At 41.1% G+C, this 72,089-nt stretch overlaps 2 protein-coding genes and 1 long non-coding RNA gene across 3 annotated transcripts in view; 1 reads left to right on the top strand and 2 right to left on the bottom strand.

Moving 5' to 3' along the window:
- Nucleotides 1–27,787: 27,787 nt before the first annotated feature.
- On the bottom strand, nucleotides 27,788–31,270 carry LOC121883345. The gene is made up of 2 exons (XR_006092204.1): nucleotides 31,077–31,270; nucleotides 27,788–28,660 (listed from the first exon to the last, which is right to left on the bottom strand). It is a non-coding gene; the product is annotated as an uncharacterized LOC121883345 (long non-coding RNA).
- Nucleotides 31,271–39,243: 7,973 nt separating this feature from the next.
- On the top strand, nucleotides 39,244–44,001 carry ddt (D-dopachrome tautomerase). Its single transcript, XM_042388438.1, has 3 exons — nucleotides 39,244–39,533; nucleotides 41,685–41,860; nucleotides 43,509–44,001. Exons 1-3 carry the CDS (start codon nucleotides 39,426–39,428, stop codon nucleotides 43,579–43,581), a joined length of 357 nt encoding a protein of 118 aa, XP_042244372.1. The 5' UTR covers nucleotides 39,244–39,425; the 3' UTR covers nucleotides 43,582–44,001.
- Nucleotides 44,002–65,253: 21,252 nt separating this feature from the next.
- Nucleotides 65,254–72,089, bottom strand: part of LOC121888428 (SLAM family member 9-like) — an 11,388-nt gene continuing 4,552 nt past the window's right edge. Inside the window, exons 3-4 of the mRNA XM_042399922.1 lie at nucleotides 66,884–67,171; nucleotides 65,254–66,531 (exon numbers count right to left, since the gene is read on the bottom strand). Coding sequence (XP_042255856.1) covers nucleotides 66,428–66,531; nucleotides 66,884–67,171 — 392 coding nt within the window. The 3' untranslated portion in view covers nucleotides 65,254–66,427. The remainder of the gene's footprint in view (nucleotides 66,532–66,883; nucleotides 67,172–72,089) is intronic.

The following is a 72,089-nucleotide window of genomic DNA, read 5'->3' as shown; positions in this document are numbered from 1 at the left end:
TAGTCTAGATGACACACACTGATTTTTAAGTCCTTACGATGGATTCTGTAGGAGGAGTTCTTTAAAATACAAGGTATGCGAAATGGCCAAGAAAAGGCGAAAAAGTACCATTTTTTTCAAGATGGCCGACTTCCTGTTCGACTTACAATAAGGCTTCAAGAGGCTTTTTTGTGCGTGTTGACATTATACATGTGCCCTGTGAATTTCATCTTTCTACGTTAATCTGGAAGGCGGGGCTGCAATTTTGAAATTTTAAAGGGGGCGCTGTTGAGCCATTTTGCCACGCCCATTCAAAGCGACCACATAGGATTTTAGCTGACATCACTCTAGACATGTGTGTCAAGTTTCATGACTGTAGAGCAATCCCTTCTCCCTGAAAAACAGTATCATATTTCATGGCGAAGGATGTGTCGCCATGGTAACAGCATTCAGTTTTGGGTCATGAGCTGCCAAATGTAGCATCACCAAGGTCTTGTTTATTAGCTGACTTAATTTCAGGTGCATCAGCCAAATTTCCTAGGAGTAATTAGACAAAGTATGACGCATGATACTTCCTGTTGCCAGTAGGTGGCGCTATGACTTTCGCTAAATATGAGACTGAACATGTGTTCAGATTGGGACTCTTAATAAGCATATGAAATTTGGAAAAGATCAGACCACGTGGAGTCAAGTTATAAGGCATTGAAATTTCATGGCGTCACATCGAAATTCGCCGCGTCGCCATGGCAACACCTTTCAACGAAGGGTCACCAACTTCATAATATAAGATCTCCAAGGTCTTGAGGCTATTCTCAGTAAATTTCAGCTGGATTCCATCACCGTGCTGCCCACAGGGCGTCAGAGCGTAAAACATGTAACTTCCTGTTGCCAGGAGGTGGCGCTATGACTCATATCCTGTATTGTCACATGGACCCGTTCAGGGCGGGACTCTTATGAAGCACAAAAGGTTTGGCTCTCTTAGGATCATGTATGCCGGAGTTATAGCCGTTTCATTTTTCATGGCGAAGGATCGAAATTCGCCGCCCAGCCCCGCCCCCTAGGAAAGACTAATGAGAATTGTTTTAACAACTTTTATTCTCCTATGCCTGTAGATGATACGGACCGAATTTGAAAGTCCTGGGGTCAAATCTCTAGGAGGAGTTTGTTAAAGTATGCGGGCTGGAAATGACAAAATCGGTGCAAAATTTCAACTTTGATACAAAATGGCCGACTTCCTGTTGGAGTTAGGCTATGTGTCCTTGAGACTTTTTGGTGCGTCTGGTCATGATACATATGCATACCGAATTTCGTTCTCCTACGACAATCTGTATCGAGGGGCTCAATTTTCTTGACTTTCTAGGTGGCGCTGTCGAGCCATTTTGTCCCGCTTTATTTCGAGACCCATAAAATATCGAAATTTTCGCCAGTCCTGACATCTGTGCAAATTTTCACGAGTTTTCGTGCATGTTTAGGCCCTCAAAAATGCGTTTGTTTCGGAGGAATAATAATAATAATAATAATTAAAGCTGCAAGCAGCGATGATCGGGCCCTCGCACCCCAGCGCATGTCGAAGTGACGCTCAGTCCAAGGGCTTTTGTCAGTGACTTGTTGTGTAAAGTTTGAGGCAGATCCAACCGTGTACACTCAAGTTATATCAATTTCCTCTGTCATGGCGAAACATCAAAACTCAACGCCACGCCACGGCCAAACCATCATGATCATACACTAGTCTAGATGACACACACTGATTTTTAAGTCCTTACGATGGATTCTGTAGGAGGAGTTCTTTAAAATACAAGGTATGCGAAATGGCCAAGAAAAGGCGAAAATGTACCATTTTTTTCAAGATGGCCGACTTCCTGTTCGACTTACAATAAGGCTTCAAGAGGCTTTTTTGTGCGTGTTGACATTATACATGTGCCCTGTGAATTTCATCTTTCTACGTTAATCTGGAAGGCGGGGCTGCAATTTTGAAATTTTAAAGGGGGCGCTGTTGAGCCATTTTGCCACGCCCATTCAAAGCGACCACATAGGATTTTAGCTGACATCACTCTAGACATGTGTGTCAAGTTTCATGACTGTAGAGCAATCCCTTCTCCCTGAAAAACAGTATCATATTTCATGGCGAAGGATGTGTCGCCATGGTAACAGCATTCAGTTTTGGGTCATGAGCTGCCAAATGTAGCATCACCAAGGTCTTGTTTATTAGCTGACTTAATTTCAGGTGCATCAGCCAAATTTCCTAGGAGTAATTAGACAAAGTACGACGCATGATACTTCCTGTTGCCAGTAGGTGGCGCTATGACTTTCGCTAAATATGAGACTGAACATGTGTTCAGATTGGGACTCTTAACAAGCATATGAAATTTGGAAAAGATCAGACCACGTGGAGTCAAGTTATAAGGCATTGAAATTTCATGGCGTCACATCGAAATTCGCCGCGTCGCCATGGCAACACCTTTCAACGAAGGGTCACCAACTTCATAATATAAGATCTCCAAGGTCTTGAGGCTATTCTCAGTAAATTTCAGCTGGATTCCATCACCGTGCTGCCCACAGGGCGTCAGAGCGTAAAACATGTAACTTCCTGTTGCCAGGAGGTGGCGCTATGACTCATATCCTGTATTGTCACATGGACCCGTTCAGGGCGGGACTCTTATGAAGCACAAAAGGTTTGGCTCTCTTAGGATCATGTATGCCGGAGTTATAGCCGTTTCATTTTTCATGGCGAAGGATCGAAATTCGCCGCCCAGCCACGCCCCCTAGGAAAGACTAATGAGAATTGTTTTAGCAACTTTTAATCTCCTATGCCTGTAGATGATACGGACCGAATTTGAAAGTCCTGGGGTCAAATCTCTAGGAGGAGTTCGTTAAAGTATGCGGGCTGGAAATGACAAAATCGGTGCAAAATTTCAACTTTGATACAAAATGGCCGACTTCCTGTTGGAGTTAGGCTATGTGTCCTTGAGACTTTTTGGTGCGTCTGGTCATGATACATATGCATACCGAATTTCGTTCTCCTACGACAATCTGTATCGAGGGGCTCAATTTTCTTGACTTTCTAGGTGGCGCTGTCGAGCCATTTTGTCCCGCTTTATTTCGAGACCCATAAAATATCGAAATTTTCGCCAGTCCTGACATCTGTGCAAATTTTCATGAGTTTTCGTGCATGTTTAGGCCCTCAAAAATGCGTTTGTTTCGGAGGAATAATAATAATAATAATAATTCCTTCAGTTTCAATAGGGCTTCGCACCGGTCGGTGCTCGGGCCCTAATAATAATAATAATAATAACTCCTTCAGTTTCAATAGGGCTTCGCACCGGTCGGTGCTCGGGCCCTAATAATTCCTTCAGTTTCAATAGGGCTTCGCACCGGTCGGTGCTCGGGCCCTAATAATAATAATTCCTTCAGTTTCAATAGGGCTTCGCACCGGTCGGTGCTCGGGCCCTAATTAAAGCTGCAAGCAGCGATGATCGGGCCCTCGCACCCCAGCGCATGTCGAAGTGACGCTCAGTCCAAGGGCTTTTGTCAGTGACTTGTTGTGTAAAGTTTGAGGCAGATCCAACCATGTACACTCAAGTTATATCAATTTCCTCTGTCATGGCGAAACATCAAAACTCAACGCCACGCCACGGCCAAACCATCATGATCATACACTACTCTAGATGACACACACTGATTTTGAAGTCCTTACGATGAAATCTGTAGGAGGAGTGCGTTAAAATACAAGGTATGCGAAATGGCCAAAAAAAGGCGAAAATTGACCAGTTTTTCAAGATGGCCGACTTCCTGTTCAACTTACAATAAGGCTTCAAGAGGCTTTTTTGTGCGTGTTGACATTATACATGTGCCCTGTGAATTTCATCTCTCTACGTTAATCTGGAAGGCGGGGCTGCAATTTTGAAATTTGAAAGGGGGCGCTGTTGAGCCATTTTGCCACGCCCATTCAAAGCGACCACATAGGATTTTAGCTGACATCACTCTAGACATGTGTGTCAAGTTTCATGACTGTAGAGCAATCCCTTCTCCCTGAAAAACAGTATCATATTTCATGGCGAAGGATGTGTCGCCATGGTAACAGCATTCAGTTTTGGGTCATGAGCTGCCAAATGTAGCATCACCAAGGTCTTGTTTATTAGCTGACTTAATTTCAGGTGCATCAGCCAAATTTCCTAGGAGTAATTAGACAAAGTACGACGCATGATACTTCCTGTTGCCAGTAGGTGGCGCTATGACTTTCGCTAAATATGAGACTGAACATGTGTTCAGATTGGGACTCTTAACAAGCATATGAAATTTGGAAAAGATCAGACCACGTGGAGTCAAGTTATAAGGCATCGAAATTTCATGGCGTCACATCGAAATTCGCCGCGTCGCCATGGCAACACCTTTCAACGAAGGGTCACCAACTTCATAATATAAGATCTCCAAGGTCTTGAGGCTATTCTCAGTAAATTTCAGCTGGATTCCATCACCGTGCTGCCCACAGGGCGTCAGAGCGTAAAACATGTAACTTCCTGTTGCCAGGAGGTGGCGCTATGACTCATATCCTGTATTGTCACATGGACCCGTTCAGGGCGGGACTCTTATGAAGCACAAAAGGTTTGGCTCTCTTAGGATCATGTATGCCGGAGTTATAGCCGTTTCATTTTTCATGGCGAAGGATCGAAATTCGCCGCCCAGCCACGCCCCCTAGGAAAGACTAATGAGAATTGTTTTAGCAACTTTTAATCTCCTATGCCTGTAGATGATACGGACCGAATTTGAAAGTCCTGGGGTCAAATCTCTAGGAGGAGTTCGTTAAAGTATGCGGGCTGGAAATGACAAAATCGGTGCAAAATTTCAACTTTGATACAAAATGGCCGACTTCCTGTTGGAGTTAGGCTATGTGTCCTTGAGACTTTTTGGTGCGTCTGGTCATGATACATATGCATACCGAATTTCGTTCTCCTACGACAATCTGTATCGAGGGGCTCAATTTTCTTGACTTTCTAGGTGGCGCTGTCAAGCCATTTTGTCCCGCTTTATTTCGAGACCCATAAAATATCGAAATTTTCGCCAGTCCTGACATCTGTGCAAATTTTCATGAGTTTTCGTGCATGTTTAGGCCCTCAAAAATGCGTTTGTTTCGGAGGAATAATAATAATAATAATAATTAAAGCTGCAAGCAGCGATGATCGGGCCCTCGCACCCCAGCGCATGTCGAAGTGACGCTCAGTCCAAGGGCTTTTGTCAGTGACTTGTTGTGTAAAGTTTGAGGCAGATCCAACCATGTACACTCAAGTTATATCAATTTCCTCTGTCATGGCGAAACATCAAAACTCAACGCCACGCCACGGCCAAACCATCATGATCATACACTACTCTAGATGACACACACTGATTTTGAAGTCCTTACGATGAAATCTGTAGGAGGAGTGCGTTAAAATACAAGGTATGCGAAATGGCCAAAAAAAGGCGAAAATTGACCAGTTTTTCAAGATGGCCGACTTCCTGTTCAACTTACAATAAGGCTTCAAGAGGCTTTTTTGTGCGTGTTGACATTATACATGTGCCCTGTGAATTTCATCTCTCTACGTTAATCTGGAAGGCGGGGCTGCAATTTTGAAATTTGAAAGGGGGCGCTGTTGAGCCATTTTGCCACGCCCATTCAAAGCGACCACATAGGATTTTAGCTGACATCACTCTAGACATGTGTGTCAAGTTTCATGACTGTAGAGCAATCCCTTCTCCCTGAAAAACAGTATCATATTTCATGGCGAAGGATGTGTCGCCATGGTAACAGCATTCAGTTTTGGGTCATGAGCTGCCAAATGTAGCATCACCAAGGTCTTGTTTATTAGCTGACTTAATTTCAGGTGCATCAGCCAAATTTCCTAGGAGTAATTAGACAAAGTACGACGCATGATTCTTCCTGTTGCCAGTAGGTGGCGCTATGACTTTCGCTAAATATGAGACTGAACATGTGTTCAGATTGGGACTCTTAACAAGCATATGAAATTTGGAAAAGATCAGACCACGTGGAGTCAAGTTATAAGGCATCGAAATTTCATGGCGTCACATCGAAATTCGCCGCGTCGCCATGGCAACACCTTTCAACGAAGGGTCACCAACTTCATAATATAAGATCTCCAAGGTCTTGAGGCTATTCTCAGTAAATTTCAGCTGGATTCCATCACCGTGCTGCCCACAGGGCGTCAGAGCGTAAAACATGTAAATTCCTGTTGCCAGGAGGTGGCGCTATGACTCATATCCTGTATTGTCACATGGACCCGTTCAGGGCGGGACTCTTATGAAGCACAAAAGGTTTGGCTCTCTTAGGATCATGTATGCCGGAGTTATAGCCGTTTCATTTTTCATGGCGAAGGATCGAAATTCGCCGCCCAGCCACGCCCCCTAGGAAAGACTAATGAGAATTGTTTTAGCAACTTTTAATCTCCTATGCCTGTAGATGATACGGACCGAATTTGAAAGTCCTGGGGTCAAATCTCTAGGAGGAGTTCGTTAAAGTATGCGGGCTGGAAATGACAAAATCGGTGCAAAATTTCAACTTTGATACAAAATGGCCGACTTCCTGTTGGAGTTAGGCTATGTGTCCTTGAGACTTTTTGGTGCGTCTGGTCATGATACATATGCATACCGAATTTCGTTCTCCTACGACAATCTGTATCGAGGGGCTCAATTTTCTTGACTTTCTAGGTGGCGCTGTCAAGCCATTTTGTCCCGCTTTATTTCGAGACCCATAAAATATCGAAATTTTCGCCAGTCCTGACATCTGTGCAAATTTTCATGAGTTTTCGTGCATGTTTAGGCCCTCAAAAATGCGTTTGTTTCGGAGGAATAATAATAATAATAATAATAATAATAATAATAATAATTCCTTCAGTTTCAATAGGGCTTCGCACCGGTCGGTGCTCGGGCCCTAATTAAAGCTGCAAGCAGCGATGATCGGGCCCTCGCACCCCAGCGCATGTCGAAGTGACGCTCAGTCGAAGGGCTTTTGTCAGTGACTTGTTGTGTAAAGTTTGAGGCAGATCCAACCATGTACACTCAAGTTATATCAATTTCCTCTGTCATGGCGAAACATCAAAACTCAACGCCACGCCACGGCCAAACCATCATGATCATACACTACTCTAGATGACACACACTGATTTTGAAGTCCTTACGATGAAATCTGTAGGAGGAGTGCGTTAAAATACAAGGTATGCGAAATGGCCAAAAAAAGGCGAAAATTGACCAGTTTTTCAAGATGGCCGACTTCCTGTTCAACTTACAATAAGGCGTCAACAGACTTTTTTGTGCGTGTTGACATTATACATGTGCCCTGTGAATTTCATCTTTCTACGTTAATCTGGAAGGCGGGGCTGCAATTTTGAAATTTTAAAGGGGGCGCTGTTGAGCCATTTTGCCACGCCCATTCAAAGCGACCACATAGGATTTTAGCTGACATCACTCTAGACATGTGTGTCAAGTTTCATGACTGTAGAGCAATCCCTTCTCCCTGAAAAACAGTATCATATTTCATGGCGAAGGATGTGTCGCCATGGTAACAGCATTCAGTTTTGGGTCATGAGCTGCCAAATGTAGCATCACCAAGGTCTCGTTTATTAGCTGACTTAATTTCAGGTGCATCAGCCAAATTTCCTAGGAGTAATTAGACAAAGTACGACGCATGATACTTCCTGTTGCCAGTAGGTGGCGCTATGACTTTCGCTAAATATGAGACTGAACATGTGTTCAGATCGGGACTCTTAACAAGCATATGAAATTTGGAAAAGATCAGACCACGTGGAGTCAAGTTATAAGGCATTGAAATTTCATGGCGTCACATCGAAATTCGCCGCGTCGCCATGGCAACACCTTTCAACGAAGGGTCACCAACTTCATAATATAAGATCTCCAAGGTCTTGAGGCTATTCTCAGTAAATTTCAGCTGGATTCGATCACCGTGCTGCCCACAGGGTGTCAGAGCGTAAAACATGTAACTTCCTGTTGCCAGGAGGTGGCGCTATGACTCATATCCTGTATTGTCACATGGACCCGTTCAGGGCGGGACTCTTATGAAGCACAAAAGGTTTGGCTCTCTTAGGATCATGTATGCCGGAGTTATAGCCGTTTCATTTTTCATGGCGAAGGATCGAAATTCGCCACCCAGCCACGCCCCCTAGGAAAGACTAATGAGAATTGTTTTAGCAACTTTTAATCTCCTATGCCTGTAGATGATACGGACCGAATTTGAAAGTCCTGGGGTCAAATCTCTAGGAGGAGTTCGTTAAAGTATGCGGGCTGGAATTGACAAAATCGGTGCAAAATTTCAACTTTGATACAAAATGGCCGACTTCCTGTTGGAGTTAGGCTATGTGTCCTTGAGACTTTTTGGTGCGTCTGGTCATGATACATATGCATACCGAATTTCGTTCTCCTACGACAATCTGTATCGAGGGGCTCAATTTTCTTGACTTTCTAGGTGGCGCTGTCGAGCCATTTTGTCCCGCTTTATTTCGAGACCCATAAAATATCGAAATTTTCGCCAGTCCTGACATCTGTGCAAATTTTCATGAGTTTTCATGCATGTTTAGGCCCTCAAAAATGCGTTTGTTTCGGAGGAATAATAATAATAATAATAATAATAATAATAATAATAATTCCTTCAGTTTCAATAGGGCTTCGCACCGGTAGGTGCTCGGGCCCTAATTAAAGCTGCAAGCAGCGATGATCGGGCCCTCGCACCCCAGCGCATGTCGAAGTGACGCTCAGTCGAAGGGCTTTTGTCAGTGACTTGTTGTGTAAAGTTTGAGGCAGATCCAACCATGTACACTCAAGTTATATCAATTTCCTCTGTCATGGCGAAACATCAAAACTCAACGCCACGCCACGGCCAAACCATCATGATCATACACTACTCTAGATGACACACACTGATTTTGAAGTCCTTACGATGAAATCTGTAGGAGGAGTGCGTTAAAATACAAGGTATGCGAAATGGCCAAAAAAAGGCGAAAATTGACCAGTTTTTCAAGATGGCCGACTTCCTGTTCAACTTACAATAAGGCTTCAAGAGGCTTTTTTGTGCGTGTTGACATTATACATGTGCCCTGTGAATTTCATCTCTCTACGTTAATCTGGAAGGCGGGGCTGCAATTTTGAAATTTTAAAGGGGGCGCTGTTGAGCCATTTTGCCACGCCCATTCAAAGCGACCACATAGGATTTTAGCTGACATCACTCTAGACATGTGTGTCAAGTTTCATGACTGTAGAGCAATCCCTTCTCCCTGAAAAACAGTATCATATTTCATGGCGAAGGATGTGTCGCCATGGTAACAGCATTCAGTTTTGGGTCATGAGCTGCCAAATGTAGCATCACCAAGGTCTTGTTTATTAGCTGACTTAATTTCAGGTGCATCAGCCAAATTTCCTAGGAGTAATTAGACAAAGTACGACGCATGATACTTCCTGTTGCCAGTAGGTGGCGCTATGACTTTCGCTAAATATGAGACTGAACATGTGTTCAGATTGGGACTCTTAACAAGCATATGAAATTTGGAAAAGATCAGACCACGTGGAGTCAAGTTATAAGGCATCGAAATTTCATGGCGTCACATCGAAATTCGCCGCGTCGCCATGGCAACACCTTTCAACGAAGGGTCACCAACTTCATAATATAAGATCTCCAAGGTCTTGAGGCTATTCTCAGTAAATTTCAGCTGGATTCCATCACCGTGCTGCCCACAGGGCGTCAGAGCGTAAAACATGTAAATTCCTGTTGCCAGGAGGTGGCGCTATGACTCATATCCTGTATTGTCACATGGACCCGTTCAGGGCGGGACTCTTATGAAGCACAAAAGGTTTGGCTCTCTTAGGATCATGTATGCCGGAGTTATAGCCGTTTCATTTTTCATGGCGAAGGATCGAAATTCGCCGCCCAGCCACGCCCCCTAGGAAAGACTAATGAGAATTGTTTTAGCAACTTTTAATCTCCTATGCCTGTAGATGATACGGACCGAATTTGAAAGTCCTGGGGTCAAATCTCTAGGAGGAGTTCGTTAAAGTATGCGGGCTGGAAATGACAAAATCGGTGCAAAATTTCAACTTTGATACAAAATGGCCGACTTCCTGTTGGAGTTAGGCTATGTGTCCTTGAGACTTTTTGGTGCGTCTGGTCATGATACATATGCATACCGAATTTCGTTCTCCTACGACAATCTGTATCGAGGGGCTCAATTTTCTTGACTTTCTAGGTGGCGCTGTCAAGCCATTTTGTCCCGCTTTATTTCGAGACCCATAAAATATCGAAATTTTCGCCAGTCCTGACATCTGTGCAAATTTTCATGAGTTTTCGTGCATGTTTAGGCCCTCAAAAATGCGTTTGTTTCGGAGGAATAATAATAATAATAATAATAATAATAATTAAAGCTGCAAGCAGCGATGATCGGGCCCTCGCACCCCAGCGCATGTCGAAGTGACGCTCAGTTGAAGGGCTTTTGTCAGTGACTTGTTGTGTAAAGTTTGAGGCAGATCCAACCATGTACACTCAAGTTATATCAATTTCCTCTGTCATGGCGAAACATCAAAACTCAACGCCACGCCACGGCCAAACCATCATGATCATACACTAGTCTAGATGACACACACTGATTTTGAAGTCCTTACGATGGATTCTGTAGGAGGAGTTCTTTAAAATACAAGGTATGTGAAATGGCCAAGAAAAGGCGAAAATGTACCATTTTTTTCAAGATGGCCGACTTCCTGTTCGACTTACAATAAGGCTTCAAGAGGCTTTTTTGTGCGTGTTGACATTATACATGTGCCCTGTGAATTTCATCTTTCTACGTTAATCTGGAAGGCGGGGCTGCAATTTTGAAATTTTAAAGGGGGCGCTGTTGAGCCATTTTGCCACGCCCATTCAAAGCGACCACATAGGATTTTAGCTGACATCACTCTAGACATGTGTGTCAAGTTTCATGACTGTAGAGCAATCCCTTCTCCCTGAAAAACAGTATCATATTTCATGGCGAAGGATGTGTCGCCACGGTAACAGCATTCAGTTTTGGGTCATGAGCTGCCAAATGTAGCATCACCAAGGTCTTGTTTATTAGCTGACTTAATTTCAGGTGCATCAGCCAAATTTCCTAGGAGTAATTAGACAAAGTACGACGCATGATACTTCCTGTTGCCAGTAGGTGGCGCTATGACTTTCGCTAAATATGAGACTGAACATGTGTTCAGATTGGGACTCTTAACAAGCATATGAAATTTGGAAAAGATCAGACCACGTGGAGTCAAGTTATAAGGCATTGAAATTTCATGGCGTCACATCGAAATTCGCCGCGTCGCCATGGCAACACCTTTCAACGAAGGGTCACCAACTTCATAATATAAGATCTCCAAGGTCTTGAGGCTATTCTCAGTAAATTTCAGCTGGATTCCATCACCGTGCTGCCCACAGGGCGTCAGAGCGTAAAACATGTAAATTCCTGTTGCCAGGAGGTGGCGCTATGACTCATATCCTGTATTGTCACATGGACCCGTTCAGGGCGGGACTCTTATGAAGCACAAAAGGTTTGGCTCTCTTAGGATCATGTATGCCGGAGTTATAGCCGTTTCATTTTTCATGGCGAAGGATCGAAATTCGCCGCCCAGCCACGCCCCCTAGGAAAGACTAATGAGAATTGTTTTAGCAACTTTTAATCTCCTATGCCTGTAGATGATACGGACCGAATTTGAAAGTCCTGGGGTCAAATCTCTAGGAGGAGTTCGTTAAAGTATGCGGGCTGGAAATGACAAAATCGGTGCAAAATTTCAACTTTGATACAAAATGGCCGACTTCCTGTTGGAGTTAGGCTATGTGTCCTTGAGACTTTTTGGTGCGTCTGGTCATGATACATATGCATACCGAATTTCGTTCTCCTACGACAATCTGTATCGAGGGGCTCAATTTTCTTGACTTTCTAGGTGGCGCTGTCGAGCCATTTTGTCCCGCTTTATTTCGAGACCCATAAAATATCGAAATTTTCGCCAGTCCTGACATCTGTGCAAATTTTCATGAGTTTTCGTGCATGTTTAGGCCCTCAAAAATGCGTTTGTTTCGGAGGAATAATAATAATAATAATTAAAGCTGCAAGCAGCGATGATCGGGCCCTCGCACCCCAGCGCATGTCGAAGTGACGCTCAGTCGAAGGGCTTTTGTCAGTGACTTGTTGTGTAAAGTTTGAGGCAGATCCAACCATGTACACTCAAGTTATATCAATTTCCTCTGTCATGGCGAAACATCAAAACTCAACGCCACGCCACAGCCAAACCATCATGATCATACACTACTCTAGATGACACACACTGATTTTGAAGTCCTTACGATGAAATCTGTAGGAGGAGTGCGTTAAAATACAAGGTATGCGAAATGGCCAAAAAAAGGCGAAAATTGACCAGTTTTTCAAGATGGCCGACTTCCTGTTCAACTTACAATAAGGCGTCAACAGACTTTTTTGTGCGTGTTGACATTATACATGTGCCCTGTGAATTTCATCTTTCTACGTTAATCTGGAAGGCGGGGCTGCAATTTTGAAATTTTAAAGGGGGCGCTGTTGAGCCATTTTGCCACGCCCATTCAAAGCGACCACATAGGATTTTAGCTGACATCACTCTAGACATGTGTGTCAAGTTTCATGACTGTAGAGCAATCCCTTCTCCCTGAAAAACAGTATCATATTTCATGGCGAAGGATGTGTCGCCATGGTAACAGCATTCAGTTTTGGGTCATGAGCTGCCAAATGTAGCATCACCAAGGTCTCGTTTATTAGCTGACTTAATTTCAGGTGCATCAGCCAAATTTCCTAGGAGTAATTAGACAAAGTACGACGCATGATACTTCCTGTTGCCAGTAGGTGGCGCTATGACTTTCGCTAAATATGAGACTGAACATGTGTTCAGATCGGGACTCTTAACAAGCATATGAAATTTGGAAAAGATCAGACCACGTGGAGTCAAGTTATAAGGCATTGAAATTTCATGGCGTCACATCGAAATTCGCCGCGTCGCCATGGCAACACCTTTCAACGAAGGGTCACCAACTTCATAATATAAGATCTCCAAGGTCTTGAGGCTATTCTCAGTAAATTTCAGCTGGATTCGATCACCGTGCTGCCCACAGGGTGTCAGAGCGTAAAACATGTAACTTCCTGTTGCCAGGAGGTGGCGCTATGACTCATATCCTGTATTGTCACATGGACCCGTTCAGGGCGGGACTCTTATGAAGCACAAAAGGTTTGGCTCTCTTAGGATCATGTATGCCGGAGTTATAGCCGTTTCATTTTTCATGGCGAAGGATCGAAATTCGCCACCCAGCCACGCCCCCTAGGAAAGACTAATGAGAATTGTTTTAGCAACTTTTAATCTCCTATGCCTGTAGATGATACGGACCGAATTTGAAAGTCCTGGGGTCAAATCTCTAGGAGGAGTTCGTTAAAGTATGCGGGCTGGAATTGACAAAATCGGTGCAAAATTTCAACTTTGATACAAAATGGCCGACTTCCTGTTGGAGTTAGGCTATGTGTCCTTGAGACTTTTTGGTGCGTCTGGTCATGATACATATGCATACCGAATTTCGTTCTCCTACGACAATCTGTATCGAGGGGCTCAATTTTCTTGACTTTCTAGGTGGCGCTGTCGAGCCATTTTGTCCCGCTTTATTTCGAGACCCATAAAATATCGAAATTTTCGCCAGTCCTGACATCTGTGCAAATTTTCATGAGTTTTCGTGCATGTTTAGGCCCTCAAAAATGCGTTTGTTTCGGAGGAATAATAATAATAATAATTAAAGCTGCAAGCAGCGATGATCGGGCCCTCGCACCCCAGCGCATGTCGAAGTGACGCTCAGTCGAAGGGCTTCTGTCAGTGACTTGTTGTGTAAAGTTTGAGGCAGATCCAACCGTGTACACTCAAGTTATATCAATTTCCTCTGTCATGGCGAAACATCAAAACTCAACGCCACGCCACGGCCAAACCATCATGATCATACACTAGTCTAGATGACACACACTGATTTTGAAGTCCTTACGATGGATTCTGTAGGAGGAGTTCTTTAAAATACAAGGTATGCGAAATGGCCAAGAAAAGGCGAAAATGTACCATTTTTTTCAAGATGGCCGACTTCCTGTTCGACTTACAATAAGGCTTCAAGAGGCTTTTTTGTGCGTGTTGACATTATACATGTATTTCATCTTTCTACGTTAATCTGGAAGGCGGGGCTGCAATTTTGAAATTTTAAAGGGGGCGCTGTTGAGCCATTTTGCCACGCCCATTCAAAGCGACCACATAGGATTTTAGCTGACATCACTCTAGACATGTGTGTCAAGTTTCATGACTGTAGAGCAATCCCTTCTCCCTGAAAAACAGTATCATATTTCATGGCGAAGGATGTGTCGCCATGGTAACAGCATTCAGTTTTGGGTCATGAGCTGCCAAATGTAGCATCACCAAGGTCTTGTTTATTAGCTGACTTAATTTCAGGTGCATCAGCCAAATTTCCTAGGAGTAATTAGACAAAGTACGACGCATGATACTTCCTGTTGCCAGTAGGTGGCGCTATGACTTTCGCTAAATATGAGACTGAACATGTGTTCAGATTGGGACTCTTAACAAGCATATGAAATTTGGAAAAGATCAGACCACGTGGAGTCAAGTTATAAGGCATTGAAATTTCATGGCGTCACATCGAAATTCGCCGCGTCGCCATGGCAACACCTTTCAACGAAGGGTCACCAACTTCATAATATAAGATCTCCAAGGTCTTGAGGCTATTCTCAGTAAATTTCAGCTGGATTCCATCACCGTGCTGCCCACAGGGCGTCAGAGCGTAAAACATGTAACTTCCTGTTGCCAGGAGGTGGCGCTATGACTCATATCCTGTATTGTCACATGGACCCGTTCAGGGCGGGACTCTTATGAAGCACAAAAGGTTTGGCTGTCTTAGGATCATGTATGCCGGAGTTATAGCCGTTTCATTTTTCATGGCGAAGGATCGAAATTCGCCGCCCAGCCACGCCCCCTAGGAAAGACTAATGAGAATTGTTTTAGCAACTTTTAATCTCCTATGCCTGTAGATGATACGGACCGAATTTGAAAGTCCTGGGGTCAAATCTCTAGGAGGAGTTCGTTAAAGTATGCGGGCTGGAAATGACAAAATCAGTGCAAAATTTCAACTTTGATACAAAATGGCCGACTTCCTGTTGGAGTTAGGCTATGTGTCCTTGAGACTTTTTGGTGCGTCTGGTCATGATACATATGCATACCGAATTTCGTTCTCCTACGACAATCTGTATCGAGGGGCTCAATTTTCTTGACTTTCTAGGTGGCGCTGTCGAGCCATTTTGTCCCGCTTTATTTCGAGACCCATAAAATATCGAAATTTTCGCCAGTCCTGACATCTGTGCAAATTTTCATGAGTTTTCGTGCATGTTTAGGCCCTCAAAAATGCGTTTGTTTCGGAGGAATAATAATAATAATAATTAAAGCTGCAAGCAGCGATGATCGGGCCCTCGCACCCCAGCGCATGTCGAAGTGACGCTCAGTCGAAGGGCTTTTGTCAGTGACTTGTTGTGTAAAGTTTGAGGCAGATCCAACCATGTACACTCAAGTTATATCAATTTCCTCTGTCATGGCGAAACATCAAAACTCAACGCCACGCCACGGCCAAACCATCATGATCATACACTAGTCTAGATGACACACACTGATTTTGAAGTCCTTACGATGGATTCTGTAGGAGGAGTTCTTTAAAATACAAGGTATGTGAAATGGCCAAGAAAAGGCGAAAATGTACCATTTTTTTCAAGATGGCCGACTTCCTGTTCGACTTACAATAAGGCTTCAAGAGGCTTTTTTGTGCGTGTTGACATTATACATGTGCCCTGTGAATTTCATCTTTCTACGTTAATCTGGAAGGCGGGGCTGCAATTTTGAAATTTTAAAGGGGGCACTGTTGAGCCATTTTGCCACGCCCATTCAAAGCGACCACATAGGATTTTAGCTGACATCACTCTAGACATGTGTGTCAAGTTTCATGACTGTAGAGCAATCCCTTCTCCCTGAAAAACAGTATCATATTTCATGGCGAAGGATGTGTCGCCACGGTAACAGCATTCAGTTTTGGGTCATGAGCTGCCAAATGTAGCATCACCAAGGTCTTGTTTATTAGCTGACTTAATTTCAGGTGCATCAGCCAAATTTCCTAGGAGTAATTAGACAAAGTACGACGCATGATACTTCCTGTTGCCAGTAGGTGGCGCTATGACTTTCGCTAAATATGAGACTGAACATGTGTTCAGATTGGGACTCTTAACAAGCATATGAAATTTGGAAAAGATCAGACCACGTGGAGTCAAGTTATAAGGCATTGAAATTTCATGGCGTCACATCGAAATTCGCCGCGTCGCCATGGCAACACCTTTCAACGAAGGGTCACCAACTTCATAATATAAGATCTCCAAGGTCTTGAGGCTATTCTCAGTAAATTTCAGCTGGATTCCATCACCGTGCTGCCCACAGGGCGTCAGAGCGTAAAACATGTAACTTCCTGTTGCCAGGAGGTGGCGCTATGACTCATATCCTGTATTGTCACATGGACCCGTTCAGGGCGGGACTCTTATGAAGCACAAAAGGTTTGGCTCTCTTAGGATCATGTATGCCGGAGTTATAGCCGTTTCATTTTTCATGGCGAAGGATCGAAATTCGCCGCCCAGCCACGCCCCCTAGGAAAGACTAATGAGAATTGTTTTAGCAACTTTTAATCTCCTATGCCTGTAGATGATACGGACCGAATTTGAAAGTCCTGGGGTCAAATCTCTAGGAGGAGTTCGTTAAAGTATGCGGGCTGGAAATGACAAAATCGGTGCAAAATTTCAACTTTGATACAAAATGGCCGACTTCCTGTTGGAGTTAGGCTATGTGTCCTTGAGACTTTTTGGTGCGTCTGGTCATGATACATATGCATACCGAATTTCGTTCTCCTACGACAATCTGTATCGAGGGGCTCAATTTTCTTGACTTTCTAGGTGGCGCTGTCGAGCCATTTTGTCCCGCTTTATTTCGAGACCCATAAAATATCGAAATTTTCGCCAGTCCTGACATCTGTGCAAATTTTCATGAGTTTTCGTGCATGTTTAGGCCCTCAAAAATGCGTTTGTTTCGGAGGAATAATAATAATAATAATAATTAAAGCTGCAAGCAGCGATGATCGGGCCCTCGCACCCCAGCGCATGTCGAAGTGACGCTCAGTCGAAGGGCTTTTGTCAGTGACTTGTTGTGTAAAGTTTGAGGCAGATCCAACCGTGTACACTCAAGTTATATCAATTTCCTCTGTCATGGCGAAACATCAAAACTCAACGCCACGCCACGGCCAAACCATCATGATCATACACTAGTCTAGATGACACACACTGATTTTTAAGTCCTTACGATGGATTCTGTAGGAGGAGTTCTTTAAAATACAAGGTATGCGAAATGGCCAAGAAAAGGCGAAAATGTACCATTTTTTTCAAGATGGCCGACTTCCTGTTCGACTTACAATAAGGCTTCAAGAGGCTTTTTTGTGCGTGTTGACATTATACATGTGCCCTGTGAATTTCATCTTTCTACGTTAATCTGGAAGGCGGGGCTGCAATTTTGAAATTTTAAAGGGGGCGCTGTTGAGCCATTTTGCCACGCCCATTCAAAGCGACCACATAGGATTTTAGCTGACATCACTCTAGACATGTGTGTCAAGTTTCATGACTGTAGAGCAATCCCTTCTCCCTGAAAAACAGTATCATATTTCATGGCGAAGGATGTGTCGCCATGGTAACAGCATTCAGTTTTGGGTCATGAGCTGCCAAATGTAGCATCACCAAGGTCTTGTTTATTAGCTGACTTAATTTCAGGTGCATCAGCCAAATTTCCTAGGAGTAATTAGACAAAGTACGACGCATGATATTTCCTGTTGCCAGTAGGTGGCGCTATGACTTTCGCTAAATATGAGACTGAACATGTGTTCAGATCGGGACTCTTAACAAGCATATGAAATTTGGAAAAGATCAGACCACGTGGAGTCAAGTTATAAGGCATTGAAATTTCATGGCGTCACATCGAAATTCGCCGCGTCGCCATGGCAACACCTTTCAACGAAGGGTCACCAACTTCATAATATAAGATCTCCAAGGTCTTGAGGCTATTCTCAGTAAATTTCAGCTGGATTCCATCACCGTGCTGCCCACAGGGCGTCAGAGCGTAAAACATGTAACTTCCTGTTGCCAGGAGGTGGCGCTATGACTCATATCCTGTATTGTCACATGGACCCGTTCAGGGCGGGACTCTTATGAAGCACAAAAGGTTTGGCTCTCTTAGGATCATGTATGCCGGAGTTATAGCCGTTTCATTTTTCATGGCGAAGGATCGAAATTCGCCGCCCAGCCACGCCCCCTAGGAAAGACTAATGAGAATTGTTTTAGCAACTTTTAATCTCCTATGCCTGTAGATGATACGGACCGAATTTGAAAGTCCTGGGGTCAAATCTCTAGGAGGAGTTCGTTAAAGTATGCGGGCTGGAAATGACAAAATCGGTGCAAAATTTCAACTTTGATACAAAATGGCCGACTTCCTGTTGGAGTTAGGCTATGTGTCCTTGAGACTTTTTGGTGCGTCTGGTCATGATACATATGCATACCGAATTTCGTTCTCCTACGACAATCTGTATCGAGGGGCTCAATTTTCTTGACTTTCTAGGTGGCGCTGTCGAGCCATTTTGTCCCGCTTTATTTCGAGACCCATAAAATATCGAAATTTTCGCCAGTCCTGACATCTGTGCAAATTTTCATGAGTTTTCGTGCATGTTTAGGCCCTCAAAAATGCGTTTGTTTCGGAGGAATAATAATAATAATAATAATTCCTTCAGTTTCAATAGGGCTTCGCACCGGTCGGTGCTCGGGCCCTAATAATTCCTTCAGTTCCAATAGGGCTTCGCACCGGTCGGTGCTCGGGCCCTAATAATAATAATAATAATAATAATTCCTTCAGTTTCAATAGGGCTTCGCACCGGTAGGTGCTCGGGCCCTAATAATAATTCCTTCAGTTCCAATAGGGCTTCGCACCGGTCGGTGCTCGGGCCCTAATAATAATAATTCCTTCAGTTTCAATAGGGCTTCGCACCGGTCGGTGCTCGGGCCCTAATAATAATAATAATAATAATAATAATAATTCCTTCAGTTTCAATAGGGCTTCGCACCGGTCGGTGCTCGGGCCCTAATAATTCCTTCAGTTTCAATAGGGCTTCGCACCGGTCGGTGCTCGGGCCCTAATTAAAGCTGCAAGCAGCGATGATCGGGCCCTCGCACCCCAGCGCATGTCGAAGTGACGCTCAGTCGAAGGGCTTCTGTCAGTGACTTGTTGTGTAAAGTTTGAGGCAGATCCAACCGTGTACACTCAAGTTATATCAATTTCCTCTGTCATGGCGAAACATCAAAACTCAACGCCACGCCACGGCCAAACCATCATGATCATACACTAGTCTAGATGACACACACTGATTTTGAAGTCCTTACGATGGATTCTGTAGGAGGAGTTCTTTAAAATACAAGGTATGCGAAATGGCCAAGAAAAGGCGAAAATGTACCATTTTTTTCAAGATGGCCGACTTCCTGTTCGACTTACAATAAGGCTTCAAGAGGCTTTTTTGTGCGTGTTGACATTATACATGTGCCCTGTGAATTTCATCTTTCTACGTTAATCTGGAAGGCGGGGCTGCAATTTTGAAATTTTAAAGGGGGCGCTGTTGAGCCATTTTGCCACGCCCATTCAAAGCGACCACATAGGATTTTAGCTGACATCACTCTAGACATGTGTGTCAAGTTTCATGACTGTAGAGCAATCCCTTCTCCCTGAAAAACAGTATCATATTTCATGGCGAAGGATGTGTCGCCATGGTAACAGCATTCAGTTTTGGGTCATGAGCTGCCAAATGTAGCATCACCAAGGTCTTGTTTATTAGCTGACTTAATTTCAGGTGCATCAGCCAAATTTCCTAGGAGTAATTAGACAAAGTACGACGCATGATACTTCCTGTTGCCAGTAGGTGGCGCTATGACTTTCGCTAAATATGAGACTGAACATGTGTTCAGATTGGGACTCTTAACAAGCATATGAAATTTGGAAAAGATCAGACCACGTGGAGTCAAGTTATAAGGCATTGAAATTTCATGGCGTCACATCGAAATTCGCCGCGTCGCCATGGCAACACCTTTCGACGAAGGGTCACCAACTTCATAATATAAGATCTCCAAGGTCTTGAGGCTATTCTCAGTAAATTTCAGCTGGATTTGATCACCGTGCTGCCCACAGGGCGTCAGAGCGTAAAACATGTAACTTCCTGTTGCCAGGAGGTGGCGCTATGACTCATATCCTGTATTGTCACATGGACCCGTTCAGGGCGGGACTCTTATGAAGCACAAAAGGTTTGGCTCTCTTAGGATCATGTATGCCGGAGTTATAGCCGTTTCATTTTTCATGGCGAAGGATCGAAATTCGCCGCCCAGCCACGCCCCCTAGGAAAGACTAATGAGAATTGTTTTAGCAACTTTTAATCTCCTATGCCTGTAGATGATACGGACCGAATTTGAAAGTCCTGGGGTCAAATCTCTAGGAGGAGTTCGTTAAAGTATGCGGGCTGGAAATGACAAAATCGGTGCAAAATTTCAACTTTGATACAAAATGGCCGACTTCCTGTTGGAGTTAGGCTATGTGTCCTTGAGACTTTTTGGTGCGTCTGGTCATGATACATATGCATACCGAATTTCGTTCTCGTACGACAATCTGTATCGAGGGGCTCAATTTTCTTGACTTTCTAGGTGGCGCTGTCGAGCCATTTTGTCCCGCTTTATTTCGAGACCCATAAAATATCGAAATTTTCGCCAGTCCTGACATCTGTGCAAATTTTCATGAGTTTTTGTGCATGTTTAGGCCCTCAAAAATGCGTTTGTTTCGGAGGAATAATAATAACTCCTTCAGTTTCAATAGGGCTTCGCACCGGTCGGTGCTCGGGCCCTAATAATAATAATAATAACTCCTTCAGTTTCAATAGGGCTTCGCACCGGTCGGTGCTTGGGCCCTAACAAACACACGAAATACAATAGGGTCTTCGCCCTTTGGGCTCAGGCCATAAAAAAGTATAAATGGACATCAGTTTGTGCAACAGGTCCTGGTGTTAAAGATATCCCAGGGAGCTGGCAGCTTCTCAGCCAGAAATGAACAGCAGCTAAAGGAAAAAGTTACTATAGTTTAGTGTATTTTGAGTGCTTGATTCTCCTCTTAGTCCTACTTCCATTGTATTCTTCAGCAGTGTACTATAACGATGTAAACATTTTTATTGACTAAATTTATGACATTTCAACACTCAAAGGATCAGGCAGGTGTTATTCAAATGATTTCCCATTGTCAACAAATCCTATGAGGACCGTCTCAATACTTGTTTGCAGGATCAATTGGTTATTGGTGCTAAGGATGTTATTTACCAGTCTTATCCTTTAAATTATTGAAATGTCTTTCTTAGTGAAAATATAAAAGCTGATCCATATTTTCTTTCCAAAACCTAGCTGTAGAATTGAAAATTAAGATATTTTCAGAAATAAGCATGGTAAAGGGTGACTAATTTGAAGAATTTCAAATATACTTGTAGTATGTATTACAACTCGGTTTATTAGAACTGGGGTCTTATTTTTCATAGTTTTGTCCATTATTTCTCTCAGTTATGACAACATTATATTTACCAAGTTAATTGCTGAAATATGCCGAAAAAGATGCCAGATGGGTCAAGAAGAATAAGCAGACGATCATACAGGTTAGAAAAAAGCCAAACGTTTATTTAAACCTTGTTATTTGGAGGTATTACTGAAAGGGAGCACACCTGAAATGTCAACTATGACCCCAAAACAGGAAAGAAAGGAGCAAGTGTGTATAAACTATGATGCATGTTCAGAGCAGACAGTAGTTTCTTGTTTTCTCCTCCAAATAAACAACCGGGGCTTTGTTTAAAGCCTGTATTATTGTCTGCGTGCTCGTCTTTTTGACCTGTCAGATTTCTGTTATTGTAACTGACAGAAATGACGACCCAAGTTTTAAAAACACAATGAAACACAAAAATAAGGAGAAACCTCAGGAACAGAAGAGGAATCTGTGCTTATTTGTCAACTGTCCAGAACAGAAGTTGTATTGGTTGTTTGTGAAGGCCCTCTTGTAATTGAAGAAATTATTATTCTCTATTATTATCATTATTATTCTTCCAAAAGAAATACATCTTTGAGGGCCTAAACATGCTCGGAAACTTATGAAACTTTGCACATTTGTCAGAAGTGGTGAAAAATTTAATATTTTATGGGTCTCCGGGGTGGGTGTGGCAAAATGGCTTGAGAGTACCCCCTACAAAATTTCAACTTTGAAGCCACTCCTTTCAGTTTAACGTAGATGAACGAAATTTGGTAGGCACATGTATCATGGCCAGACGCACAAAAAAGCCTCTTTGAGCTATGCCTTAAGTCCAACAGGAAGCAGTTTTTGTCATTTCCAGGCCTAGCAGGTTGACCTGATCCACCTCAAATTTGGTCAAAAAAGCCTCAAGACCTTGATGATACTATACTGTGAAGATTGTTAGTTTTGGTTGAACAGTGTTGCAGTGGCAACGAAACAAATTTCGAACAGTGTTTTAACTCAACCCCACATCGTCAGATCTTTCCCAACTTTCACATGTTTGATAAGAGTCCTGTTCTGAAGACATGTACAGGCCAATATTTAATCATAGTAATAGCGCCACCTACTGGCAACAGGAAGTTATAGGCCCCATACTTTTACTAACTACTCCTAGCAGGTTAACCAGATCCACCTAATTTTGGTCAGCTAAGTTGTAAGATGTTGTTGATGCTGAATGGTGAAGCTTTTGAGTTTTCATCAAAAGCTGTTGCCATGGCGATGCATTATTTGCGATGAAACAGGAAGCTGTTTTTGAGGGGCTAGAGATGCTTGAAAACACACACATCAGTAGCGAAACATGATATCTGATATGGGTCTTGGGCTCGGGCAGTCTTGACGTAGGTGAACAAAATTTGGCAGGCAGATGTATCATCTCCAAATGCACAAAAAAGCCTCTTGAAGCCATACCCTAAGTCCAACAGGAAGTCAGCCATTATGAATTAACTTTTGCTCTGTTTTTGCCATTTTGGAGGCATTGTTTTTTAACCATAGACTGTGTAAAAATATGGACGTAGTCACCGTGACATCACCCATTGGTTTCTGAAGGGCGGTTTTGAAAAGTGAGCCCCTCAAGCTGTCGCCGTCTTGGCAGTGCATGACTCTGCCTAACTCCCAGCCAATCAAAAATGGGCAAAGAGGCAGGCCGAATGGCTGAAACAAGCCACCTAGCGGCTAGCGGACCTGTCACTCAAAGCAGCCATGTCCTTCATTATGCATATCTTTACGACTTCATAAAATTTAAACGGGTGAATTATAAAAAAATTCACCCCCTGTTCAGTTGTCATGAAAGGGGAAATTAGCTACAGAGACCAAAACCATTTTTTGTACCAGGCTGTAAACATGTTTATTTCTGCTGTAAAGTTGGACATTTTAACATGGGGGTCAATGGGGATTGACTCGCTTTTGGAGCCAGCCTCAAGTGGCCATTCAAGAACTGCAGTTTTTGGCACTTCCGTATTGGCTTCATTTTTCAGCCCCGGAGGTTGGCGCCTGGTTTTAACAAACTCCTCCTAGGGATTTGAACCGACCGACTTCAAATTTGGTGGGTGTCATCTTAAGACCTTTGCGATTTTTTGAAATATATTAAAATCATGAGTTTTCACCCACACCCTTGACAATTTGCTTGTCTCACCATGAAACAGGAAGTTGTTGTAACTCCACTAGACTTTGTCCAATCTGGCACAAATGTCATAAGCTTAATAAAAGTCCAGGCCTGAACACATCTGCATATCAGTATTGAGAATGTTGCCACCAACTGACAACAGGAAGTCAGAGGCAATTTTGGAACAAAGTTGCTTTGATTTTCATGGAATTTGGTGGGATCATTTCTCTCATCATTCTACCCAGAAATACATCCTTTGGTTGCGTAAAAACTCATGAAAATTTGCAAGTATGTTTGTACTAGTAAGTATTTCGATTTGATAGCAGAGATGGGCTTGGGCGTGACACAGCTCTATGGCGCCCCCTGTTACTTTTAGCATATTTGAGACATTACATGAAGCGAAGCGTGTGAGCTAATTAAGGCAACCCAACTTGAGTCGCCACTCCACTCACATGGCACACTCTCCTCACTGTAACATATATCCAATGCACCCTTATAGTCATGGCAGCATACTTAAGCCGTCAGTCCTCTGATCACACTTTGCTGCATGCATGCTGCCACAACGCTCACACAAGCTATGGTGCCACTTGCTGCCGTTCATATAGCGTTTCAAAAGCCCCACCTCCACCCCGATTTCCACAGGTAGGCTCTGAGTCTATCTTCTATATCAAGCCATTTTAACATTTAATAGCTAGAATGGATATGCATTGCAGATATCCATAATTCAATTCTTCCTAGTCAAAATGAACATTTCAGATATCCACAGTGTCGTTCTCCCTAGGACATATGACGTTGCTTTTGCTATTCATGTGTATTGGGCTTTCAATTTCAGATATCTGCAATGCATGTCCAGTCTAGTGATTAAATGTTAAAACGGCCACTTATTATTTTTAAGGATTTTTAGATATCTTAAATTTATTTTTGACAAGTACAATCAAAGTTGTAGATATCTTGAAATACAATTTCTGTTAGTAAGAATATTATTAATTACCATAATTACCATTCTGACTAGTGAGAATACAATTTTGACTGGAAGAAATGCTATTATGGATATCTAAAATACAATAACAGATAGGAGTGTTCCATTAAATGTTAAAACGGCTTGCCATAATCTTTCCCTTGGGGGGAAGTTAGTATCGTCACTTCTCACTCCTTGCTATGCTGAGCTCACTGTTTCCTTGTGGGGAGTGACAAGGTCAGAACACTTTAGCAGGTCTCCTGGCTGTGGTGTCTCAGTCAGTCAGTTCAATGTGTCAGTGTCCACTGCATGTGAGCATTTTTTGCTGAACTGGTCCGGCTCACATCGTGAGGAATTTACATGAAAATTATCTACGCAATTACCTGTATTCACCTAGCACATTATTAGGATCACCTGTGCACCTGCTTATTCATGCAATGATCCAATCAGCCAATCATATGGCTGCAGTGCAATGCATAAAATCATGATGATACAGGTCAGGAGTTTCAGTTAATGTTCACATCAAATGTCAGAATGGGGAAAAAATATTATCTTAGTGACTTTGACCATGGCATGATTGTTGGTGCCAGATGGGCTGGTTTGAGTATTTCTGAAACTGCTGATCTCCTGGGATTTTCACACACAACAGTTTTTGAATGCCACAGCCTATCTGAGTGTCCTTGCTGACCATGTGCATCCCTTTATGGCCACAAATTACCATCTTCTAATGATAATGCGTCATGTCACAAAGAAAAAGCCTCAAACTGATTTCATGAACATGACAGTGAGTTAAGTGTACTTCAGTGGCCTCCCCAGTCACCAGATCTGAATCCAATAGAACACCTTTGGTATGTGGTAGAATGGGAGATTTGTAGCATGAATGTGCAGCTGACAAATCTGCAGATGTGATGTAATCATGTCAACACGGAGAAGGATCTCAAAAGAATGTTTCCAACAGTATTGGGTATCGGGCTGTTACTTTCCTCATGTACTCCTAATCGTAATCGTAAAACTAGAGATATTTTAGTGATGATGACAAAAGTAGAGCCGACTGCAAACTATACTATATAAATTGTCAAGAGGAGGACAAATAGCTCCTTTAACACAGGCAATTTGATAAAACATCTAAAGAACCAACAAAATGCCAAGTTCAAGGAGTTTGCAAGATGATGAGAGATGCAAGAGAAAATGTCTAGAGTCAACCCATGGATGGTAAAAAGTACATTGCCCTTGATGACCAGCCCTTGTCAATTGTAGATAATACGGGATTTAATAGTCTTCTCAGTGTACTGAAGTCAAAGTATGAGATTCCCAGCCATCACCACATCACAGACACTGTATAACTAAAGCTGCATGACTTTGTGAAAAAGCACATCAACAGCCTGTTGCAGGACATTTTGACCTTCATCTTCTCCACTGATATTTGGACTAGCAATGTCAGCCCAATGTCTCTCATCAGTTTAACTGCACAGTGGATTGATGAGGATTTTACTCCCCAGAGGGTCGTTCTACAAGCAAAGCAGTTTTGGGGTTCACACACTAGCCAAGCCATTGCATTTGATGATATCCTTCAGATGTGGGGCATTCCAAAAAGTTATGCTCACGTTGTGCTGTGGGACAATGCCAAAAACATGATCAAGGCCATGAGTTATATGCTGTACTCTGTTGTGCCTGTTGTGTGTCGCTGATATCCTCCAGCTGGCTATTAATGAGGGTCTTTTGGCTCAGAGTGTAGCTAATGCGGTGGCAGTAAAAACTTGCAGCCAAAAGAGGGAAAGGAGCCCGATGGGGCTCAGGGACACTTTCGGTCAGCATCACCCGTCACTCAGGAGAGTTTTCGGTTATCTGGATGGGACATCAGAGATCGATGGGACGACAGGACAGACAGGCTGCAGGAGGAAAATAGGAGACTACAAGTGGAGCAGGAGGCCCTCCTCAAATCCATGCAGCAACTGAGACTACATAATGAGGAATTGCACAGGCAGTTGAGGCATAGTGATTGCAGAATGGAGCAGCTCCACTGTTATACAACTACAGAGATAGAGCAGCCGTGAGAACAGCTGAGACATCTGGGTAGCATTATCCAGCAGCTAGAAGGTTATCACAAACTGTTGCATGCCCAGCTGCATGCACTTGAAGCTGTATTGGCCAAGGCGGGTCTGATATACCCATTAAACCCTACCTGACAGACAGGAGTCTAGCCCTAGACACCCCTGCTAATCCAGAACATGCTGCAGCGGACAGAGGGGTAAAAAGGACACTGGATTTTGGTCACTCTGTTCAGCATCAGGTGCCACTGCTGCATCATATGGACCCCCCACCCTACTCAGAGCACCATCACTTACCAGATCAGCATAGCGCTGACCCCTGTGCTCCCATCCGCTCCCACGAGAGGTGCTCCACGCACTCCAGGGGAAGAACCTGCATGCCTGAGCAAGGCTCTGCACATTCCCCTGTCTACCAACGCTCTCAACAGAGAACATAGTTGCTTCCCCGACATTTTCCATTCTCCATCAGGAAGACAGCATGCATCCTCTTCAGGTTATCGTCACTCTTCAGGGAGACCCTATGACAGCTCCCCTGCGTCAATATACAGATCTGACAGAGCCTCGCATCAGGTATTTGCCTCCCATTATCACTGTCCACTGCGGCATGACTATTCTCCTACAGTAATTCCAGACACCCCTATGCTAATACAACGGCTGCCCTTAACCAGCAATACGGGCAGCCCCACCAGTTGGCCCTACAGTGGATTGCAGAACTGATGGATGGCCCACATGTCATGTCTGGTGACACCAAGGCATTCAGAATGTTTGCTCTGAAGGTGCGGTCGCTGGTCAGTGTGGCCAAAGATGGGTAGGAGAGGGAAAGTTTCACAACTATGCCACCTGGGGAATTGCACCCCAGGAAATGCACTGATGAGTACCCTTAGTAATAAGAGGTCACACAGATTCACCACACTGAGAGGATGGGAGACAGACTTCCAACTACAAAAATTTATTGGTTAAGATTTACTGTCATTAAAAGAACAGAAAGATGTCACTGGTAAACAGCCTGAGTGCCAAAACAACAAAGTCATTTGCAGTATGAAAATAACTAAAATAAATAGTAGGAACAAGGCTAAGGCTTAGTTAGTGGGCAGACTAAATCAAAAAAATGGGGGGGGGGCACAACTCAAACAAAAAAACCCCACTACAAACCTGCCGCACACCTTGCCAGCTCCTGTCCTAAAAGAAAAGAAACAAAATTATAATACCGCTCATAGGGGGACATTCAGGCAGATACAGTAAATTACACAGTTAAAACAGGAGGGCTATACTAAAATACACACACAGCACTCACACCCACATACACACAAACAAAAAAAAGAACCAGCAAAATAACTAATTCAATAACTAACACTAACTAAACATATACAAACAAAAAAAAAACACACAAAGTAGCAGATAATAACAAAACAGAATTAACCCAAACTCTGCTGTGGGCAGAGACCAGGAGTGGTAGCAGCAACCCCAACAGCTAATATTAAACTAAATAAATTAAATAAAAAAATTAACCCACAACAAATAAATCAATAAACAAAAAGAAAAGAACTGAATCAAAACAGGAGTTGTGATGGGATGGAGAACAAAAGCTGCAGAAGCACACTATGCACTTTAAGCAGCGTGTGTGAATACTGGCAGCAGCAGCAGCAGCAAAGAAGAGGGAGAGAGACATAGCGGCTGCACCGGGACTGGAGGCCGTGGAAAGTCGTCCTTCACGATGCCCAGCTGGCGGCACAGATCACCTGGCTGCACGATGCAGCCCCACACAGAGCGCAGGGGGAGAGGAGGCACAAACTGTGGCCTTAACAGCTACAGCAGACAGAAAGCAGGATCGTTTTAATATACAGCATATAATAGTTATAAATCAATCAATCAATCAATTTTTATTTATATAGCGCCATATCACAACAGAAGTCATCTCAATCAATCAATCAATCAATTTTTATTTATATAGCGCCATATCACAACAGAAGTCATCTCAAGGCACTTTTCACATAGAGCAGGTCAAGACCGTACTCTTTAATTTACAGAGACCCAACAATTCCCCCATGAGCAAGCACTTGGCGACAGCGGTAAGGAAAAACTCCCCTTTAACGGGTAGAAACCTCAAGCAGACCCCGGCTCTTGGTGGGCGGCCATCTGCTTTGACCGGTTGGGTTGAGAGAGAGAAAGAGAGAGGGAAAGGGGGAGGGGGGACAGGAGAGCAACAATCACAACAACAACAACAACAAGCACAAGCATCAATAGACAGGGAAGGATGCTATCAGGACTGTGAAGGACCGCGAAGGCTTGGCCCGGGACTCAGGTTTTCCTGTGAGATGAGAAAGCACAAAAAACTCCGGGGAAGAAGCAAAGTTAGTGACATGCATTGATGTTACATGAATGCATACAGATGGAGAGGAGGAGGAGGAGAGAGGAGCTCAGTGCATCATGGGAAGTCCCCCAGCAGTCTAGGCCTATAGCAGCATAACTAAGGGCTGATCCAAGGCGAGCCTGGTCGGCCCTAACTATAAGCTTTATCAAAAAGGAAAGTTTTAAGCCTACTCTTAAACATAGAGAGGGTGTCTGCACCCCGGACTGAATCCGGTAGATGGTTCCATAGAAGAGGAGCCTGATAGCTGAAGGCTCTGCCTCCCATTCTACTTTTAAAGACTGTAGGGACCACCAGTAAGTCTGCATACTGGGAGCGCAGTGTTCTAGTGGGATAATACGGTATTATGAGCTCTTCAAGATATGATGGTGCCTGACCATTAAGGGCTTTGTAAGTTAGGAGAAGGATTTTCAATTCTATTCTAGATTTTACAGGAAGCCAATGTAGTGAAGCTAAAATGGGAGAAATGTGGTCTCTTTTTCTAGTTTTAGTCAATACACATGCAGCTGCATTCTGGACCAGCTGGAGAGTCTTTAGAGACTTGTTAGGGCAGCCTGATAATAAGGAATTGTAATAATCCAGCCTAGAAGTAACAAATGCGTGAACTAGTTTTTCTGCATCTTTTAGGGACAGGATGTGCCTGATTTTTGTGATATTACGTAAGTGAAAAAAGGCAGTCCTTGAAATTTGATTTATGTGGGAGTTAAAGGACATATCCTGATCAAAGATAACTCCCAGATTCCTTACGGTGGTGCTGGCGGCCAGGGTAATGCCATCCAGTGTAGCTATATCATTAGATAATGTGTTTCTAAGGTGTTTAGGGCCAAGCACAATAACTTCAGTTTTATCTGAATTTAGTAGTAGAAAATTGCAGGTCATCCAGGTCTTTATGTCGTTAAGGCATGTTTGGAGTTTGTTTAACTGATTGGGTTCATCTGGCTTCACTGATAAATATAATTGGGTGTCATCTGTGTAACAATGAAAATTTATGGAGTGTTTCCTAATAATATTACCTAAAGGAAGCATATATAAGGTGAATAGAATTGGTCCAAGTACAGAACCTTGTGGAACTCCGTGTCTAACTTTTGCCTTCACGGAGGATTCATCATTAACATGTACAAACTGAAATCCGTCTGATAAATAGGACTTAAACCAGCTTAATGCAGTTCATTTAATGCCAATTAAATGTTCCAGTCTCTGCAAAAGGATTTGATGGTCAATTGTGTCGAATGCAGCACTAAGATCTAACAGGACAAGTATAGAGACAAATCCTTTGTCCGATGCAGTTAGGAGGTCATTTGTGACTTTCACCAGTGCTGTCTCTGTGCTATGATGCGCTCTAAATCCTGACTGAAAATCCTCAAATAAACTATTGTTATGTAGAAAGTCACATAACTGATTAGAGACTGCTTTCTCAAGGATCTTAGATAGAAATGGAAGGTTAGATATAGGTCTATAATTGGCTAAAACACCTGAATCAAGAGTAGGCTTCTTAAGAAGAGGTTTAATTACAGCTACTTTAAAGGACTGTGGTACATAGCCTGTTACTAAAGACAAATTGATCATATCTAGTAAAGAAGTGCTCACTAAGGGTAAGGCTTCCTTCAGCAGCCTAGTTGGGATGGGATCTAAGAGACAGGTTGATGGTTTAGCTGAACAAATCATTGAAGTTAGTTCAGACAAGTCTACCGGAGAAAAACAGTCCAAATATATGTCAGGATTTACAGCTGTTACTAAGGTGCCTGTGTTTGGGGAGAGAACGGTGCCTGTTGAGGGCAGGAGGTGGTTAATTTTGTCTCTAATGCTGTCAATAAAATAATAATAAATAATAATAATAAATGCTGTCAGTCTTACCCAAGCGAAGAGAGCTTAACACCCGGTCCAACATACAATCACCACTTCACGATGTAGGTGGAGAGCAGATGCCACGCTCCCTGAAATCCTCACCGCTGCACACCAAACCGGCTCGGCCAACACTGCTGTAAAATGGTCACACAACGGCCGCTTTCACACAATAATGTCCCATAAAACATGTATAGCAGCGCCAATACTTACTTACAAGTTGTTTTGCGCCGTCAACTGGAGCACGCCAGATAGAGTCCTCACCCAATCAATGCCAGGCACATCTGAGCGCGCGAGTGAAAGCAGGACTAATAAGCCAGGTGGCACCGCAGCGCAATCAGCCGCAGGTGAGACTAATTGGGAGATTGCAGTGGAGGTGGAGCAGCACTCAACCTGCCACATCAGCATGCTGGCCCAGTTGGGGACGAAAGGAGAGGTGGAGCTAGAATGCGGGTTCCATGTCTCGAGGCTACTTGGGAAGTTGCCACACGATATGAGATCCAGTTTCCGACGATACATTCATCCTCAACACATCCCCATTCCAACCCTCCACGACTTCTCGGACTGGCTCGAGTACGAGTTGCAGGTGCAGGTTGATACTTCCAGGTTAAGTGCGAGGAGAGACATGACTCATAAGAGAGAGGAGAGGACAAAGCCTTCCATCAAGACAACCACTATTCTGCTGAACATGGAAACGCCAGCAACTGGACCCACCACCACACCAGTAGCCACCGGCAAGGGAAGGAAATATTGTCCTTACTGTGACAGCCCTAAACACTCCCTGAATAATTCTTCCAACTTTGGTCAGCTACACACAGCACAAAGACAAAGTTGGATAAAGGACAACAATCGGTGTGGGAGAACTCACCGTGCTGCAGACTGTGACTTGAAGATGTTTTGTAAGACTTGCAACAAATGCCACCTCCTTGTCCTTCATGAGGTCAATGATAGGCCTATCGGCAAAGGAGAAATAAATCTAACACCTACCTCACACAAGCTGATACCCACACCTCACGGCTGGGGGAGGAAGTGCTGTGCATCAACAAACTCCCAGGGGGACTTAACATTTTGCTGAAAGTTAGTAAGGTTCTTCTGCGGCATGGAAATTGGACTCTAGAATCCTACGCCATTCTGGATGATGGTTCAGAACGGATGATTCTTTTACATGCAGCTGCACAACAGTTAGGTCTTGAGGGCCAGCCAGAGAACCTCCCTCTGAGGACAGGACTTCCACATTCTTCATGGAGAGGCTGTTTCCTTCAGTATTTCACCTGCCTCTCAGCCTAAGAGAACCTTCCAGATCCAGCAAGCTTTCACTGCCAAAACACTCGATTTGGTTGAACATACACATCCAGTGAATGCCCTTAAAGGGAGGTATCAACATCTCAGAGGTCTGCCACTACAGACCATCGATCATGCCAAACCACTGCCGCTGATAGGATCAGACCAGCCTCATCTAATCACTCCAGTGAAGCCCATCCGCCTTGGACCTCCTGGGGGGGGCCAGCAGCTGTTGAAACATGTCTGGGCTGGACACTCTAAGGCCCAGCTCAAGCCATAACCCACCATTTGACTGAGCAACAGTGCTACTTCACCTCTTCCCAGTCACCAACTGCCGACCTGTTCAAAGAGGTTGAAAAACTGTGGCAGATGGACGTGCTACCATGGCACTGTGCCAAAGCTAGCACCAGGTCGCGCCAAGACCAGGAGGCAATTAAACTCCTCGAGGAGATTAACGAAGTCTCCTGAGCAAGCCCTCACCTGGACAGCAGAGACCCAGAGACTAGTTAGGGAAGGCTATGTTGTCAAACTTGACCCTGGAGTTGAAGAAACCACAACTAGCTGATATATTCCGCACCACGTGGTGCAGCACAATGGCAAAAATTGAGTCGTGTTTAATTGCTCCTTCCAATTCTGGGGCTAGTGCCTCAATGAACTTCTCCTTCCTGGATCCACGCTGGGGCCATCCCTTCTGGTGGTGCTGCTAAGATTCCAAGAACATTCCATTGCTGTGAGCAGCAATATCCATGGAATGTTCCACCAGGTGAAGCTGTTAATGGAGGACTGTCCTCTGCTCCGATTCCTCTGGTGAGAAATTAAATGGGAGGAGCCCCCCAGTGGAGGGTCCTCCCCTTTGGCACCACGTGTAGCCCGTGCTGTGCCATTTTTGCTCTTCAAAAGCATGTGATGGACCATAGTCAACTTGGGGAAGATGTCCAAGAAACTGTGCTGCAGTCATTTTACATGGACAACTGTCTCCAGAGCCTACTATCAGAGGACCATGCCAAAGCTTTAGTGGATAAACTGTACAAGCTCCTAACAGAGGGAGGCTTTGAGCTTCAACAGTGGACTAGCAACCAGCCATCTGTTATCAGTCACCTCCCCTCAGAGGCCAGGTCCAACAGCGCTGAGCTTTGGATAGCACAGGGCAACCCAGATGCTGAAGAGTCAGCACTTGGCCTCCACTGGCACTGCCCATCAGACAGGCTACACTACAAGCTGCACCCTGTCATCCATTCCCAAGTGACTCTGCGCACAATCTATGAAATTCTAATGAGTAAATATGATCCCCTTGGCTTTATTGTCCCAAACACCACTAGGGCTAAAGTCATAGTGCACATCCAGTCCTGCCAACGTGATATCCACATATTTTGTGACGCCTCAGAGCGCACTTATGGGTCGGTGGCCTATCTAAGGACCAAAGACATAAGTGGGAAAGTGGAAGTTGCTTTCCTCAATGCATGTTCCCGAGTAGCCCCAAAGAAGTAGCAGACTATCCCCCGTTTAGAGCTATGTGCGGCACTGACTAGAGCCCAGCTGGCTAAGGTCCTCACCACTGACTTGACAATTCCTATCCACCAGGTTGTACTATGGACCAACTCCACCACAGTGCTTACATGGCTTCAATCCGACACATGCCACATTTCTCCCATTTTAGCTTCACTACATTGGCTTCCTGTAAAATCTAGAATAGAATTGAAAATCCTTCTCCTAACTTACAAAGCCCTTAATGGTCAGGCACCATCATATCTTGAAGAGCTCATAATACCGTATTATCCCACTAGAACACTGCGCTCCCAGTATGCAGGCTTACTGGTGGTCCCTACAGTCTTTAAAAGTAGAATGGGAGGCAGAGCCTTCAGCTATCAGGCTCCTCTTCTATGGAACCATCTACCGGATTCAGTCCGGGGTGCAGACACCCTCTCTATGTTTAAGAGTAGGCTTAAAACTTTCCTTTTTGATAAAGCTTATAGTAAGGGCTGACCAGGCTCGCCTTGGATCAGCCCTTAGTTATGCTGCTATAGGCCTAGACTGCTGGGGGACTTCCCATGATGCACTGAGCTCCTCTCTCCTCCTCCTCCTCTCCATCTGTATGCATTCATGTAACATCAATGCATGTCACTAACTTTGCTTCTTCCCCGGAGTTTTTTGTGCTTTCTCATCTCACAGGAAAACCTGAGTCCCGGGCCGAACCTTCGCGGTCCTTCACAGTCCTGATGGCATCCTTCCCTGGCTATTGCTGCTTGTGCTTGTTGTTGTTGTTGTGATTGTTTTTCTTCTGTCCCCCCTCCCCCTTTCCCTCTCTCTTTCTCTCTCAACCCAACCGGTCAAAGCAGATGGCCGCCCACCAAGAGCCAGGGTCTGCTTGAGGTTTCTACCCGTTAAAGGGGAGTTTTTCCTTACCGCTGTCGCCAAGTGCTTGCTCATGGGGGAATTATTGGGTCTCTGTATATTAAAGAGTACGGTCTTGACCTGCTCTATGTGAAAAGTGCCTTGAGATGACTTCTGTTGTGATATGGCGCTATATAAATAAAAATTGATTGATTGATTGATTGACATGCCGATATAAAGAAATCCAAGACCTGACAGACTGTGATGCCTGGCACTATGTGGATTCAGATAACAACTCAGCCGATGACATAACTTGGGGTAAGTGTCTGTCTGAGCTGAGGATACAGAGCCGTTGATGTCGAGGTCCCGCCTTCCTTTACGGGGCTCCGGACCAGTGGCCTACGAAGCCAGTTCCCACACCAGATAGTGGTGAAGAGCTGCTAAAGCCATTTACCTGTCTGCATATTGTCTCAACAGTAAGCCTGTCCCTACCTGATGCAAATCAGTTCCAGACATTGCAGGAACTCCTGACCACCACAGCACAGGTGCTTCATGGGGCAGCTAATACCCCTGTCTCTGCTGATGACTATATATATATATCACCCACATGCACACACATACATAAATGTAGATAAAACACACCAAACACAAGGTTTTTTTTTGTTTTTTTTTTCTTTGTTTTGTTTTGTTTTGTTTTGCTTTGTTTGTGCCTTGGCCCACATGTGTCCTGAAACCTCATGAGTCCCCCCACATCCTTCTGCCTCTCCTCCGCCGACCAAGACCAAAAGGATACAAGATCCACCTACTATGGATAGAAAAGGGCAGAAGCCCTGAGCTATCCCTCCAGGCCCATGATCTTCTACGTTCTACGTTCATGACTATCAGAATGCAGAAACCATGCTCCTACAGAAGGTGCAACAGGATTGTTTTCCATCAGACCAGACCCACTTGAAGGAAGGCAAGCCACTATCTAAGTCCAGTCGTCTGATAACTCTAGTCCCCGAATGGGACAATACCACCAACCTCATCCGAGTAGGAGGCTGGCTTTGTCAAAGCCCTCACTTTGACAAGTCAACCATACACCCTGTTGTGCTTGACCCGAAGCACAAAGTCGCCAAGCTAATTATCAAGGATCTGGATGAAAAATTATGCCACCCTGGCGCAGAGAGAGTGTTTGCCGAAGCTAGGCAGAGATATTGGATACTGCAAGGGAGAGAGGCCATTAAGCGCCTCCAGTGGGGGGGGGTCTGGAGTGCCGAAAATGGCGAGGCCAACCAGAAATACCAAAGATGGCTGACCTGCCCCCAGCGAGACTCCGACTGCATCAGCCGGCCTTTTACTCAACAGGTATGGACTGCTTTGGCCCCTATGTCATCAAAGTGGGTCGAAGAAACGAAAAGAAGTGGGGCATCATATTTAAATGTCTGACTATTAGGGCAGTTCATCTGGACCTCATGCCAGCTATAGATACAGACTCCTTTCTCATGGCCTTTCACAGATTTGTAGCTCGCCGGGGCAGGCCAGTTGAGCTTCTATCAGACCAAGGAACTAACTTTAAAGGTGGGGAGCAAGAGCTGAAAGAGGCCTATTAATGCACTGCAACCTGAGCTGCAGGCCATGTTGGCTGCCCAACAAGTGGAATTCAAATTTAACCCCCATTCAACCCCCCTAGCGCTCCACACTTCGGGGGCTGCTGGGAGAGAGAAATCCGCTCCTTGAAACAGGCACTACGGACAACCTTGGGATCTCAAACTGTAACAGAGGAGGTCCTGCAGACTGTCCTCATTGAAATTGAGGGCATTCTGAACTCAAAGTCCTGAGGTTATACATCATCTGATGTTGTAGACCAAGATCCGGTGACTCCCAACACTCTGCTGATGGGGCAGCCTGATACAGCCTTTCCTTAAGGGGTCTACCCCGAGTCAGAGTTGCTCAGCCAGCGGAGATGGAGCCACAGCCAGATACTGGCTGACCATCAAAATTGACCCGAGGACAACAGGAAGGTTAAGTACTCATATTGGTACACAGTATCGGCAAGTACCCAAATGTAAGTACTTGTACTTGTGCTTGGTCTGAAAAAAAGTGGTATTGGTACATCCCTAGTATGGTGTTCCTAATAAAGTCCTTGGTGAGTGTATAGTCACCTTCTCTCTTCTTTCCAACCTAGATGATAAATGGAGTCCACAACATCATTTATCTCGGTGGCGAGATCCAGAGCCAACTTGGCAAGGATTTGGATAAGCCTCTCTCTGATGTTTTGGCCTCTATATTCTTTGAGGCTGGAAAGACAAAGGTTCTAACATCTTTTATATTGGTCTGCTTCCAACACTCTCTCTTTGAGAGCTTTGTGATCTTTGAAAAGTTGAGCCTTCTGATTTTCTAGGACTTCGATTTTGGCTCTGCATTCCTTTATCTCTTTGGAGTTTAGGTCCACACTGTGCAATGGCAGCTAGCATTGCTGGATTTTGCTTCTGCTGCGAGCCAAAATCCTCATTCATAGATTTAATGTTGTTGACCACAGTGAGGATTTCAACATTTATGTGTGGTTTGTCATTTTTGTCTGTCTTCCCCTTTTTTGGTTTAAAGTGGGCATTTGTTGATGACTGAGATAAAGGGCATCTAACTACCACATGGACAGGTTGAGAAACCTCAACTGGTGTGCAGGGGGTGTAGTCCTTCCAAAGGGCTTTAAGAGTTATTAACAGTAAGTATACCTAGCTTTAACCCAGCTTTAGCTTTAACTAGCTAATAAACCCTTATGAAAACAGACAGATCTTAATGTTATTTCACCAGTGTATTGCCAAAAAATGTTTGAAATGATTTAGGAAATATTATTAGCAACCATACAACAGTGTGTTTTATAGATCTAAAATAGTTTTAGAAACAGCTTCACAGTAATAACACAATAACTAACTTTAAAAAGACTTTGCAGTATTTCTTAAGTATAACATTAGTGTGTGTCCTTTCAGCAATGGTGAAATAGGAATGTCCAGAGATGTGTGACGTAACATGATGTTTAGTATAGGCCAATAATATTACATTGATGTAGACATGGACATGCACTCTGGTATACATATTTGGAGATGGGCCTCAAAGTAGTGTATGTACATTCCAAATTTACATCAAGTACATTATATATTACATATATCAAGTACATTATTTCAACAATGGGTGTCAGTACAAAATGACATCTAATGATATTTAGAGATTGAGAGAGAGTATGATTATATATTCATTTTAAGAATGACTAACAGTATCGTAGTAATTTCTTGGTGAAACACTTACTTATCAATTAACATTCTCCCCAGTATACCCGTTACAATGAACGAGACTATAAATACACAATTGCTATACAGTACATATTAGTGCATAATGGAAGGATCGATATTAATATTGGTAGGCCTATCTGAAAGACAGAAAGATTACAATAAAATGATACAACTATCACAGAGGATGGAGTAGCCTATGTTAATGTTTCACTCTAATCTGTTTCTATCATAATTAATAGTTTAATAATACAGATATTTAATATTTCAAACATCTGTCATTGATACAATACACACAACTCGTTTAAAAGACTGCACAAGTCATTGAAAGTCGTTTCTGATCAGCAAAAGAACCATTGAAGGATTTGCATGATCTGTTATTTCCACCCATTACATACGCGCAGACACAAATATTGGCTAGTAGCTGCGTCAAGCTCCCAGCGGTTGGCTACATCCGGTTTTGGTTTCAAAATAAATCTGTATACAGGTTCAAAATATTTCAATTCATCTTCGATCCAAAAAACTGATCGTCCCTTCCTTGGTAATCAATGCATTATTAATGGCTGTTTTCACTGTGTCTGTGAAAGGTTTTACTTCATGACAAAAAACAAGATTCTGCTTTAAACGCAAATTCAGCAACCATTAAAATGATTAAAATGCAAATGGTATGTTATATATTAACATTTCACTACAGAATGCCAAGATATTAAAGTAGCAGCAAATGTAATAAATGGTTAAAGGAAAAAGCGAACCAGATGAACACAACTTTAACTGAAAGCTCATTCCAATGCACGGCACGCATTTTGAAATTTAAATCGGAAAAGTAGGCTTCGATGCTCAGGAATTTTCAGCCTCACATGTGACTGAATGAAAATGACGATAAATGATGTAAAATATAAATGTGTTTAACTTTAACTTTAATTTTATTATGGATAAAATTAAAGTCAGGAAGACTCTGTCTGTAAGCAAGAAATTGATGAAATAATAGATCATGAAAAGAAAAATCTTTCTAATACATGAAGAAAGTTGTTAATGGTTCTTTTGTTGATCAGGTCGACAATTAATAGATTTTAACCATATGATGAATCAGAAAACAAGTAAAGCATAAAACTTGGGAGTGATACATTTAAATTGAATCTATAATCTGTCTCCACTTCGGTATGAAACTGCAATGATGTATCAGATCAGCCAGATAAGGTGTGGCGTACAATCAATAACTGATATCCAATAAGGGGGCGTGTCGGCTGGTAAAAGACTTCCGTGAAGGCTTCTCTCATGTTTCCTCGCTCCTCGCTCCTCAGAGATCCCTCCTCGCTCCTCGCTCCTCCGAGCAAAATAAGAGACTTGAGACGCTCGTCAAAATAGCGCATCAGGAATAACTTCCGGTTCAGGCGAGGAGCGAGGAGCCATTAAATAAAAGACTTGAGACGTACCCCATGTGTCCAGTCGTCGCAAGAGACTTCACTCAAGCATTGTCATCAAGATGCCTTTCATCGACATACAGAGTAATTTAGGAGCCAGCGCTTTCTCCGAGGAGTTCCTGAAGAAGCTGTGCTCGTGCACCGCGGCTGCTCTGGGAAAACCAGAGGACGTGAGTGTTACATTTCTAGTTCTAGCAATGTTCAATGTCAAAGCTGTGTACGGCTACCCCGTATCTAGACAGCAAGCGTGTAAGACGCGTTTTTCACTCGCACGTCACACGCAACAGATATGCTCTCATTGAAAGCTATGCAGACTTGGAAAACTTTCCATTTATAAAAACAGGTCAAATAGTCATGCTTTCTGGAAGTGATATCTTCGTTTATTTTAAAAATAACTCAACTGACAAAATGTTAGCTTTTTAATCCAACTGTTTATAATTTTTGGCAAATTCCATAAAATACATAAAATGAATGGACCAATAGAAAACCTTTACCTTATTTATAATTGATATTAGCCTCTATTACAACTCTATAGTCAAGATGACAAATAGAAAAGCAGCAAAGATTATTATCAATTATTAACCTGTGCCCCTTTATTTATTTATTTATTTATTGTCCAATGCGTTATTTTGCTTTTAGTGAATGTAAAAAGCTTCTTGCGCAATCCCTTTTCAGAATGTTTTTTTTTTTATGTCATAATCGAATTCCCTGGCACTGTCCTCTCTTTTTGTTCTTTAAACTGTTGAGTTTGACTGTTATCAATAAAGTTGGAAGAAGGAAAAACAGAAAGAAAGTTATGCAGCTGTTTGACCGTAGTGACTGTAGTGACACGCGTAAAACGGAGGAAATAAAAACGCGTTTACGCCCGTGAGACGGCTGACACGCGAGCCTGCACGGAGCCGGTGCAAAGTTCAACCTAGTTCAACCTAATTTAACTTTGAACTTTGCGTTCGTATCGAGACCTCGGGTGGAAAGCCCTATCTTGGAAACAGGTTTCCATCCAAGTAGGCATGTCAGATGTGTTTTAATAGTTAGGTAGCTTGTCGTAGGTAGGCAATATGGGTAAACAGCTTAGGTTTGTTACGTGTTCCCCCTCAATAGCGCTACATACCTATAAAAGTTTCTTAATTGAGGTAATGAGGTATAATTGTCATAAAAAATATTTTGTTGTTACAGAAAACTTATCACATTTTCTCCACGTTTTTAGAGGATGAATATAAAAGGTGATGGAAAAATCTCAGGGACAGATTTATTAAGATATTAACTTTTTAAAATGTGAACATCTACCAGCCACTGACAAGGAGATGTTCAAATTCACTGGCCACTCAATAGTAAATCATTATTTTGTGTCTGAAATCTACTAGCCACTTTCATATTTTACCAGCATTTGCCTGGTGGCTGGTGCTAATTTCCCACTCTGCTTTTGTCAGAGACTTGTTTTTCATCTCCCACCACATGCACAACCTCCAGTTTTTAGATAAATATGCTTATATGGCACAATGAGCTGTTAGAGAGTTTTTCATCAATAGCTGTCTAATAGCTGTTCAACACAAAAGATACTATAGGATCAGCACCAGCAACTGCACATTTGATAAATCATTAGATACTACAAATATTACAAAGTTAACCAATCTTGCCAAGTTTTTTAAATTAATAGTAAGTATGTGCCAGAGGGTGGTTGTGTATTTGTAACATATTATGGAAAAAAAAGCGTGGGTTGGGATTGATGATCTCACTCAAGACTTAATTAGGATGAACCTGGCCTGTCTGAATATTCAACATCAAACTGTCTACAAAATGGTCCAGTGTTGTGTTATATGCTGCTGATTCTTCTTGAGAAGCTGACTGCCTAAGGTTCTGAAATCAAAGAGACGTTGAGAGAGATTGCAGAATTTGAAGCTTTATTGTCCATCCGAACCAGGGTTTCCACATTGCAAACAGTACATAATCTAAAATTAGTAATACAAGCCAAATACTAAATCAAACTATTACCCATTGAATTGCAATTAATAATCTATAACTCAAAGTATCATTACAACAGATTAAAAGAAAATGCAACTAAATACAGGTAAACATGACATGCTTACATTCTCTGTAAAAGCAGTGAGTGTGGGCCTTATGTAGTGGCTGTAAGCCCACCTGTTTGTAATTTGTCCATCAAGCAGGGGAAAGAAGTAGGTCAAATTGTAGTAGGTATTCTGTCCACCAGGAGCTGACATCCAGCCAGCATGAGGGTTCATTCCAGAATTCACAACAGTTATGATGATCCATATTTGACTGCTTTACACTCCCTAATGTTGGTTCTGTTTATTGTCTTTCAGAGGATGAACTTGGTGGTGAAGCCCGGGCTGCCAATTCTGATAGCTGGCTCTTGCTCTCCGTGTGTGATGCTGTCGGTGTCCGCTATAGGTGTGACCGACACTGCTGACAAGAATAAGGAACACAGTGCCAAGATCTTTGAGTTTCTGACCAGAGAACTTGGTCTGACCGAAGACAGGTGAGCACTTTGGTGGTCATTGCTTCTGCCAGCATTTATATACCATCAGCTTACGTAACAAATGAGGTTCACACTGAAGTACAGGTACAATCTCTGAGTTGTTTTGGCCTGCACTGAATCTCAAACTTCACTGTTTCTATACCATTGGTATTACTACTTCCATGCACAATTTCATTTGACTTTCTGAATTAAAAAATGAGGCATCTGTTTTCTGTATGTCTTGCAAATGCATTCCATGTATATAACTGTACATAAACACATAGATAAAGTACAAGTAAATACAGAGGCTGGCTAGTTCAAGTATTCAATCAGAACAATAATGACAAAACAAAGATAAAGAAAGACTTTGACTGTTGATATACTAAATAATTAAACTGATTGAACAACCCCTTCAAGCTGCCTGGCTATATTCACTTCGGGCAAGTTGTATTACTGCATATAGTGGTTTGACTCTTCCTGTCAATTGTTAGCAGGTGTAATTTATTGTTAGCGACTGGTTGGACCAGAATGTGACATAGTGAAATTAATTTGAAAGTTTTTGTGTAATAGGGGGTGTTGGACTTGACATTGTTACTATTTGTGGGGCTAGCTGGTAAACTAGTTTGGCTGGGGGGCTAATGATAAACAAGTTGGCACTAACAAGCCAAAATAACTCGCAACACTAGCTGCTTGTTAACAGTTAGCCAACTAGCTAGCTTGGTTGCTAAGACAGACAGTTACACATTCAAGAAATCAAGGACACATTTGAACCATCCAATCCTATCTAATGGCTAACAGAGCAGACCATGCTGTGTCTATTTTGTGGAGGAGTTTATACACCTGCTATAATCATCAGAGAGCAGGGGAGTCCAATCCCCTGCTCTCTGTTGCCTCAAAGGTCAGCACTGTCAAGAGATGGTTTTCAATTGGTCAATGGTGCAAATTTGCATGTCCAAAGTTGAACTCTTTATGAAACCACAACAGAGATGTACAGTATTTCACGTCCTGGAAAGAATCCACTGATCACAGCTGTTTAATTAAAGTGAACAGATTTTGAGCTAACATTTTGCTGTTACATATACTGTAAATGCTGTTCTGACCAGGTCCTTACAGTAGAAACACAACTCTGAGTTATCTCTTTTAGCCCCACTCTGTCTGTATTGTATGGGGGTTATCTACAGTATGGTATCTGAGCCAGACTGTTGTTCCCTGCTGCCAGCATGAAACATCCTAACCCATTTTATCGTGCTTGGGATGATCCGTGCAATTAACAACAAGAAATCAGAGCAATCTCAGACACTTCTTTATGTGACACAATGATGTGATGAAATGCTATGTTTCAGCTTGACTTCAATTCACCAAGTACAATATGTGACCTTGTCCTGCTCTTATCATTCTTTGATAATTTGGCTACACTTTTTTGTAGATCACCAGAAGTCAGTGTGGTGCAGAATAGACTGTCCCAGTTAAAGCTACAGCATACGATAACATCCATGACACTACAGATTCACTCAGTGCAAATTAAATTCTGCTATTAGAGTAGCATTCCATAATCCTTTAAAGAGAGACTTATTGAAAAGCTGCAGTATTATCCTAAAAATTGTGTTATTTTCATATTTGAATGAATGCAGAAATGAGTAAATGATTTTTTTGACTTTTTAATTCACAGGATCGTTATTCAGTTTCACGCGCTGCAGCCTCACCAGGTCGGAAAGAAAGGAACCGTCATGAGCTTCTTGTGAAGGACACCATTGTTTCTGATAGTACTCATTCCTCATTCATCTCATTCCTAAATGACAATGAAGAATTAGAAGGCTGATTTGATCAATATTACTCACACTGATGTAGAGTTAGTTCAGGTATGCTGTCCAAATCATGTTTTACCCATCTGCACTTAGTCTGTTCTGAAAGCTGTAAAACATTATGTTAAGATTAAAGAATCGCGTTAGGCAAAGCAGCACGGGCTGTTACTGTTCTTAAAGTCACTTTTATTACATACTATGTGGCCTAATCCTCTTCTGGAAACAAGACTAGAAATTTAAGATGTATTTTCATCTATTTTCACTAAAACATGGATGAGATGAACTGGACTGTGTCTCTTTTGTGCATCATGTAGCCTCCAGGAATGGAATACAATTATTAAAATGTGTGTTTGTAATTGATTTTGAAAGGATTTACAGTTTGTCTTATTTTCCTGTCAGAAGTACACTTATAATACAGCATTAGCAAGGGCTCATATTTTTCAGTGAGTGGATATCTCATTTTGGAAACAAAGTTGCTATTTTAGCTTTCTTTTTTATTAAATTTGAATGAAATAAAAGACTGGTTTATAGGTGTAGCCTAAATAATAAATAAATAATATAAACTCTTTCAAGTATTTTAATATCTGTATATTTAAGGCTACTTTCAAAGTTTGCATGAGGACTTTGTGTATATTCTTCCATCATGGTTTTCACCAAAAAGTTATTTATTTTATTATTTTTATTTTACACCAACGAACCAATTATTGTTTATAAATTAGACGTTATGTGCAATTAACTGGATTTGTCAATGTAAAGATAAATAATATTAGCCATTCGTTAACTGAGAGCAAATAAATCACAGAAAAAACATAATGGCAAACAAACAGAAAAGACTAAAGAGAACGCATCTGCTAGGTAGTGGAGAGTTAATAAGGAGATGAGGACACACCAGTGTTTGCGCCTGTGGTGTCCTCCTAATACCACAGCGCCCCCTGCAGGCAAAAGCTTTTTCAATCAGAACATTTTCTAATATTTTTAATAAGCTCCTTTGAGTCGGGTTTGAACCAGTGACCTAACCTGAAACATCTACAGTCCTCCTCTCTACCAATTCTACCACCATCAAAGTGGAACTGGTAGGAGTTAATAACAGGATGTAATACAGGACACATACTGCAGAGGTCTCCATGTATCATAGACATGATGGTAATAAAACTTAAATGTACACATTTTCTTAAGATTATTAAGAGCAAAAGAAATACAGAAAAAAGAAAGTCAATTAAAATCACGTCAATTTTATTTATATAGCACCAAATCACTATCGAAGTTATCTCAGGGCACATTTCACATAGAGCAGGTCTAGACATTACTCTTTAATTAACAGAGACCCATATATACAAAATAAAGAGAACTGGATACAGCGTCGTTCATTCCTATGAAAGTTGCTCAGTGGCACATGAACATGGATGTATTATAAGAGCTGGATACCGGACTAAAAATGGCGCCCATTCAGTCCTATAGAAATTGCTCGCCTGGCACATACGGCAAAAAAAGTTTCTAGCTTCCGGGTTTGCTTCCGCGAATATGCCCACTGAATATGCGCAGTAGTGTTTCCCCCGCTGGCCCCACCCGCAAGCTCCTGCTTGGCCCATAGACTTTACATTGTGATGACGTCACAGATTTTTAAATCGCTTTTCTCAGCTTAAGGAAAGTTTTACAAACATAAAACCTCCATGGATCCAAAGTTCATAATAGAAAGAGTCTTAAATGACATTGTTTGCAGTTCGAGGGTGCCTGTCAACAGTTTTACAGACGTCTCTTTTACAATAGTGGTCTATGAGGAAAATGCTTTTTGGGCCGCAGGAGGATTTTTCGCTGAAATACAGCAAGTGGCCACTGGGAAAAATTGGCTGCAAGGCAGAGCGGCAGTGCCCTATCCAGCTCTTATTATACATCCATGCGCATGAGGCAATAAAAAATCAACTTCCTGGTATAAGTATCCGGATCTTCCGCATTGCGCGGCCCATAGAGCATGTGCACTAGTGACTTTTTCCGGCCGAGTCGACTACTGCCGGTTTATCCCTCCGGCTAACTTGAATGGGGATAAAACAATTCAATCATGCGTCTCTTCTAGGCTTTTGAAATGTGATTGGACAGAACGGATTTAATTCTGATAGTGACAAGTCATTTTCGGGGGTTGTGACGCTCAGAAAAATTTATCCGCTTATTTACAGACATCTCTTTTACAATGTAAGTCTATGGGAAAAAGTCTTTTTGGGCCAATGTGCATCACGTGACGTTGCAATTACACAGTTTGGCTGCTATGTCAAATTTGCTTCAAAGCCTGGCGCTCTTCCTGTATCCAGTTCTCTTTATGCATCCATGGTTATGCAGTGCCAAGATGGCAGCAAGATGGCAGCCCACAACCATGATCCATAGAAACCTGCAAGACAAGAAAGCACAAAAACTCTGGGGAAGAAGCCAAGTTAGTAACATGCATTAATGGGGCATGAATGCCTACAGATGGAGAGGGAGAGGAGGAGAGAGGAGCTCAGTGCATAACTGGGAAATCCCCCTGCAGTCTGGGCCCATAGCAGCATAACAATAGGGGCTGGTCCAAGGCAAGCCTGGCCGGCCCTTACCATAAGCTTTATCAAAAAGGAAAGTTTTAAGCCTACTCTTAAACATAGCAAGGGTGTCTGCTTCCAGGACCCAAACGAGGTCCACAGGAGAGGCAGGGCTGGCTCAAGGCATACGCCATATAGGCGGTCACCTAGGGCGCCACCTTGTCTGGTGGGCGCAGGTTGCCTCCTTAGGAAAAAATAAAATAAATAAATAAATAATAGATAAATAAAAATTTGCCGGTGGATGCCCCTCCTCATTTTCTGCATTGGGATAAAATATGAAGAAATACACAAAGAAAGATAGAGTACACTTTGCACCCCGTTCCTCACAATGTTTCATCTGCTCTGCACCGGTACTGTGCGCACTGACAAAGAGGGATGATAAATCACAAAGTCTGTGAGATGTCAAGAGGCCCAATATAGAGGTATGTCATCTTATGTTAACATTAAAATGCCATTTTGTGTGTAACGATAGACATTTCATTTGTAGCAGCTAGCTAGCTCAGTAGCAATAAAGCTAATGCTAGATAATGATGCTACGATAGCTGCTGGACTCAGATAATGTTACAGATTGAAGGATATGAATCTGAGTTGCACCAGCTATCTGTAAGCTGGCACGAGCCACTTGGCGTCGTAGCACTTTGTAGTAAACTAGATCGATACTGAAATATCATATCAATAAATTAGGTCTCTACTGGATTACTGTGTTGTAAAATGGCAGCAATTAATGAGAAAATGATGCTGTGTGGCAGAAAAACTGCTGTTTTACCATCAGTGAGTTCTGTGACATGTTATGATTGACACCTAACCTAGAGACATGTGTGTAAATATTAAGTTACTCAGAGTTGTAACTTATCTCCATGGTGTAAGCTTTTATTTTAGTAATGCATAAATCACAACTAAGGAATAATTTACGTTATAACTAAGTTTGAATTTACACACAGATGGTGCAACAGGCTGCAGCAGTTGTTTGTCCTAATCTGCAGCTACATGTGTTTGCTTGTAATAGGCTAATATCTACTCTATAACTGTCCAGATGCAATCAGGGAATATCTTTAGAAGCTCCCAGTTGCTGGAGAAGTTACATCTGATCTCCCATCTCCACCACCCTCTGAAGCAGGTAAGTTCAGCCAGTTATTTGTGGTCTCTGTGTTATTGATAATACACAGCTATGTTGTCATTATTATCACTATTGTTGTTGTTGTTGAATGTTACAATTACACATTGTTACTAATTAAATGTAGGTCTTAGTCCAGTGGTGTAACAGTATGGATGTTCTGTGTGTTTGAATACAGCTGCAGGTCAAGCAACATCTAACACCGAATCAAGCACTCCAGCTACCTCCAGTGAAACACAGCCTGCAGCAGGTGAGTTCTGTTCATTGTATGTTACAGCTGCAGTTATGTCAATATGGCCAAATCCAGACACATTTTTGCTATAATTCTGTTAAATATTCACAATCAGTTATGAACATATGTAACTCATCCTGTACATCTAGAATGTTTTGTCCATTTTTCCACAAATGGATGCAAGGGAATCTATTTTTATTACACCAGTACTTTGGCCTAACCATTTTTTAACCCTTCACAATGACACAAAGCCATGGGAACTGCTGCTTGCACACACAGATTTTATTTCTTTCATTTTCATTCTTTTTTTCATTTTTATTATCTATGATTAAATGGTTTCTTAAATATTTGCATTATCATGGTAACACTAGCGCAATAAAATATATTGAATCACAAATATAATTTCTATATTAAGAAAGGGAACATAGCCAACTTAAATACTAATCAATATTAGACTGCAACCATCTATATTTAGTCAAGTTGTCTACAGGACACTGGGGCACCGAATCCTTATCTCGCCTAGGGCACTAAAATGGCCAGAGCCGGCCCTGGTTGAGTTGATGCCTATGCAGTCCAAACATTTCCTACTGTCGCTACTTCACATTAAAAGCCTCTCACTGGTATACCACTTTGTTGCTTTTATTATGAAGCATTTACAGGGAATGCAAAATTGACTGCACTGGTGCCATTGGTCAGTAAATACTGGTCTACACAGCCAAATGTTTTGTGCTGTTTGGTCAGGAGATCAGTTTCATATATTGCAAAGGAGGATGGGTGAAAGAGGAAACAGCCACAGTGAGCTGGTAGACAAAGAGAGGCAACAGGCTCTTTTACTACAGTTTGTGAGAACTAGTGCTTCTAACATGTCATTATGGGTAAACAACTTATTTTGTTTTGCTGTTCTGTCCGAGGGAAAACCAGTGCATCACAGATATAATTGCAGCAGTTCACTATTAAGCGTAGGTATTTCTGCCATCTGGAAGAAGGCCATTAGATTTCTGCAAACATGGTATGCAAAATCCCTGTGCACAATGAAAAAAGTAAATATGTGTGTTCCTGTTCAACAGCTAACAATAAATAATTGTCATTCAAGTAGTTGGTTTCATACTCATTTATTGAAATTTAAAAGTGTGGTTTGAAAGTTTACAGCATTACATGAATAACTGTAATCTAATTTACTGCAAAATGTATGGTGCTGTAATCAAGTACAGAGTAACATAAAATTACTGTATTTTATTTTACAGTAGCGTAAAGATACTGTAACTGCAATGAACTATACAGTTCATTGAACAATTTCCTTACTGTGATTTCTTTAAATTACTGTTTCATTTTACAGTCACAATATTGCTGCTGTAAATACTAACACAATAAACTTACTGTAATTTATTTTACAGTAAGCTTACTGTCTTTATATTTACAGTAACTAACTGGCAGTAATTGACAAGTAACTTACTATAAAATGAATAACAGTAAGTTACTGTAAAATAAATTACAGTAAGTTACTTGTCAATTGCTGCCCGTTAATTACTGTAAAAATCACAGTACATTTTTTACAGTGTAGACCATAGCCTACCTCTCTACCAAATATCATTAAAATGTGTTAGTGCATACTGTAACCAAAGGTTGTCTAAAATACAGACTTTTGTCTAAATGTTTGAACAAACCTGGAAGTAGTAACCTCCAATCCAAGCGAAAGTGAGACCACCAGTCTTGATCATACGCTGGAGGAAATTATACTCCCAGATGTTGTGGACTGAGGCCAGACTGCTATCAAAGCCAGTACAGAAGCTCTGCAGGAGGACAGGACAGGAGAGATATAATGAAGTTATGCAAAGAAAATGCTTCAAATCAAATCAAAATTTTCTTTCTTTATTAATATTCTGCCATCATTACTGTGCCTCAGCATTTCTCCAGGTATCAGCATTATTGCCCAGAAAGTAGCAGCCACCACGGAAACTAAGCTGACCGTCAGGGCAGAAACCAAAATGAGCTGAAATTATGAGGGGAAAAAAATAAATAATGTAATTTAAATAACACAGGCAAACATACTAAAATAGCTTTTTTACTCATTAAAAAATAGTTTCACTGAGATAATATATATAATATAATAGCAAGTAAATGATAGACACTAATTGAGCTGCATTTTTATGTGTGAAAAAAGTCAAATATGAAAATAGCATCAATTGAAATCAATTGTATTTGTCTTGTTTAATAGACAGATAATGTTGTTACAGCAGGCTACATTCCACACCAGTCAGGTTTTGTTTAAAAACCACAACAGGATTGGATGTTCTATCCTTATAGCTGACTAAAGTGAAACAGGCTGAGCTGAGATCATTTATTGTTGCTGTGAAGGCTCAGCATCTTCCCACATGTAGTTTGATGTGTTACTGTGAAGTTCTTTTGTGTGACTTTCTTACCATGAGGTAGAACAGCTGCAGCATACACCTCTGTAAAACCAATCAACATAAAGTCCTTAGGGTTAATTGATTCGTATACTCTCTGTGTGAAATGTCAGCCATTATTTGTTATTTTATTTTATAAAATAATAATTTATTAATTATTTATTTTATTTTAGACCATTTCTGTATAAAGTTGTACTGTAAGAACCCATAAAAACTACAGCAATTTTTAATTTAAGCTTTCAAGTAAGTAGCTGAATGGGTTATTGCTACATATTTCTCATTTAAATTAATGCCTCAGTTAACTGAGAACTGAGGTGTTCCCTTCACTGACTCATCATTAGGTTTTCCTTCAACTCAAACCAATAATATTGTCTGTAAGGTATTTATGAAGGCTCATTTCAACAAGATTTTACCAACAAAAGAAATGCCTGATTTGCGGACAGAAGGTGTTAAGCAAAGATGTTTGAGAAAAAGGCATATCGGCACTGAGTGTTCTGTAATCTGACTCAGCAACATGGAAAGTATATTAAAAGATAATGTGCCAGTAACCTAAGTTTGGTGCAGGTTTGTCCTGTTGGGGCACAGCAGCAGCTTCAGCTGCAGCAACTACGGGAAAAGAAAGGCAAATATAGTTCATATAGATAGTTTCTAGGTTAAAAATTTGTGTGCGAAACAAGTACTACTAAGTTCAGGAACAAAGACCATGTCTCACAGATTCCTGTTCTAACCTATACAAGTCTTCACCCTGTATAGGTTGATCCATTTGATCAAAACTCTCCATCCATCCCTCCTCCCCTGACTCATAGCCCTGTGTCCTTAAAAATATGTTTCAATAAATCTAAATTTGTTATTGGTATTTCAACATATTACTATTCTGTCTCACCTGTTGCAGCCCTAATTGAAAGAGGGCTGCAACAGGTGAGACAGGTGTTATCACAAAGGATAACAGAAAGGAACAGTAGATGAGTTTTCATGATGATGTTCAGTAAGCAGTGTTGATATATAAATGTTATTCATGTGATAAGATACAGATGTGTAACCCTATATAAGCTATGCACCGACAGTGGTACGGTGCCCAGACCATCTTTGTACATGGAATGGACCCGATGGCCATCGTCTAATAAACGTCTTCAAAATAAGAACTTCGACAGCTCTTCCTTTGGACGATACATCATCACACATCCTTCCTTTCAGTTATTGATACAGTGATGAGGTGTTCTTTATATACACACCTCAATCCCTGAAACTGAGTCACCTTGTTCACCAGACAGAGTTAACAATAAAACATGTGGACATTGCCTCCTTTGTCAACACTGAATTGTGTTGCAGGAAAATAAACTGTTTTTTCCTTTCACTTCCCACCAAGATGATGCAAAACTAACATCAATCAAACCTATATAGGTCAACAAAGTGGTGGAATTTCCAGGCAAAACCATTTTATCCTGCTGCATTACATAAACTGAGTTTGGGATGACCAAGCCTAACACGAGCCCTAAAGCATAAAAAGCGTGATCCCTTTTGTTTTTTTTACTTTTACTTTTGCGACACCTATGTCCATGTAGTAATTAAAATGTAACTACTACAAATGTGAGGATTTTCTGATTTTCTAACAAATAAATGGGTGTGCTGATTATATTTGTTGGTTTGAATTTATTTATTTCCTCACTTAAACCTGTTCTGTAATGAAATCATGGACTTATCTTTATTCTCCCTTTAATAAAGCAGTCACCAAATGCACCTGTTTCAAACAGCTCAAGGGTATTCAAACACCCAACTTATAAAATAGCATTATATACATTACCACTCGCTCACTCGACCTCCAACCTATAACCCAGCCATTTAATTCATAATTGACTTAAAGAAGGTAACATTAAGGAAGGAAACTATATGACATACTGTAAGACATGAATGACATGGGTGTTATGAGGCTGACTCAGTCAAGGAAACAGCTATGATATAAAATTCCCATGAACTTTAGCAGAGGAACAATTGAGACTTCCTTCTGGAAAATAGGACACAATTCCCTAACCCATTCCATTTACTGTCCATCATCAGGAAGTCCCCATCATGTATGAAGTATATGAGCAAGAAATAGAATGAAAGGAGGATTAAGTAGCAATCCATGATGCTTCCCTGTGAGGATCAAAAACATGTTAATTAAACTTTCTTTAGCAGGTGGAACACATTCAGATGGAATTTACTATTACTAAAATGAAGCTTTAAGGTCAAAGTACTTTAGAGAACTAGACCACAACTAGTTGACTTCCCCATGCAACTCAAAAGGAGAAAGTTAAACTTGTATGGAAGACCAGCTCTAAAGCTGTCCACAAGTTTATACAATCACAACCTCCCAGAGTCAGAAATGACTACAAAGAGCTCCGTCAAGCACTGATAGAAGAATTCTCTTCTACTGCTGATGAGACCACATCAATGGTTACAGCCCTCCAAATTAAACATTCCTGTTGTGAGCATCCCAGATATTATTACAAATGTTTTGAGGAAGGTGCATGGAGGAACTCTACCTTCAAGTCCTTGTTCTTGTGGAACCTTTATCCATGAGTATTGATGAAGGTTCTCTTTGTACTCTTTGTACTTTGTACTCACTTTGTGCTTATGATGTGTCAAAGTAACCCCTCAATGCACAAGATAAGGAAGATGGATGACACAGGTGGATCATCCTCACAACCGCCCAAAGCGAGGTGACAAAAGGCCGCTTGGGGACGCTGAGCGGCATCACCATGTTCATCAACTGCACGGAGATAGGCATTCACATAATAGAAGCAGTAGAAGGCCATATGCAGAAATTCCAGCCCAGAAGCTTCTGACTGATCAGACGATGACCACAGCATCTCTGACCACACATCAGAGCATAGTCATAATACACTAGACAGTGACAGCTGCTTTGCATGCCTCCCTGCCTCTGGCTACCCATATCGCTACCCCCCCCCCCCCCCCTTTATTTTATTATTCTCATACAGGCAGGAGACTGTAAGATGCTTTCAAATTTATTAATTCACTAATTAATACAGTTAACTTTTGATAATAAAAAATCTGGGGACCATTTATCTGCTAGTTCTATTTCACATTGTAAGTCAGTGGACTGAGGACACCAGTGAATAGTTTGTTACACAGTATACTGGAGGATGACACTGGAAATTGTTCCCCCTTTTCTATTCATTCAATTGAGAATCGATTCTGAATTGAATTGGCACCCAAGTATCGTGATAGTATCGAATCAGGATCAATCAGTCAATCAATCAATCAATCTTTATTTATATAGCGCCATATCACAACAGAAGTCATCTCAAGGCACTTTTCACATAGAGCAGGTCAAGACCGTACTCTTTAATTTACAGAGACCCAACAATTCCCCCATGAGCAAGCACTTGGCGACAGCGGTAAGGAAAAACTCCCCTTTAACGGGTAGAAACCTCAAGCAGACCCCGGCTCTTGGTGGGCGGCCATCTGCTTTGACCGGTTGGGTTGAGAGAGAGAAAGAGAGAGGGAAAGGGGGAGGGGGGACAGAAGAAAAACAATCACAACAACAAACAACAACAAGCACAAGCAGCAATAGCCAGGGAAGGATGCCATCAGGACTGTGAAGGACCGCGAAGGTTCGGCCTGGGAGTCAGGTTTTTCTGTGAGATGAGAAAGCACAAAAAACTCCGGGGAAGAAGCAAAGTTAGTGACATGCATTGATGTTACATGAATACATACAGATGGAGAGGAGGAGGAGGAGAGAGGAGCTCAGTGCATCATGGGAAGTCCCCCAGTAGTCTAGGCCTATAGCAGCATAACTAAGGGCTGATCCAAGGCGAGCCTGGTCGGCCCTAACTATAAGCTTTATCAAAAAGGAAAGTTTTAAGCCTACTCTTAAACATAGAGAGGGTGTCTGCACCCCGGACTGAATCCGGTAGATGGTTCCATAGAAGAGGAGCCTGATAGCTGAAGGCTCTGCCTCCCATTCTACTTTTAAAGACTGTAGGGACCACCAGTAAGCCTGCATACTGGGAGCGCAGTGTTCTAGTGGGATAATACGGTATTATGAGCTCTTCAAGATATGATGGTGCCTGACCATTAAGGGCTTTGTAAGTTAGGAGAAGGATTTTAAATTCTATTCTAGATTTTACAGGAAGCCAATGTAGTGAAGCTAAAATGGGAGAAATGTGATCTCTTTTTCTAGTTTTAGTCAATACACGTGCAGCTGCGTTCTGGACCAGCTGGAGAGTCTTTAGAGACTTGTTAGGGCAGCCTGATAATAAGGAATTGCAATAATCCAGCCTAGAAGTAACAAATGCGTGAACTAGTTTTTCTGCATCTTTTAGGGACAGGATGTGCCTGATTTTTGTGATATTACGTAAGTGAAAAAAGGCAGTCCTTGAAATTTGATTAATGTGGGAGTTAAAGGACATATCCTGATCAAAGATAACTCCCAGATTCCTTACGGTGGTGCTGGAGGCCAGGGTAATGCCATCCAGAGCAGCTTTATCATTAGATAATGTGTTTCTAAGGTGTTTAGGGCCAAGCACAATAACTTCAGTTTTATCTGAATTTAGTAGTAGAAAATTGCAGGTCATCCAGGTCTTTATGTCGTTAAGGCATGTTTGGAGTTTGTTTAACTGATTGGGTTCATCTGGCTTCACTGATAAATATAATTGGGTATCATCTGCGTAACAATGAAAATTTATGGAGTGTTTCCTAATAATATTACCTAAAGGAAGCATATATAAGGTGAATAGAATTGGTCCAAGTACAGAACCTTGTGGAACTCCGTGTCTAACTTTTGCCTTCACGGAGGATTCATCATTCACATGTACAAACTGAAATCGGTCTGATAAATAGGACTTAAACCAGGTTAATGCAGTTCCTTTAATGCCAATTAAATGTTCCAGTCTCTGCAAAAGGATTTGATGGTCAATTGTGTCAAATGCAGCACTAAGATCTAACAGGACAAGTATAGAGACAAATCCTTTGTCTGATGCAGTTAGGAGGTCATTTGTGACTTTCACCAGTGCTGTTTCTGTGCTATGATGCGCTCTAAATCCTGACTGAAAATCCTCAAATAAACTATTGTTATGTAGAAAGTCACATAACTGATTAGAGACTGCTTTCTCAAGGATCTTGGATAGAAATGGAAGGTTAGATATAGGTCTATAATTGGCTAAAACACCTGAATCAAGAGTAGGCTTCTTAAGAAGAGGTTTAATTACAGCTACTTTAAAGGACCGTGGTACATAGCCTGTTACTAAAGACAGATTGATCATATCTAGTAAAGAAGTGCTCACTAAGGGTAAGGCTTCCTTAAGCAGCCTAGTTGGGATGGGATCTAAGAGACAGGTTGATGGTTTAGCTGAACAAATCATTGAAGTTAGTTCAGACAAGTCTACTGGAGAAAAACAGTCCAAATATATGTCAGGATTTATGTCAGGATTTACTGCCGTTACCAAGGTTCCTGTGTTTGGGGAGAGAACGGTGCCTGTTGAGGGCAGGAGATGGTTAATTTTGTCTCTAATAGTTAGAATTTTATCATTAAAGAAGCTCATAAAGTCGTTACTACTGAGAGCTATAGGAATACATGGATCAGTAGAGTTATGACTCTTTGTCAGCCTGGCCAAAGTGCTGAAAAGGAACCTAGGGCAGTTTTTATTCTCTTCTATTAATGCTGAGTAATAGGCGGCTCTGGCATTACAGAGGGCCTTCCTATATGTTTTAAGACTATCTTGCCAGACTAAGCGAGAATCTTCTACTTTGGTGGAACGCCAAATCCTTTCCAATTTTCGCAATGTTTGCTTTAATTTGCGGGTTTGGGAGTTATACCATGGAGCTAACCTCTTACGTTTTATTATCTTCTTTTTTAAGGGGGCGATGGAGTCGAGTGTTTGTTTTAGTGAGCCTGCAGCACTATCAATAAGATTATCAATTTGGGAGGGACTAAAGTTAACATAAGAGTCCTCTGTAGTATTGAGACATGGCAGTGAATTCAGTATTGACGGAATTGCTTCCTTAAATTTATCTACAACACTATCAGATAGACATCTAGTGAGGACATTTTTATCTAATGGTGTGTAATCCAGTAATAGGAATTCAAAAGTTATTAAAAAATGATCTGATAAAATAGGATTTTGTGGAAAAATTATTAAATGTTCAATTTCAATCCCATAAGTTAGAACAAGGTCTAGGGTGTGGTTAAGACGGTGAGTGGGATTATTTACACACTGAGAGAAGCCAATTGAGTCTAATAATGAGAGAAATGCAGTGCTGAGACTGTCACTATCAACGTCCACATGAATATTAAAATCACCTACTATAATTACTTTATCTGTACTAAGGACTAAATACGACAAAAACTCTGAGAATTCAGATAGGAATTCAGCGTACGGGCCAGGAGGACGGTACACTATAACAAATAGAGCTGGCTGTAAAGTTTTCCAGGTTGGCTGAGAGAGACTAAGAACAAGGCTTTCGAATGAGTTATAATTAAATTTAGGTCTAGGGTTGATGATTAGGCTTGAGTTGAAAATGGCTGCAACTCCTCCTCCTCGGCCAGTGTCTCGAGGAATATGAGTATTAATATGACTGGGGGGAGTGGATTCATTAAGGCTGACATATTCTTCATGACACAGCCAGGTTTCAGTGAGACAAAATAAATCAATACGATGATCTGAAATTAAATCGTTTACTAAAACTGCTTTAGATGAAAGAGATCTAATGTTCAAGAGTCCACATTTAATTATCTTATTTTGTTGTACTATTGCAGCAGTGGTTTTAATTTTTACTAGATTTTCATGAATGACTCTTCTTTTATTTACTTTGGATTTAATTGATTTATGTGGTCGGGGGACAGACACAGTCTCTATGTGGTTTTGGGTAGGTAACTGCTCTAATGGAAGCGCAGAGAAGCGTGTAGGACTGCAGCTCTGCCTCCTGGTCTCAACTCTGGGTTGTCATGGTTTTGGTTTACTAATAAACTTGGCCATATTTCTGGATATGAGAGCAGCTCCATCCAAAGTGGGATGTATGCCGTCTCTCCTAATCAGACCAGGTCTTCCCCAGAAAGTCTGCCAATTATCTATGAAGCCCACATCGTTTGCTGGACACCACCTCGACAACCAGCGGTTGAATTGTGACATGCGGCTATACATGTCATCACTGGTCAGATTAGGCAGCGGTCCAGAGAAAATTACGGAGTCCGACATTGTTTTTGCAAATGTACACACCGACTCAACATTAATTTTGGTGACTTCTGATTGGCGTAATCGGGAGTCGTTGCCGCCGACATGGATGACAATCGTACCATATTTACGCTTATTCTTAGCCAGCAGTTTTAAATTTGACTCAATGTCGCCCGCTCTGGCCCCAGGAATACATTTAACTATAGCTGCTGGTGTCGCTAACTTCACATTTCTGACTATGGAGCTGCCAATAATCAGAGTATGTTTCTCAGCGGGTGTGTCGCTGAGTGGGGAGAACCTGTTAGAAACATGAACTGGTTGGTGGTGAACTGTGGGCTTCTGCTTAGGGCTATGCTTCCTTCGGACAGTCACCCAGCCGCCCTGGCTTCCCGGCTGCTCGGGAGCTACCGGGGGAGTGGGAGCTACGCTAGGTCGGCCCGCACCGGATACTAGGGGCTGGCTAACTATATTAGCAGCTGATTGTTTTTCCATGGTGCGGAGCCGCGCTTCCAATTCACTAAGCCTTGCCTCCAGTGCTGCAAATAGACTACACTTATTACACTTATCACTATCACTAAAGGAGGCAGAGGAGTAACTGAACATTTGGCACACCGAGCAAGAGAGAGCAGGAGAACGAGAGGGAGAGAGAGAAGCCATCGCTAACTGCTTAGTTTGAGTTAGCTGCTAGTGCTAGCTGCAGAGCTAAAGTGACTAACAACTTGTGCGATTAGCGAGAAAAGTCGTTAAGAGAAAAGCGCTGAGAGTGCTTGTGTAAAACTAGCGAAAGTTTAAATATACAGCAGATATTAATCCACAGCAATGTGATATATATAGGAAAATCAACTGAGATGAGAGCAGCAACAACGCTATCAGTATACACAGTCGGCAACCGGAAATGATACAATACGCTTACCGTAGCACGTCAGCACGTCAGCACCATGTCCCAGCAGGAGATAAGCATTTCGCCCCAGACCTACACATAAACACCGTAATTTGTCACAGCCTTTGTTTTTCATCTTTTTGTTCCATCTTGGTATAAACTTCCTGGACTTTTGTCTGTCAAATCATGATTTTTTTCACTTAAACACAAAACACTCTAAAGGTGCACGCACAAACTGTATGCCGCACCCTGCACATTCTCTTGCCTTTTGCCACCTTTGTCTCGAAAAAATCCAGGGAAAGCCCTCTCACTGTAAACAAAAGCATAAGACAGCCATTAGGACTTTGAGATTTTGGAAAATGTGATGACACCTTTATGCAGCAACACCTGCCTGAAGGACAAAATTGTAAAGTCTGCCAAGATCAGACTGAGTACTACATTGAGTAGTCAGTATTCACCATCAGAAGTCATCCAATGAATGTACCAACAAATACTCTTGGACACTCCACTGTATCATTCTAGGTGCCAATCTCTCTGCACCTCACCTTAAAAAAATTACATCAATAACATCATACTTCTCATGCCCCTAAAAGTTATAAATCCTCTTTTGTTTAACTGGTACACAATGCAAAGTGTGAGGAGGGGTCCCAGATAGACTTTGCTGTATTTTAAGGGGTCACAAGCCAAAAAGGTTGGGAGACACTGGTCTAGATGATGAGATACTGGCTCTATGTAGGATCTATCATTGTATAGTTCTCAATCTCACTGATTTAGACACGAGGGAGTCTTTCTAATTTTTTTCCCCACTCAGCAGGTGTAAGTAAGTTTCTCAAGATCTTTTTCCATTGTGACTGGATCTGAGAATTCAAAATAGGTGGGACTGGCTCAGTAGTTTATATAAACCAAAGAATATGCCACTGCCTATGGCTAGAGCTCTAAAAATATTGTCTGTCTAAGCAGAATTGCTAAAAATGCTTCTGCAAATTTTTGAAAGAACTGATGTAAATTGAGCGTATTGTAATGGATTTCTATGAACTCTATTAACAATACAACATGAACATTTTATTTAATTACTATGGAGTTATGTTGGAGGAAATGATGCTATGATGATGATACCACAATGATGGTAAAGAGGTTGACTTATTACTTTCCTTTAAGAGGCACTCCTCCAACCAATCCTATGTGCACTTATGTCTTCCTGTCCATATCCCAAAATTCGGGGTAATCTAACATTAAATGCAAGGTAGTAAAAATAGACATCTTTTTTCCTTTCCACAAAATAGAAAAAAACAATTTATTCCTCTAGTCAAACCAAGTTTGGGGTACATACCAAGGAATGGAAGAAAATAGAAATGTTAACCTTGGGAGAAAATTCATCTTCAAGATCTAAACTCTGACGATAAATCTTTCTTGATGGATTGTAGCAGAACTGGTCCTCCAAATTGTAGGGATCATGCACCATTTTTAGGACATTCAGATTAAATTTTGCTATAAGAAATAATTAATAATTAAGTAATAGGCAAGGCAAGGCAAGTTTATTTGTATGCACATTTCAATAGCAAGTCAATTCAAAGTGCCTTACATAGATCATAAAAGGCATCAAGACAGAATATAAAAGCAACACAAGGCAATGTAAAAAGACATTTAAATACAATTAAAAAGTGTTAAATTCGGAAATAAAGAGAAGCTAAAATAGAATAAGACAGATAAAACAGGAGAATAAAAGTTACAGTATAGTGTAAGATATTAACCCTCAAATTTGTTTTAATAAAAGGCAGTGGCAAACAGAAAAGTCTTCAGCTGTGCTTTAAAAGAACAGTGTATTGTGTTGCCCCCCAGGCCTGATGGGTGTCAGGAGAGGTGTGTTCATACACCCTGCAGCTTTATGTAAAAACAAAGAGGCAGAAAACTTTAGCTTGCGTTCAGCTTGACTGCAGGATTTATGCTGCTTTCTCAACATCAGAATACCAAACACTTGACTCCCTGAGGTGATCAACAAAATGCTTGTTGTAGAATCAGGTAAGTTACTGTATCCTCAAGTACAAGAGATATCCACAATATCTTCAGAAAAAACACAAGTAACCATAGCATAGGTAGATACATTGAAAACTGAAGCACCATGAAATAACCAATATAAATGTCCTTAAGTGTCCTTGTTCTTCAGTTGCGCTTGAGTTGCATATTAACCAGTAAAGCAACAAAAACAATTTGTTCTCATTTGGTTACTGCAACTAACATTTTTCAAAGTTCAACACTTTCATCACATTGCACATAAAACAATAACATACAACCTTACAGTGAGTAACTATTAAATTTACACCTTATATTACTCCCACTCCCTTGTCACACATTCACAAATGACTGCATTTACGGCTCTTTTAAAGTCAGTAACAAACAAACATATACAGGAGAACAGTTTAACAGACTGTGAAATACATGCACTAGCACTTTATGCAGCCTATCTTAAGATCGGTTAACAAGCCAAAGCAAACCTCTTTTGCGTGTCTCATTAGCATTTCTATTGTACTGTGTATGCTACCTTACCCATTAGCAATAGGACTCATTACTGCAAAAGCACTCTACTCTAATGTTGCACGTCATCACAAATGATTCACAACACTCTTCTCCCTTATACTGGGGTACATGCATGTGACTTTGAGGAATATTAACCCACCTTTTACTTAAAAACAAAGAGGCAGAAAACTTGCGTTCAGCTCCACTGCAGGATTTATTCTGCAGCGCTTGCCTTTACAGGTTTTAGGTTCCTCCCAAGCGCTAAGTGCCATCTAGCAACCTGTTTGAGTACAATAAAATTTGGAATTTAATCACTGTTTGACACAGTAAAATAAAAAAATATGAGTATGTATTTTTAACACATTTAACTCATTATTTTTACAATGCACTGTACCATAGTCCCAATTACTTTTTAACATCTTTTTATGCCATTTTTAATTCCTGTATATACATTTTTAACCCTTTACATTCTGCATATTTATGTGTGGTATACACAATTTTTTTAACCGTTTACAATTGCACCAAGGGAAGACAAAAACAAAATCACTGAACACAGACCATGGGTGCATCCCAAGTCTCTTATTTGATATTTCCTCGTTCCTCTCTTCTCGCTTGAACCGGAAGTTGTTCTGATGCGCCATTTTGAAGGCCGTCCCAAGGCTGCAGTTGAATCATGGATGTATTTTAAGAGCTGGATACCAAACTAAAAATGGCGCCCATTCAGTCCTATAGAAATGACTCAGCAGGCGCATATGCCAAAAAAAGTCTCTAGCTTCCGGGTTTGCTTCTGCGTTGTGCAGCCCACTGAATATACACAGTAGTGTTTCTCCTGCTGGCCCTGTCCGTGAGCTCCCGCTGGGCCCATAGACTTTACATTGCAGTGACGTCACAAATTTTTAAATTGCTTTTCTTGGCTTGAGGAAAGTTTTACAAAAATAAAACTTGGAAAACCATGGATCAAAAGTTCATAATATAAAGAGTCATGATTGACCTTGTTTGAAGTTGAAGGTGTCCTGTCAACAGTTTTACAGATGTCTCTTTTACAATGGTGGTCTATGGGGAAAATGCTTTTTGGGCCGCAGGGGGATTTTTCGTTGCAATAACGCAAGTGACCACTGGGAAAAATTGGCTGCAAGGCTGAGCGGCGGCGCCCTATCCAGCTTTTATTATACATCCATGTGTCGAATAGTCTTTTTTGCTTAGGAAGGTTCCTAACTGAGTGAAAAGCTCAGTGAATAACATCAAATCAAATCAATACATGTACATTGACAGAAGTTAAACAGTCTTATGTTTAGTCATGTGTGCTACTATGCTATGCTACGCTGTGCTTTGCTAGGCTAGGCTAGGATTGTCACAGTTGTTTCCACTCTTGAGGTGCTGCTTTGTCATATTTAACGAGAACAGTCATCAAAAAAAACCCTATCAAGTTACAAAATCAAAATCCAGATAAACAACAATGACAATGCATAGTATAAAATAATAAGCAGTCTTCCTCAGCCCTAACACTAGTATGATGGGTCTAACTAGATATACTGTCAGGGAGAACAGGGTAAATAGAGCCAATGGGTAAAATGAGCCAGCCCTTTTATCTAGGTAATCATAAACGGAAGTAATCATGGGACCACAAATTAATAAAGTATTTTCACATTACTCAATCCATCTTGGACTCAAGCACATGGAGAGAGTGGTCAGCAAAACAGCGTAAAAAAAGATTTTTGTCATGACAAGTGAATTCATCATGTTATTAAAGTTATCAGTCTTGTATCTTAATTAAAATAGATAAGCTTTGGACATTATGTTAATTTAAGTCAGTGTAAGCTACAAAACAAGGTCATAAACTTAGCATAACTGTGGATCTGAGCCACTGTATGAAACAGTTTTGTCAAAATGGAGGTTGTGGGATAAAATGTGCCAGTGATGTTGGGGCAAATTGAGTCAATGGCTCAATTTACCCCCCAAAATTATTTCCTGATATTCTGGAGGCTAGAGACACTGTTCATGTTTGACCCCTGTTACAAGTGCTACAATGTTGATGAATAAATACCTAATTGTTGACTAATGTTAAGTTTAAGCCACACACAAACATGCTGTACATACAGACGGGTGACAAATTAAAGGAAAAGCCAACATAAAGTGTCTTAGTAAGGTGTTGGGCCACCATGTGCCACCAGAACAACTTCAATGTGCTTTGGCATTGATTCTACAGTCTCTGGACTCTTCTGGAGGGATGAACATCATTCTTCAAAAAGATATTTCCTCATTTGGTGTTTTGATGATGGTGGTGGAGAGCGCTGTCTAACACGTCAGTCCAAAATCTCCCATAGGTGTTAAGCTGGGTTTAGATCTGGTGACTGTGAAGGTCATAGCATATGATTCACATCATCACTCATCAAACCATTCAGTGACCCCTCATGCCCTGTGGATGGGGGCATTGTCATCCAGAAAGAGACCACTCCCATCAGGATAGGAATGTTTCATCATAGGATAAAGGTGATAACTCAAAACAACTTTGTATTGATTTACAGTGACTATTCCCTCTCAGGGGACAAGTGGACCCAAACCATGCCAACAAACTCCCTCACTGTAGGGGTCAAGCATTCAGACCTGGACCAGTTTTTCCTTTAATTTGTCACCTGTCTGTATACACAAAAGCACACTTACACACACTTTCTTTCTGTAGCCAACACTCAAAGAAAATGTTGAGGTAACATGTTGAACAACAAGACACAAACATATGTTTTTACTTAAAAGTACAAGTTTTTTCCTTTGTTAAATTGATGGCATTAATAAAGTTCAAAATTATTTTTAATTTTATAATTGATTTATTTGATTTTGTGTGATTTTTATATCAGTATTTAATTGTAGCACTATTTACCCCATCCCCGTGCTCATTTTACGCCTACCTTGGGGCTAATTGTGCCATAGGACTAACTTTTTTTGATGGCTCATTGTTCTAAAACCATAATAATTTGATAATTTGTTTTCATTTCCATGGGTACACAACAACCTGAGGTATATATAGTTACTATTATTTGAAACAAATACACTTTAATATTGCAGTAAAATCATCAAATGTAAAAAGTGGCTCATATTACCCCGTTCTACCCTACACACACATTCTTCTCTCACATGCTTTCATTCTCACATTACTACAGACTACCATATTCTCACATAAATATATTATATGTCTTACATATAAAATCACTCTTCTCAAATACAGTACATATATTGTCACTCACATATGTACTGCATATATTTTACAGTCACATACATGTATTTTTCTCATCCATTTTTGTTAAAGTGGAATTTCATTGGCACAAGAAGTTCCTCCTTAACTAGGAGGTCACTGTCAAACCAGGAAATACCTATCAAGGAATATTTTATAAACCCTAAAACAGTCCTGATCCTGTATAAACTCTAGTGGGTAAAAGTCTTTTAAAAGTCGTTTGAAAAATATAACAGGCTCATATGGTCTCTTTTTCAGAAAAAGATTTCCAACATTCCAAGCCCTGTTGACTACTGGAATAGTTTTTCTCAGTCACATTAGGGTAATAAAGAATCCATATGGAGTTTAGTATATAAATAGAGTGTAGAGAGAAAAAATAGACTTTGTTAGACCTATTTTGGCACTGTCTTCATGCAGATTCTTTATGGAAAGATATTCCAAACTTCATAATAGTGTCTCACTTTAAAATATATTTGGGAAATGCACTGTGTGGAAACTCTATTTTAGATGGAAAATGTAAATACTAATCTGTTTGTCTTTGCCACAACAGCACAGGAAGTGTATGGGGAAATCCAACTCAAGAAGGGTTTTTTTTTTGTCTGACAAAGAGGCAAAGTTGCACTCAAAACCAAGAGCAGAGTTTATAACAACCAATCGCTGTCTCAAAACACTTAACCATATACCATGCCAACTTCTGCTATAAACGTCAATACAGATATGAATAAAAATATTTTAGTGACATTGTAATGGTTTCTGCCAACAGATAACCAATCCCCCCTGCCAGTGTGGATAAGGCACCAACAGACAGCTGTCCTCTACCTCTGACCTAGGTATCAAACGTAGTTCCTAAAATCTACACACACGACCATCCAAACCTTACTTAGGGAACCAAATTCAGCCCGGCTTCTATAATCACCAGCTGTCGTTGAACCACTACCAATGGGCCTATTTAGTCAGGAATCCTAACAGCTGGGGTCACAAGAAGTGTATTGGTGCAAATAGGTGTTGGTATTGGTTTGAAAGTACTCCAAGATGGCCTTCTAAAAGGTCATCTCTGGAGGAGGCCCACTCTGATGGTCGAGGGCACCCATCCAGTTTTATAGGGCAGCTTCAGAGCCCTGGCCCTAATTGTTTAGCCAATTAAGCCCCTAATCTTTCATCCTAATTCTGTACTGAAGTCATTTCTCTATCACATGTACAGCAGTAAGTTGTCCTCATTCACTAAATCTGAACCATTACCACTCTGTTATTCAATAAACAGTACTAAGTTGACCTTTGCAAAATTCAATATAATTTATAATCTAAATAAATTTAAAACTAATGTCAGCCTTTCCCAAAGGAGGGGTCTTTGCTTACCTTAAAGGAATACCAAAGGACCTCAGAGATGAGCACAAGTCAGGAACTTTGGTTGGAGTGTATAAAAATACAAACCAGTTTGGTTGGAGTGTATAAAAATACAAACCAGTTTTATTTGGTTTTACAAAATAAGCAATGTAAGGATGCAAAAAGTAAAATACAGACAATGTAAGCAAAAATTAAAAAGCAAAAAGCTAAAAGACTAAAGAGAGTGTCAAAGATATCTCTGAAAAGGAGGTTCCGCAAAAAGAAAAAGGAACTGGACCTCGAGCTTCTCTTGGCTTTTCATTTTATAACTCTACAACTTCCTCTTATTTGTATTACCACATATCGCTTATCTCCAGGACATCTATCAGTTCTATGCTGATGTTACATGATTTTACACAAAATAGTGACCTTTTCTTTATCTGTCACTTACATCACACTACGTGGAACTTTTGAACTTCTTCTTATTTACATTTGAGAATAAAATCTAGGGATGTCTGCTAGGTGCAGAAAACACAGCTTCTCCTTTGCCTCAGATTATCTGACGGTTGCCTAAGTTGTTGATGTTTGTTTGTGTTTGTTTTAGTCATTAAACTAGACATTTTTCTGTAATTAGTGGCCCAATTCTTGTAGTGACCTATTTTGCAAAACTATTGTAGCTCTTGAACATAGTCTGCAATTGCAACCAAATTTAGATGAAAGATGGAGGTATCAACTCCAAGTGATCCTTTAACATTTGATGGCATTTCACATATGAATTGTACCAAAACATCACAAAGGTAAAGAATAAAGTTGGGAATATTCTATGATTTTCTCTTTGTCATTAAATCCCATTAAAAGACCAAAAACCAACAATGTGTTAGTGCGTGTCTTAATACTGTCTGACTTCTATTCCCTGTCTGTGGCTCTCAACCCCAAGCTTATTGGTTCCTACTTAAGAAGTAAATCTAAAAATTCACTCACAAATGTGTCATTTTCAAAAAGTCTCAAATAGCTGGGCCAATAGACTTTGTTGGGGACTATTTTCAGTGGGGGATTAATACACATATGATGCTGAGTGAGTATTTCTGGTAGCAGGGTGATGTATATGGGATTGAGTCAAAACAATATTTTGATGTTTACATGGGATTTGTTGACAAATAAGAAAAATATAGAATATGACCAGACTTCCTTCCCTTTAATTTACTATAAATCAGTGGCATATAGTCTGACTCACCTAAAAATTTGAAGTGTTCATTTTTGTTCAAATTACTAACATCCCTGGACAGTATTAACAGTCTGTGTGTTTTTGATGGCGATGGCAGTGTGTACTGACGGTCCTCAGGGTCCCAGTTAGTTTCATCTTCGGAGTCTCATGTGGTCCACGATGAGAAAAATCAAAGCCATGCCGACTACAGCAGAGATAACCAGTCGTACTGTGGCTTCAGTCTGACACCAGCTCTCTAAGGGATTGAGATGAAAAGAAACAGTACAGCTTGGACCTATAAAGATACTCTCATTGATTTTGTTATAGTGCCAAAATCCCAAATGTTAACTTTATCATTCTTAAACAAATTCAGGAAGTTCAGATTTAAATTATAATTTTTGATTTTTTTTTCACTGAGGTTATTCAGAAATCATAGAATGATGCCAAAAAATTAATTACCTTATTTTTTACTAATTGTAGCATCCTAAAGTCACACAATCTTGGTGATTATCTACTGAACATCTACATTACCTTGCTTTTCTCAACCACAAATGGGATAGAGACAGAAAGGAAGAGCATTGTGTCCCAGTGTTTTGTCATCATCATACCTTCATTCTTCAGACATGTGTCCTCTGTATGAAGTTTGGTGGCCTTTTCTTCCACAGGATTTTCAGCCAAGCAGCTGTAGTTGTCTCCATCATGATACTGTATCTCCAGAGGAAGAAAAACCCTGGTAGAAAGATTAGGACTGCTTGTAGTTTTCAGTCTCTCTCTCCCTCTGAACCAGGACAGGATCAGCTCTCTGCTGTTTTCCACAGAACACTCCACTGTGAGTGAACTACATCTTGTGTTGACCAAAGATGCATTGACCTTTATGGTTGGAGGGGAGACAGAGCCTGTGGGAAAGACAAATAATGAAAAATGTAATGTCATGAGTGCCACTGAGAGCTTTCTGGTATAGCTAGAGATGTGGGAAAAATCTACAGGCATCATTCTGTGAAAAAAAAATCTGAAGTTCAGCTGTAGTGAATAAGTCTGAATTAGACAAATTAGGTGGGCAAGTTACAGTCTTTTTGGTACAAAATTCACTCTTTATATTCTATCCCTCCACTGAAGCTCAACAAGGAAACTCTCTGTGAAAACAAATAGAGGGATATTTGTACTAAACTACTATAGCTTTGGTGAATACCCTCTTACTTTGTCTAAGACAGACTGCTGAGGCCTCATATTAGCTTCAGCTGAACTATAGAACTGGATTTTGTCCGAAGTCTCTTAAAATGGAAGCATGTTAGGAAGGAATCTCTTGATATCCATTATAGACAGAAGGAACAATTCAAGCAACCAAAAGCCCTCTCAATGTACTAAGGGCATGTGACCTTTGTGTGGCTTGAAAAAATGTGAATTTTCAACTTATTATTACCTACATTACTAACTCTTGACCTTGTGCTGTCTTATAGTGTTTCTCTAAATAATATTAAATTGCTATATTTTAATGTCTCTGATCACAAAGCTGTGATTTTTCATACCTTGCTCCCACTTCCTGCTCATAAGCCATCTACCCGTATCCGCTCTTGGTCAGCTAGCAGTTTTTGCAAAAAGTTCTTAGCTGCTTTGGCCAGTAATACCCTTAATCAGAAGGGTCTCTCTGTAAACATGTAGAACATGTCAGACTATCCTTAAAGAGGCAATGTATGAGAGCTGAGCGAAAAAGGGAAGAAAGACAAACTCAAGGTATCTCTCAATATCCTTAAAAGCTTGATGTTGGCCTATCAGCATGCAGTTAAGGTAGCAAGGTAGATCGCTAGATATCCTATTTTTCCAATCTGATTGCTAGTAGCTGCCACAACCCTAGGGTTTTACTCATCATAGTCAGCCTATGGAAGCCTCCACTGAGAAATGTGAGCAGTTGAACAGTACACCTGTGACGAGAAATACCCTCATCTGTACTGAACCCTTCACCAGTAAGCCTCACTTTAAGCAAATTTCTATGTTAGACTAAGAAGAGTTAAACTCCCACTTAAATTCTTCCCTGTCAATTAGCCATTATCCCCACTAGATTTCTGAAAGACCTACACTTGACTATCTTGTTTTGAATAATTTAACCAATTTGAAACTTACCTTTTTTATCCAAATTTTTTTTTAAAAGTTTGTTGACTCTCAGTTAATCTCACATATGAATAACCAACAGCCTACTGCTCGCTGCTGACTCTAGGGCCTTTTCAGTTTTAATTCCACTCAATTGGAATACTGTGTTGGCATTAAGGACACTGCTCATGCCTGGTTTTGCTCTTACCTCTCTAAACAGATCATTCTCTGTTGTAATGGGAGAATTTTCCTCAGCTCCAGCCCCCCTCTCATGTGGTGTTCCCCAGGGGTCAGTTCTTGGTCCTATATCATTTTCTTTTTATATGCTTCCTTTGGGTCAGATCATCCATAACCATAATATCAATTTCCACTGTTATGCGGATGACACCCAACTTATGTTCTGCTTACTGGTAGTGACACAGACAAATTCTCATGTTATGGCGTGTCTCTCTGATATCAAATGCTGGATGTCGCAAAACTTCCTCTGGCTCAATTAGTCCAAACTGACAGCCTTTTATTCGGTCCCCCTTATCTGACCGGTCACTTGAAAAAGAAATCTTGGGAATCTGTCCTCCAACATTAAGCACTTTGCCTGCAATTTTGGTGTGATCTTTGACTTTGAGCTTTGTTTTGACATACAAATCACCAAGGCAGTACAATCATGCTTTCTCCAAATTAGGAACATTGTAAAAGTTAAAAGTCTTTTATCTCAAGAGGACTTTGAAAAAGTCATCCATGCATTCATCACGACTGGATTATTGTAATTACCTATATTTGAGGCTCAGCCAAAAGGCCATTTCCTGTCTCCAGCTCATAAACTCGTAAACTCGGCTGCCAGACTTTTAACAAATTACAAAAGGTAACCAGGTGTTTTCCGTTAGAGCTCTGCAGCTGTGGAACTCCCTAACTGTTTGCAAACTCTTTTAAATCTCTTCTCAGATATTACTTTTACAGGAAGGCTTTTTTAGTAAATCTGTTGTTTGTCAAGTTTCTATTCCTCGTTTATCACTTTTTAGGGACAGGGCCCAAAAGGCAGAGTACTACTGTAAAACAGTAGTCCTCACCTAAGGGCGAGGACCCTATTGTTTTTCGTGCGTTTGTTTCTTTCTTTCTTTATTATTATGCCACTTAAACCCTAAATTTGACCCCCTAAACATGCTCAAAAACTCACCAAATTTGGCATGCACATCAGGTCTGGTGAAAAATTTGATAAAATGTAAAAATTAACCCCTAAAGTGCCAAAATGTGCTCTCTAGCACCACCTATGTAACTAAAATGGCCGCCATGGCCCGTACGAATGTTGGAGAGAGATCAAACCAAAACTCAATTATTTGTCTCATCAAGACCTACAAATCATACACTGACAACCCTGACCTAAATCCAACATGAAGTCCGCAATCTCAATATCAAAATAAGACTTTGCCCCAATTTTGGACCCCGCACAAATGCTATCTCCTCCGAGGGTGTTAATGGTATCATACATACATGACTTACTGAAAAACACTGTGCTGAAAAAAAGTTGTTAAAAACTTTGTAATAACTCGAACCGTTTGGATTTTATAAGCCCTGAAAGTTGTAGTGCCACTTCACACCTTACAATGTAAACCAATGGGGAGGCAATCCCTGAAAGTTGTAGTGCCACATTGCACCTTACAATGTAAACCAATGGGGAGGCAATCTATGGGCATGAACTTTGTGTCAAACAGATGCTTCTGACATCTAAACTATAAGTCTGACTACTTTCAAACCCGTATCAATGGATTCGCAACGAAATTTCCTACTAAAATATGATTTTTAATGTTGGATTTGGCCAAAGTAATTGCATTTATGAGGAGATTTCACAAAAAGTGTACTCTAAAATCCTGCTCTCCAACTGCTCCTGGTGATGTCACTCCCTCAGTGCTGCGGAAAATTCCGCAATACACACTATAAAATCACAGGAGGAGCAAGAAAAGACTTTAAAACTCACACTCTAATATATCAAAAACAATAAAAGATAGAAAACACATGTAAATTCAAGATTTGTAGGTCAAAGTCTTGTGACTCATTTAAAGTTCAAATGAAGTTTGTATCTAAAGCTATGTGGAGGCAGTAAATTATCAAAAAGGTGTGGGTTCGCTCACACTCTCCATTCAAATATGAGTATTTTTCTGTGTCCAGCTGCAGTTACTCATTGTCTCTACTCACCTGACAGTACACATTTTAAACACACTTTCAAAGTAAAAGCACACCACACTTGTAAGAAATATCCCTCATTTTTAAAAAGCAAAATGATCCGATCCCGACGGGCCAGAGTGCGAGGTCCCAACCAACGCTGCTTGCAGCTTTAATATTTCACTTGTCCTTATTATACACTTTGTTTTATCAGGTCTTATGTTCTGTGTTTTAATGATATTTTTGTTGTTTTTATCCTAACTGTGTGTACTATTTTATCTTGCTCTGTAAAGTACTTTGTAACTGTGTACTGAAAAGTGAAAAGTTTTATTACAAAAATAACATTTTTGGGTAAGTTTGCTTTTGGAGTCAGCTTATTTGTTAGCATATTCTATAATCCTGTTGATGAAAACTTCAGTGATTTAAAGCCTCTGTTTCCTCACAGAATATGCGGTTGTTTGACATCCTGCAGTTAGCATTAACATTAGCCTGCAGCAGCCCCTCAATGGAAACTGTTGCAAAGTGAATCAGATGGAATTAAAAGTGTTAGATAATCTCAAAGAAGCTATACTTTTGATCATATTTTTGTGTTTTGTTTATCCCACTAAAATAATGACACAGACTACTTCAGTGTGTTATTGCATATGTCTATAACTTCTTAAATAAGATACTTAATATGTTTGCTGTGAGTTTGGTTACATATCATTTATGATCTCGAAAGTGACGTTGTCAAAACATATAACAGACTGCCTTCGTTGTCATTTGGAACATTTTAGAAAGTAGAGCATAATAACTTGTTAATCTTGCACCACAACAGCAAGACAAATTCCTTGTATGTGCAAACCTACCTGGCAATAACCTTGCTATGATTCTGATTCTGATCTAGACATATAGGATTTATAAAGCTACAGAATCTATGCTGTATATATAAACATTAACAGAGTAGCTGAAAAGACCTGATGATGATGGTAACAACATATTTTGATATTGCTGGAACACCCAGAGAGTCCAGCTGACGTCCAGGTAACATCCCAAGATCTCAATGCTTAGTGGGTTTTTCCTCATGTCTTATTGCGTTACCTCTCTCCTGGCTTGTGGTGTGGTTTTGTGGCACTGAACCAAGAGTTCCTGCTAAATTCTTGTTTTGTAATATTATTTATTGCTTGATTAGTTTTCATTGTCATAATTCTATATCTGCCTAATCTATGTCTCTGTTTGTGTTTTTTCTCTCTCTTGCTCACTTATAATTAATGGTGGTTGAATCCTTTAGTTTGTGTTTTATGCTTTTTGTAAGCCCTGTATCACAATTTGTCTAATTTACTGATTTTTGTTGTTTTTTTTTTTGAAGTTGTATGAAAGTATAAAAGTAAAAGTAGAGTAATTATGAAGAATCAATCAACTTATTACACTGTATATCATTATAAAAATATTACATTTTTGGATTGTAATGTAACCCGTATTTTCGTGTTGTTGCTGGTTAAAGTGGGGCTTATTTTAACTGCTTTACATGCTTTTGTGTAGTAATCTATAATAACAATACATCAGATTTTAGAGAATGATCATATTATTGTAAAA

Source organism: Thunnus maccoyii, chromosome 2, assembly GCF_910596095.1.
Source record: "Thunnus maccoyii chromosome 2, fThuMac1.1, whole genome shotgun sequence".
Lineage (NCBI taxonomy): Eukaryota > Metazoa > Chordata > Actinopteri > Scombriformes > Scombridae > Thunnus > Thunnus maccoyii.
Note: the sequence above shows the minus strand (reverse complement) of the source record. Positions and strands in the feature narration are given on the sequence as shown.

Coding starts and splice junctions, on each gene's coding strand:
- ddt (XM_042388438.1), top strand. CDS start 39,426: ATGCCTTTCATCGACATACAGAGTAATTTAGGAGCCAGCGCTTTCTCC. Junction 39,534..41,684: donor CTCTGGGAAAACCAGAGGAC/GTGAGTGTTACA, acceptor ATTGTCTTTCAG/AGGATGAACTTGGTGGTGAA. Junction 41,861..43,508: donor CTTGGTCTGACCGAAGACAG/GTGAGCACTTTG, acceptor TTTAATTCACAG/GATCGTTATTCAGTTTCACG.